The sequence below is a fragment of the Parasteatoda tepidariorum genome, chromosome 6, assembly GCF_982258835.1.
Source record: "Parasteatoda tepidariorum strain Cologne lab strain chromosome 6, Ptep-v5.0, whole genome shotgun sequence".
NCBI classification, from domain to species: Eukaryota; Metazoa; Arthropoda; class Arachnida; order Araneae; family Theridiidae; genus Parasteatoda; species Parasteatoda tepidariorum.
In genome coordinates, this window is record NC_141760.1 from 23288115 (window position 1) to 23360203 (window position 72089).

Consider the following 72089-nt stretch of genomic DNA (forward strand, 5'->3'; position numbering starts at 1 on the left):
TTATTTCCTTTTTCTTTATTGTATAAAATGCTGATTTCTTCATTTTTTTGAGAATTAAATTTGAGATTACCCCCACTTTTTTGATAAAAAAATATATTGACTAGTTCGTGATTTATATGGTTTAAAATGAGGAAATTCAACTCTATTTACACCAGAACTGCTTTTCAATAATTTTCGTTCATTTGATTATTGCATATGAATTATTATTATTATTTTTTCTTGTTCGAAACTACGATGAAATAGTTCAAAGTAAAAAACGCATCACCTAATTTTCATTTTGTAATAAAATTTTAAAGGCTTGTAGACATTAAGCTATGTTTTAAGGGATTAAAAACGTGTTTGAACGATAAATATGTCATTTTTATGATTTATGAGAGTGTATATGAATTTTTTACGATATTGAACTTCATACAATGGTTTTATAAAACTCTAAACGAACAATGTAATAATAAATCTTGCAGCATCACCCTTGACACAATTGGAATTATTTATAATGATGACAATGAACATTTATTAAATTAATAATTACAACAGCTAAGGAAATGCTATGAAGGTGAAATACTGGCTATGACATGGAGAACTCCATTCGTCGTACCAACATCTCCATACAACATTTTATTTCCAGATATGAGGATGCAATCTAAACAACAACAGAAAAAGAAGACATATGTATTACGTCATTTTTTTCATAAAAAAATTTGACACGTAATTATATTATGTAACATACCAGGTGTGATTTGTACTATGAGGTAAGTACCAGCTTCAGTTAATAGTTGTTGTTGGTCATATAATCCGGTACTGTATAAGCAACTCTTGACTAGGTATTGTCTTACGAATTCTAATAAATAAAAAATATTCATAAGTAACTCAGTAGATTTAAAAATAAATTAACCTCAAGCTGTGAAAATACTTGAATAAAATATATAAAACTAATATTTATCCTTCGTGGGAGTTAATTCACGTCTAGTTAATTTAATCCAGTAATCGATTTTTTAAGACCCCTAACTAAAAGGCAAAACACACTGATTTGATAGTTCTTATTTTATAGTGCTTAAAAATTTTAAAAATATTTTTCTGTAAGCTTTTCATTTTTTTGCTTATAAATACTTGTTTTATTGTTTGACTAATAGTTTTTATTGATTCTAAAATAATTTTATTGGTTTACGGAGAAGAAAATATTATCAAAACTATCAGAATATGGTAAAACTTACCGAATTTCTGGAAAGCTTTACATTTTTAATATTATGGAAAACATTTTGACCTATTGAGAAAAAATGAGGTCAAAAACCAGATAAGGAAACGTTAAGCAAGTTTCCAGATCTGTGGGAACACCAAAAAACTGGGTACTTTTTACCGAAGACCTTTGATTGGGATTTTGGTTAACTTAACAATGAAATATTGTTTTACAATATTTGATGAAATTGGGGGTAAATGTTGTAAAACTTGGTGAATTTATCATGAAACCATATAGAGTGGCATAAAATCATTTATTCGTTTAAATTTAATCTTCAGTTTTGTGTTTTTCAATAAATGCGCAGTAATAACAATTGTTATTCTAACTGTGATTTCATGGAAAACCATTACCATATAAATTGATAATTTACAAAATTAGATTTTTAATTGTTATATAATTTGATTTTTAAAACCAGAATTAAGTTGTTGTTTTTTACCAGAAATTAAAAGTTTTTTTTACCAGATTTTTTTTTACCTTACAGTAATTTTAACAGAATTGTTGTACGCCATGTGTATATAGTGCAGGAAAGGTAAAAATTTAAAGGCACATATTTTCTAAACGAGCACAATTGGAAAGTCTTACTGTAATTAAATGAATAGCTGTTGAGAAAAAACTTAATAATTAGATTTCTATTACTCTATTTTATATCAAATTTTAGATTTTATGATTAAAATAATGTAATTTCAAAGAATTTAAGAGCTTACTATAAAAAAAAAAAGATTAATGTTTGCAAAGATTTATTTTTTCGGCAGATGCTCACTAACCAAATTATATATCACTTATTCCAGACAGTGTTTCGTGTACTCCGCGATAGGGGGTAGCATTTGTAGAGCTTCTTTCAACTTCCGGTGGAAGATTTAGGTCGAAGAATTTCTGCTGGTATAAACTAAATTGCGTAAATCTACATCTGAACGGTCAAGGTAATTGCATATCAATATAGCATAATTTCCCAAATTACTTTTTTCATATCTTCATTTGACGTTTTAAAATATGAAGAACATGTTTTTTCGAAGAAACACGACACAAAAATTAAGTTTAGAACAACTGAGTATTCCGAGTACATACAAACAAATCCGGAAAATCAAGAAAAGAAATTGTCAAGTCAATGCTATGATGACAGAAGAGAACCTCGGATTTTTTTTTTTTTATTTTTTTACGATAGATGGTGAATACATTTCAATTTAATTGAGTAAGTGTGACACAATTTTGATACGATTTTAGTCAGAGAGAAAAATATGCTATTTTAGAAGCCCACGCTGCACGTTCCTTTTAAATCTTACACCTTCAATTAAATACCAGAAAATGTATAAAGACGTTTTTTTTCTCAGATACTCACCTATTGCTTTTTTCCTGTTAGCAATTAACTGTTGATATATTTCTGTTTCCATATTTGAGAAAGCACAGTTGTTCGGTGCAAACAAAGTAAAAGGTTCTTCGCCTGCAAATTAATATTTTAAAGAATTAAAAATCAACTGAAGCACAAGCAATAAGAATCAAATTCAGGAAATGTTACCATAGGTGCTTAATCTTATCAATTGTAGCATATTTGAACATTTGTTGTACATCATTCAATTACTTGATGTAACATTCATAATTATTAATTCTAAAACTGTCTCTAGAAAAAATTTAAAAAACATCGTTTGCCTTTTTTTTCGTAACGATACTCAATAAGAAATCAAATAATGCATGCATGCATATTCCTCGTCACTCCGAGTTGGAGCATAGGGCTTCTATCATAACTTTCCAACTCACTCTATTTGTTGCCAGATATTTTGCATCTCTCCATGTCGTTCTTATTGTTTGCAATTCGCTTACAATCGTCCGGCATCAAGTATTTTTAGATCTTCCTCTTTTTTCTATTGCCCTGAAGTTTCCTAACAAAAACTTTTTTTTTACTTCAAATTTTTCAGGTTTAAGTAGAACATGACCAATCCATTTCTTGTAGTATAATCAAATCAAATAATAATGTAAAATAATTAAAATGAAGAAAAAAGGTAATTAGAGAAAAATAAATAAGCAAACATCGTGTTATAGCTTGCAATGTTGTTATTTCTCAGCAACATATTAAGATATTTTGATTTCAACATGCACCCTTGTGTAGTTTTTACATGCTTCATAAACGATCTCGAAAGAAATTGATAAGAAGTAATCTTTGTTTGAAATGATACAAAAAATATAAGCGTTTTACTAGTGATTTGACCACCACTTAATTAAATGTTATTCTATGTATGTTTATATAGTTTCCACTTTAAAGAATATGAAGGCCAGTTGTTCGTTAAAGTTACCTTTAAATACGTCTTTTCCTCCAGCCAGTGTCAGCACCTTCGAAAAATTACTAAGCATGGGTGTTTTAGCGACTGTGAGAGCCAGATCTCCTGGTGGTGGTGTCATTGCCTCGTCTATAACCGCAACTGATACGTTACTGTCTGGAGTGATAGGACGAATAGCTCTGACTATGCATCCAGATACAGTTAGGTAATTACCTGGCTGGAATAATGAAGAAAAAATATCAAACATACACTGTATTTTTTTTATTTAATAAACAACCAATTACTTTATTTTCGAGATGCATGCTGTGAGTGCTCTATGGTTACAGGCATTGAGCAGTTATTGTGAAGAACCGAGGTTTGAGTCTCAGTGGCGACGTGAATTTACACATCAATCAGACTGACCTTTTTTGAAAAGTAAAAGCGCTTATTCGCAGCATTTCTACAGACAAACTAGACAGAATTGTTAAGCTTTAAACTCCGCGACTCTCCACCCAGCCCTCACAACGCTCTTACATGAATGCTTTACTTTGCATTATTTTATTACACTTTTATAAAGATTGATATCTGTACAATTTTTTTAACAAAACAATTAAAGTTCGCCGGAAAAAAAAACAGACCACCCTGAAATAATGAGTGCAAACCATATTTTAAGTTACAAAATCAGTCGAAAAAACGCACTTTCTCTAAATAAACATACTTTTTTTTCAATGAATTCCCAAAAATATAAGGGGTAGCTTCAATCTGTTGCTTGTTTCACCATATCTAATTAATTAACATATTGGCGGTCACCCCCTTAAACCATTAAAATTGAGACCTAGAACTTTTATATCTGAAAATTAAATCAAAAGTTATTCAGGGTGGTCAAAAAAGTCCTCTTCTTTGAAATCTAGAAAATGCTTAAACCAATCTAATGCAGTATAAAACAGTCTACGTGAATAAAGCATAAATAAATGTACTGAAAGTTGATCTTTATTCAAATTTTGCGTTATTTAAGTTGTTTTTTCTTTTCTGTCGTTGTTTTGGTTTATTCACTTCGTTTTACTTTACGTAACTTAAAGTATACCATTTCTAGTTTTAGGATTCAATTGTTATAAATGCAGAATTTTTGAGAAAACACCTTTAAAGGACATCCTAAAAATATTTTCAGGATAGTATCAAGAAAGAGGTTTAATATTTGCGAGTCGTAAACAGTATTTATAATATTTAATAGTTACATTAAACTGTCCTGAACTAGTGCTAACTTCAGATAAATAACAAATAATAAAGGAAAAGTCAAATGCGGTAATCGAATGTTCATTAAAAATGAACTGAGGTTGGGATACCAAACAAATCGTTCATAAACTATTTAGTTTATTCAAGATGTAAGGAAATAACCTGGCCAAAGAATACTAATTTTATAACAGGTAACTATTTTTTACAACAAGGCCAAAGCAACTATTTTTATAACAACATATCGGAAAATAATTTTGGAATGCGTTCTACAGTAAATTGTTGAGATCATGCTTTTTTCGTCAAAACATTTCATCGCAAACCAAGAATAATTTTTCAGCAGGATTCTACTATATGTCAACAAAGTTAGAAGAGTTTAAAAATTGGTCAAAAAATTTATGCTTTAATTCTACCAAAGTTAGAGGCGTTTAAAAATTTTTCAAAAATTTTACTGTCAGAATTTTCTGCTTGGTCTATTCTACCATGCTTTCTTGGTCGCTACATTACATTGTAAACCAAGAATGGATCTTTCAGCAGGATTCTGCTATATGTCACCAAAGTTAGAGGCGTTTAATTCTCCAAAACATTCACTGTCATTCTTACCGAAAAAAAAACTGGTTACCTTATCTACCAGATTTTAATCCGATTTCTGATTTTTCTGATTAGTTCACTTTTGAGACAATGGTTAGGATTTAAACTTGACTTTTAACTCTCGAGAAAGTGCGCGAAGTATTTCATACCCCTACCTATGCAAAAAAATGGAATATTTCTAATTTGTGTAACCTAAATTCTCTGTTGTATTTAGTATCCGATTTTCTTCATGATCTTGACAATGACTTTTAAATTTATCTTCCCCTTGAGTGGAATTTTTAAAAAGCAACCCGTTCCACGCACCTGTCAATGTAAGTCGATTTTTCGTTGGAACAGGTAAATCAGAAATTCACTTTTAGGGAGAATGTAAATATTCCATCTCATAAGCTTTATTAAGTTAAAAGCATTTTAATTTGCATTTTCAGCAAATTATTAATCTGCCAGATGGTCAGTGTTATTTCTTTTCGCCTTGGATGAAATACAGAATCGGGGAATAAGACTTTTCCACGAAATCCATGCACTTCATACAAAAATAGAAATGTTCCAAACAAATAGCCTTTGAAAAGACTGAGTACAAAAATATGGTCAAAAATTTTAAATTATTCATTACAATAATTATACAAATTATTTTATTCAAAAAGCACACAAATAATATAATTATTAAGTAATAGAGATGAAATTAGACTTAGCTTCAAGATTATTTTATTAGTTTTTTCATTTTTACTGACATCAATTCGTACTTTTTATTAAAATTAATTTTAATTAAGTTTCATTCAATAAGTGTTATTACAAATGATAAACAGTTTCTGTACTAAATAACATTATTTGTATTGCAGTTAGGAGCATGAGACAATCCACACTCCCACTCTCCTAACTCTTTAGGATGCATCTTCCTTCAGGACATCCGTAAAACCCTTAAGGTAAGGAATGGAGCAGAATATCAGTCATCGAGTTGCGACCTACAGAGAAACTTTCGTAAAGCTTTTAAATCTCACTTTGAACGTAACCTGTTACAGTTATTCATCGTATAATACTATGTTACTGTTATTCTTTGTATAATACTATGTTACTGTTATTCTTTTCATATTTACTTGAGTGATATTAGGATAAGCATAAGTTTTGTGTTATAAATTTCCTAGTCATTTCTTTTCAACCTGTAAAAAAAATTCAGTACCCAAAAAAAGATACAAAAAATTTTTACCATTCGGTCCTTTGCATAAATGTTGCAGCGTATTCGTTTGCCGGGTAATAATGAAGGCATAAATCCATTATTTTGTACAGAATCCCACGAAAGTATCTGTGGACTGATGTGAAATCGAATAAACTTGTTTAAACGTTCTGGATCACCAATGGTAACGGCTCGTAGAGTAGGAGACATTCTGCTCAGAGCAGAGTTTGTTGGTAAAAACAGGGTGCAGCCGTTTGCTCGAAGACCTAACAAAAAATTGTACAATCAATATATAAAATAATTTTTTTTTTTGAATTAGAGAATCAAATTACTGAAAAGAACAATCTAATTTTGATTAAAAAAATATACAAAAATCATAGAAAATGCATATGAAAAGCATTAATATGTTGTTAAGTATATTACAATATATAACAAGTGTTGAGTTGTTAAACTTTTATTCTTTCTTTGTTCTATTTTCTGCGCCCTTGTGATGCAGTGAACTGTCAAATGTCTATTGATTGATTTCTTAATAGAGTCATATGAAACACACGTTAATATGTAACAAATAATTTAGTAATCCAAAATTAAGCTGAGATTAAGAAATGAAACATGCGGAAAGAAAATGATGATTTGACGAAGAATATGAAGAAAAACTAAGTAAAATAAAAATAAGCGTTTGGTTGCTGTCTGCTTTGAAAATCAGGTTAGATATTCTTTAAAAAAAAGTTCAAAATTAGTTAATATGCTTGTCAACAAACAGCACTGATGACTAGAAAAGAGCTCACTACGCAGTTGTGGCGAATATTGAATATTTTTAAAAACTTTTCTTTCTCAGTAGACAGCAGCATTTGTAGAAGATATCCGGAGATAAATTTGAAACTTAGTGGTGTCTTACTAAGTAGGACGCATCAAACAATGAATTTCCATCTCTTTCCACTTTTTTGTAAACGATATTTCCTATCTTCAGCCAATTTTGATTCACCCAATTACTCTAATCTAATACCTCTTCAAGATCATAGAACATCGGGGAATGCCCGAATAATATTTCCCTTCCCTAATTAGTGAAATTCAGTGTATTTTCTTTGGTTTCCTCGACACAATTTGCTTAATAACGCTGATGGTCATATTCAGTTAGAAATTTTCGAAGGAGTTTTCAAAACTTCTACATAAAGAGCCCACCCGGAGGTATGCGATGAGTGTCATCGTGATACAATCGGATCTGAACAAGAAAACAAAAGGTCCACACAAGTTAAGCATAGTAGAATGTCTAGTGAAATCGTCTGATGGACACCACAAGTGTAGGCAAAAAAGGTAGATAGTAGGCGAAAAAGGTAGATAAAAAGGTAGACCTCGATGAGCAAAACGCTCAGTACTGGCCCCAAGACGCAATGGTAGCAAATTTAGAAGACAGTTAAAAAATTGCATGACCGTATATAGAGTGCATTCGACAATACGTCTACTCACAAGCGCACCCCCTAAAGAGAAGATCAAACTGCACATCTGTAACCTACAACTGTAGTAAGAATTTAGAATATTACACTGTTATATAGTACATCTTTAAAAGTTTAAAGACTTTAAACAAAGTACATTACAAAAGTAAAAGCAAAAAGATGCTCAACATGCATTGAGTTTGTTAAAAGACAATTAAATCTCAGAGCGAAAGTTCAGACGTAGTTAGTATTTTTGAGATCGTTCGTCTTTTTATAACTATTACAGCAAATTTCTTCCTTTTTGCATCCATATATATGGCTGTTTAAACACTTTTCGCCTTGAAGATCTCTAATCAAGTTTGTTCAAATTATCAAACTCTTTTGTCAAGAATATTAATAGTGTAATAAGCATGATGCCTTTGTGTTTTAAAATTTTTTAGATTATTTGTTTGATAATGTGAGTAATATCTATTAATCTAAATAAAATCGAAAGGAATGCATTATGTATTGCATCTGAGTTGTCGACAGTATTGTGTGCGATAACGTTAACGTGACATTAGGTGCGATAACGCACGAATAAAAGTTGAGTGTACAGAAAAAAGGATATATTGTACTGCAAAGAATGACTTACTTGGAGATCGTAATTGATTTCGTAAATGTGCTTTCTTCATCCAGTCTAGAAAAGTAGTTGCGTTAAATTCATTCCCAATTTGATTCAGTTTATCATCAAAATCTTGATCTGGCGAAGTTTGCTGAGCTAAATGTATTATTTTTTGTTATTAAATTTATTTGATCGAAAATATTAATAAAAGAACTAAGGATTCAACAACCTTTATGCAAAGTTTGAAGACAATTACTTAAATCAAAATAACTTACGTGTAGCCGGAATAAAGAGCAAGCTATCAATTGGATGAACGACTCCGTTTCCTGTGATTATTTCTTCTCCAGTTACAGGTTTTTCATTTACAAATACTCCACCTAAAGTACAAAAATAAGACAATTCAAGACTAAGACAAACTCTTGTTTTTATCATTTAAATAATGTATAACATGTAGAACAAAAGCTTCTGAGATTAAATTTAATATGCACATCCTTTTTTTAAAAAAAATTATGAATTGAGGAGCATTCTTAGAGAAACGATTAGCGATTTTTCGGAAGCATCATTGTTAAATTACATAAAGTTATTTTTAACAATTAAAATAATAATACCTGATGGAGTTCGATGGATAATTATAACATTTCCTCTTACAGTAGTTAATCTGAGACCAGGAGACAACCGACTCCTGTAGTAGGCACCAGGGACAACGTGTGACCAGAAAAGTTCTAAAAATAATTAAAGTGCAATTAAGAGGAGCAAAGGAAATACATACATATCTAGACATTCTTAAATTTCGAAATATTTTTATATCTTGAATTACATGTTTACAGATAAGAAGTATGTTGATGCCTTATTCTATTCTAACAAAGTATCTACACTGTAAATACTTGACATCAAATTAAGGTAAAAAATATCGACACTTAGAGTACCAGTACTTTTTACCATAAAATCCATTTTTACCAGAACATGTTGTGTAACAAACAAATCCATATACTGTAAATTTTGCATTGATAATTGCCATAAAAATCACCGAATCACTCGAATTAAATAAATATTACTGTAAAAATTATGGTATAATATTTTACGATAAAACTGGGTTTTACGATAAAATGGATCTTAAGGATGATGTACCTTAAATACTTTATACCGTAATTTGATCAGAAATGTTTTGCAGTGTTGACAGTGAGAAGTAAAAGAGAAACTAAAGATAGACAATAATGTGGTTAGAGAACGTTGTTTTCTATTAAATGAACTAAAAGCACCCGAGTAAAATATTATGAATAAGTATCTCCAATTTACGTTGCTTTGTTGCTTCAGGTAAAAGCAGAATATGATAACTATTTATTAAGATTAAATATTTTAAGTCAAAAATCTAAATAAGGAGTTTATTTGTAAAGAATGTCGTATGCAAAATTGAATCATGATAATAAATTTATAAATACGTTATAGATATCGTGATAGGCAGGTAGGGTAGATGTATAAGTAGTTAATTTGTATTGTATATTAATTTGTATTATATATTGTACGTGACACATGAAGAATTCATGCATTAACCAGATAAAAAAATGTAAATCTTAAAAAGTATAGTAGCCGTTTGAAGTTGAAACCGTAGATAGTATTGCAGCTTTTAATTAGCATATAAGAATTTAAATATGACCTACTAAGAAATTAAACACTTTAAGCTAATAAGGATATAGAATAGAAGTAGACAGCAGAAAACATTTCTAAGAAATTTATTAACACTTTATAATGTGTATGATGCATGATGAGGTGATATATTAACCTGATAAGAAATTTGTGTCTTGCAATTGATACGGTGGTAGAGTAGACAGTGCAGCATCAGTCGGTGCAAAAATAGTGTAGACTGAGCCATCTGAAATCAAAATAAGCATTTTTATGATTCATCGTAAGAAATTAAATTTCCCAAAATAATAATGAATATACAAGTACCATTGTTGATGAGGTTTTGTATATTCGGCCGTGATTTTATAATTTGCTTAAACTGTGGGAAAGGCTGTAAAGCATCAGCAACATTCCGCGATGTAGACGGGAGGATTACTTTGTCTGTGACTAATATCATTCCATCTGCAGCTTGACGAACTGAAAGAACTCTAGCGCCCCCTACCATCAATGACTGAAAATTTTAAAAAAAAATTATATTAGTTACTATTCTTAAAAGATATATACCTATCACTAGTCAGAATAATAAAAAATATAAGATGCAAGTAAAAGATGCGCGAGTCAAAATAATCATAAGAAAAGTCTAGTTGAAAGATTCAAAAATACAAAAAGCACTAATTAAAATATTTCAAAAAATAAAATTATAATAGTTAAAAGATTCAAAAATACACAAATAATGTCAAGCAAAACATTCAAATAAGGAAAACTAACAGTTATCAACATTTTAAAATATTGCGAACAACAGTTACCTAAATATTAAAGTATTAAAATAACACTAAATAAATATTTAAAAAAATATGAAAGTAACAGTAATCAAAATATTAATAAAAAAAACTTTTTCTTAACTTTAAGAGACCCTTTTTAAACAGAAAATAGGATTAAGTTTTAAGCTCTTTTATTCTTTAAAATATATTTTATTTGATTGTTTAATTTATATTATATTAAAATATATTTATATTTATTGAAATACGTAATGTAATAAATTAACAACGAAGTAACTTAAATAGATGTGTCAGTGAGTGCATTACAAATAATAAATGACACCTTACTAGAATTAACTATTTTATATGTTAAAGCATATTTCATGTTTTCTGTGCGTAAAGTTATGAGTCTAGAGGCAGTTGTAAACTACACTCATTCTACTACCTAAATAAAGCTTTGTATTTTAGACTGATAAATTCCGTATTCATACCCGCTAAATAAGGGTGATTATAAATAACAGTGTTATATTGAAGCTAGAATAGCTTAGTTACTCGAATTTTTACCACCGTAGGAGTAATAGTAAAAATCAATATTCATAAAAAATAACAGTAAGTGCACTACACTGTTAGAATTTTCATTTTAAAATTATGGTAAAATAACCGTCAGCAGTCTGTCCTTCCAATTAACAGTAAAGTTTACGATAGAGAACATCTTTTACCTTTACTGTTTAGAAACGGTTTACCACTAGTATGGTTAAAAAACCATAAACACAAAAATTATACCCTTTTTTTACCATTTACTAGACACATGGTTTCAAAATTGTAAAAAAAAAATTTGCTGGATATTGCAGATGGTTTAGTAGCTTTATGGCACTGTCATCAATGCGTGATTGAGAGTATCATATTCTTACTGTACAGAATCACAAATTAAAGGGTGCAGAACACCGGAAACATTTCATGTGTTGAAGGGAATGCAGGAAATGATACAACGTCAACGGGGAAACTCGAACCCCCATTCTGTATGTCATAAAATTGACAGATTTGACCTCTCGGCTATAATGTGTACACAGCTGCAGGGCACTAAGTGTCTTCATTATGTGGGCCTCGTTGGTGAAGTAAAATCCTGGTTGTTTAACCATATTAGGGGATAACAGTTAATAAATGGTTTTTCTCACAGTTAACAATTTCAATACCATTTTATTTAGGGTTATTTTACTATTTTTATGGAATATGGTAAAATAACAATTATATAAATTGTTATTTAACAGTTTTTCCGAGAAATTTCTAATTTGACTCACACTTCCTCCGTTGAGAGAGCTGATAATGACTGTTCCTCCCAAAGACTTCACAGGTTGATCTTTATCTTCTCCCGTCGTCAGATTTAATTGACCCTCCATCATTTGTGAGAGTAGCATACGTCGTAACAAGCGAGAATTACGACGCAGACGATCCAGCACATTCTGTCCAAGTGCTTTGTAAGCGTTGTCCGTTGGAACCAGTATAGTATATCCTATATCTGATCCTAACAACAAAGAATAAACAAAGACGGTATCAAAACAAAGCTTATTTTTTATAAACTTTAAATGAATAAGTGATAGAAACATAATGCTCACCATTAATCCTTAAGGATACTAAACAATAAAGATTTTAAGGAAATAATAAAAAACCATTGACTTTGGCAGTATGATTTTCAATAAAATTTGAGTGGAGAAATATAAAAACATTATGATCACCATTAATCCTTAAGGATACTAAGCAATAAAGATTTTAAAGGAATAATAAAAACCATTGACTTTGGCAGTATGATTTTCAACAGAATTTGAGTGGAAAAATGTAAAAACATGATGCTCACCATTAATCCTTAAGGATACTAGGCAACAAAGATTTTAAAGGAATATTAAAAGCCTGATGAATTTGGCAGTATGATTTTCAATAAAATTTGAGTGGAAAAATATAAAAACATAATGCTCTCCATTATTTTTATGCGTACTAAGAAATAAATAATTTTAAGAATTATGAAGAAACATTTAAGTTTGACAGTAGATTTTTTTCAATAAATCTTGAATGAATAAATGATAGAAACATATTAAACACCATTATACCCAAGTGTACTAAGCAATGAAGATTTTAAAGGAATATTAAGAAACAGTTAACTGTGAGACTATTTTTTTCAATAAATCTTGAATGAATAAATGATGGGTACATAATGCTCACCATTATTCCCAAGTGTACTGAACAATAAAGATTTTAAAGTAATTAATTTAAACACTATTATTTTCAATAAATTTTGAATAATTAAATAATAATATCATAAAATTCAAAATTTGTCAAAAGTGTGCTTAGCAATAAAGATTTTAAAGGAATATTTAAAAGAATTAACTTTAGCATTTTATTTTTTCTTAAAATTTAAATGAATAAATGATACAAACATATTACTCACCATTACTCCTATGAATACTAATCAATAAAATTTTTAAAGGAATACAAAAAGCAATTAACTTTGACACTATGTTTTTCAATAACATTTGAATAAATTAAGAATAGAAACATAATGCTCACCATTATTCCTAAGTGTACTAAGTAATAAAGATCTTCTAAGCAAGGAATTAGCCGTGGTAAATGTCATTCTTTTGCCATCGGGTAGCTGAAGAGGTGTTGAGATAGTTTTAGTTATAGAACGTGGAATAGATGGAGGCGGTTCCCTGTAAACTGGTACTGGCAAAAATTCATCTGCCATCGAAGGAGGATCTGGAAGAAAAAACTTTTTATAGATTTTTGAAGTCAAACTAATTTAAAACTTTTCATAAAAAATTATGAAAAAAATATTTTTATTATAAATAATAAATTCGAATAATAAATTGGAAAAAAAAAAGTTTTTGTTGTTTCTAATGCCACTTGCCACACGGGTAAGCCTGCTTGACTTGACTTGATATAAGTTGGAACGAAGTACCTGCCCGCGAAGCGCGCATCTCACTTCTTCTGCTTCATTTGCCCTAAGACAACGGTGAATTTTGGCTTTAAAAAGTTTGTAGAAAATTTCCACAGGAAGGCTGTGGACGTCTTGGGTGGGTGGTGGCTTCGTGGGAGATGACTGTGTCTATGGCTTTTCTGCTATCAGTGATCTGAGTAGACTGACGAGTTCCTGATCTTTCAGGAGTTGCTGCAATTCTTTAACGATATGCAGGAATCTGGTTGCTGAGTCTGAAGTTCTCTTTGGCTTGGCGGGTCCTCTTTTCAGCTTTCTAACGGGTCTTGAAAACAGGCCTGAAAAACAGGCTGGGTGCTCACCAGAATAGTTGATACATTTAGCCGGCTCGCATTTAGGTTTTGTACATTGGTACGTGAGATGCGCGTCGGCGCATTTCATGCAAGCTGGCTCGGCATTACAGGATCTTTGCGTGTGTCCAAATTTTTGGCATCTGTAACACTGCATCTCGTGGCGGCCGCCACGAAATCTTTCCACTCGGACTGGTTTGGCCAGGAGTTCTTTGACGTTGTAGATCTCTCTGTGTTCTATGGAGTCGCTGAGGATAACTATGAAGAAGGAGAGGAGCTTATGGTCTTGGCCCCGCCTCTTTCCCATCTGCTCGATTTTCATTGGATGAAGTCCAATATCTAGTAGGCTCTTTTCAATTTCTGTGATCTCATCGTCTATGTTAAGTCCTCTGATGAGAATTTTCAATTTTCTACAATGCTGTAGACTTTCTGACTGATCATCTAATGCAGGGGAAGTCTCCTCTGAAGCCTGGGCTGTAGTTAAGGCTTCTCGCTGGCTGTAGTTGTAGTAGAGTCTATGTCGATCTTTTCTGGTTCAGCGGTGCGAATCTTTTTCTTCTTCTTTTTGCATCTCTTGGTTGGGTGTTCCTTTAGATCTGATTCAGGCTCTATCTGTTTTTGGAGTTCAGATACTGGTTCGTGATCCGTCTCCATGTTAACCGGATCAATCACTGTTTCAGGAGTTATCTCTTTAATCTCTGGCCAGGGTATGAGCTCAATCACTGAGGACTCCGCTGGCGTTTTTGTGTTCTCTAGCATTTCTGTCTCAGGCGGCGTCGTAGGTTCTATGGCAGTTTCCTTAGGGAAGAGCTAATTTTTCTATCCAGGAAGGCTTGAAGATAAATCCTGCTATCTCTGACTGTATTAGGCCTGTCTTGAATTTCTTTTTTCCAGAAGTCTATCCTTCCATCAATTTGTTCTTTAATGTGGTAATAGCTGGTTATATTCCGTGCGAACTCTAAACGCTCTTCATCGGTAGTCAGTTTTTCGTATGGGATTCGTCGCTCCGCGGGCCCATTGGTCCGCCGCTTTCCTTCCCGACCGTATCGTTGATAAGTTGCCATGGTAGCTCCGAGCTCAGTCACAACACAACTTCACTCGGTGAAATCCAATGCTCGAATGGGTAAGCCTGCTTGGTGAAACCGAGCAAATTTAAGGCAGAGTGTGCATTTCTTGTTTTTCAGTGGCGCCATCTATGGTCAAGAATTCGACTTCTGCCACATCATACGTAGCTCCCGCTTATAGGGCGGACCCATTCATACATCCATTTATTCATCCATAGATCGTAATTGTGACCTGAATCAGAAAACGATCGATCTCCAATCCAGTACTCCCAGAGGTATTGATTTTTTATGGGAACATGGAGGACTTTTGCGACTCGACAGATTTAACGTGCATCAGTCATTTTACTATACGGGGAGTCTTCTTATGGCGGGGTTCGAACCCATGAACTCTCGGACATGGGCCCAGCGCTCTACCGATCAGGCTATCCCGGCCCAAAAAAAAAAGTTTATATTATGTTTGTTTTCAATTTAAAATGATGACAAATCGCATATAGTTAGAATACAGGAAAAAGAAGCTTGACTCCTAAAATGCCCTGAAATATCTTATCTCACATCATGTGCGTAATTTTTGAAATTATTTTTCAAGAAATATAATTTAGGTGTCTTACAGATTAATTTTTAACGAAGACGTTTGTTGTTATAGTTACAACTACAGTTCGAAACATTTTCATAACAAGTAATCGGAGTGCTGGATAACTATTTTTGAATGAGTAATATTTGTGTTATAAACAGATAGTAAGGTTTAGGTGCTTAAGAAGTTCATTAATGATCAGAAGATATCTTACAAAAAGTAGAACGATTTAAATGTTAAAATTGAGTCGTAAATAACTTGCTTATTCATTTAAAAAATAAGAGAAAGTTCATCCGGTGATAAGCGAATTTTTCATCCATAAACATGTTTGATTTGACTATTTTGTGTATTTTAAATGATTATTCCTTTGCAAGTAGGTGGTATATGAGAGATTACTTTGGTTTGGTAATTGTTTCAGGGCTTATGACTCAAAATTGGGAAGTGTTATGATCTGAATATAAAAGCATAACCATCTTATGTACGTGAGGAAAAAAAATTATATAAAATAAGCATGGGATCTAGAAAAAATGAAGATCGAAAAATAAAATGGGAAAAAAAGAAAAAGATAGCTAGGAAAAGGAAATACTGTATTCAACTGAATAAGTTACTCACACAGTGGAGTACTTTTACTTTTTCCAACGTGCTATTGGAAGCATGGACATTGATTGTTTGCTAACAAATATTTAAAACTGTTCACATAAATTTATATTTACCTGGTAACGTATTCATTGTAAATGGTGGAGGTCCAATTGTTGCGGGGCGTCTTCTAGAATGCAGTTCAGGGGGCAAAAGCAATCTATTAATTGCGTGTATAACACCATTATTGCAAGATACATCAGATTTAACCAAAGGAACTCCATTGGCAAGAATGAGACCTGTGTCAAATATAGAAAGATTTTTCATTAAACTGAACTAAGTTAAGCTTATTAAAACAATTAAGGACAGGGTTTTTTCTGAGTACTAAAATTATACATATGGTATTTAAAAGGAAATATTTGAGTTGATAGTGGTTTAACTCACCTCTTCTGTTAGTAAAATGAACTGGTTCCCCTCCTAACGTTCTCAAAGAATATCCATGGGCCAATACAGCACTATAGTGAGTTCCTGGTACCACGTGGTTTAAAAGTACCTCTAGATTTAAAACAAGGCTCTAATTAGCAAATATATTTTCCATTAAAAGTTCTAGCTTTTATAAAATATCTCGTTATCCTTAAGGTTTTTTTTCCAAATTATAAAAAGAATAACCTAGACTGAAGCGAACTTTTTGAAAAGTTAATCCCTTATTATATCAATAATATAGTGCAATAGAATAATACGTCATTACTGGAAATATTTTTCTTCTGTCAAACTCGTTCTATTTTTAATTTTGAAAACATTTTAGAAATTTAAATAGAAAAAAGATACTTTTAAATTTTTATATATGAATTATATATATTTTTTCTGCATGAAGAAGTATTAAATTTATCATGGTATCATTTTTTAACAGGGCTCAAATAAAGTTAAACTGTGTAAATGACAATACTAAAACTTATATTTTTATTTCATTTATTTAGATGAAAATGAAGGAAAACTAAATTAACACAAAAAAAGCTCCTAAGCCTTACTATAAAATTCTTTTTAAAGTGATCAATTTTTTTTTTAAATTCTGGGAGTTTTTTCTCTGCACATAATATTAATAATTTTACTTATAAACCTTCCAAGCAGTTATTTTCTGCTTGGAAATAAAATAAGTGTTCAAGAATTTAATTCATTTCTTATAAGATATTTAGAAATTATTTTTCAATTATACTTATGATGCGTTTAGCTATATAGAAGAGGATCTTTATGAACTTACTAGTTAATAATGTTATATTATTGCTTAGTTTTTCTTCAACTTCTGGCGTCAAGGCTTCGAAAGCTTCATCAGTGGGCGCAAAAAAGGTAAATGTTCCACCTAGATAAGAAAGAAAAACAGAATAAATATTTTAATCTGTTAATATTTATTCTGATTTGGATATACGAAAGTAACTATAATTAATTATAATGGATTCCTTTGGATTGCAAATAAATTTCTTGGAGGTAGCAACAAAGAATTTCATTATCATTTGATCATAATGATTTTCCGAATCCTTTTGTGTAAAAAGAAGCTCGTTTTAGGCAAATGTTAATAGGATAAAAAAAGGTCAAAAGTTAAAAAGGAAAACATAAAGGAATTACTCGTGCCATGCTCGACTGTGAATAATATTAATAGCAAATTACTATCTTTTACACTGCTTGCTGATAATTTGTTGGAGCCAGAGATACCACCCATGTAGCATGATACGTAAATTAAACATAAATTTTTGGGAAGTAGGAAAAATCAATACACTAGATACGTAAATTTTACGTAATATTGACGGAATGATATTACCATTGAGATATTTGATAAAAGAACTTTAGTATATTTTACGTAATATTAAAAGAATGGATTTTACCAACTACTTTTTGTTAAGATTGCTTTTGCATATTTTACGAAAGATAGACGAAAAAATATTTACTAATTAGATTTAGCAAAAGTGGTTCTGTGTATTATACGTATTATTGACAAAGCAAATTTACCATTTAAATTTCGGTAAATTCGGTTCGAAATTATTTACGCAAATTTTATGTTTTTGAATAACTACTTTTTTCTGTAATTTTACTGTAATTAATCAATTAATTAATTCTAATGTAATTAATCAATTTTACTATAATTAATTTTACTGTAATTAATCAATTAATTAATTAATTAATTCTAATTAATTAATTCAATCAATTAATGTAATTAATTCTGTAATTAGTCAAATTGTACGTTTCAACTTACGTACAATTTGACGTTCTAATGACGAAAGTAATATGTAAAAATAACGTACTGATTCTGACCTAACAAAAAGTGGTTGATGAAATATTCTTAACATAAACGAATTTGTTTATGTAAAATTTAATTTTCTGTTTTTTGGATAATCATGTTTTGCTACAATTCGATGTTTCAACTTGCTGAGATTTTGAAGTATTGTTGACGTAAATATTACGTAAAAATAACGTATTCATTCTTACCTAGTAAAAAGTGGTTGGTAAAATATTCGTGAAAGAAACGAATTTGCTTAAGTAAAATCTTACGCAAATGTTACGTTTTTTCGATAACCATTTTTTGCTATAATTCGACGTTTCAATTTTACGTAAATATTGCAAATGCTTATTAAAATTTAAAGGTGAAATATACGTATTTTTGACGTAAAATTGATGGTTCTCTTTCTGCAATTTATTTTTGAAAACACTCAAATAATAAAAGCAAAAGTCTTCAGAATTTTATTCAACTTTGATAACTTGTATAGGTTTATAATTTGTCATTTGTCATTTCAAACCTAGTTTAACCTATACAAATTATATAATTATTTATTATATAATTTGTATAGGCTAAACTAGGTTTGAAATGATTAGATAGTTATATTTTCTGGGCTTATTTGTAGGCGGTGAGGGAAATAAACACTTCAGCTCAAATTTTCTAAACCAAGAATCAAATAATAAATATTTCTCAGATAAATTGGTATCTTTGATCAGAGCTGATGAATTGATAAAATGCATTATAAAACTAATACTATGCCTTAGAAACCTTTGATAACTTGAAAAAAAATTGCTTTAAACTGGCGTAAGACAGAAACACAAATTAATAATTTTAAAGTTTTTTAAACGCAACTTACTGGAAAGCTTCGGTCCTAGCGCTGTTTTCATCAGGAAATCATTTAGTCTTGGAAAAGTCAGCTTTATCTCGGTCGACAAATCTTCATTGGAGATTGGATACAGCACTCGGTCGATGGGCTGTATTCTCACATAGCCCGAATCTCTTGCGTCATCCAGAAATTGAGATCCTGACACACTCAGCATCTACTTCAAAGTAGAAAGAAATATTTAGCAAAAAAACCAGCATGCACGTAAAAATAATTGTTCAATTCATAACTATTGATCTAATGACTGTATTTCTACCCACCATGAATATGAATCATGTTTGAAAGGGCCAACCTCATGCTTCTTCTAGTTAAGCATACTGTTTTTTATGAATTAGTATTTATGATAAATAAAAAATATTTGGTATTTGAAAAGTTTAAAAAAAATGCAGTTAAAATAGCTCAAATTTGAGTACCATCTGCAGATTTTTAATCCTTAAAATTTGGGAGATAGCTGAAACGTTTGCAAATTGCCCAGCTTGGAAAACCGTAGACAGATTTTTTGTCTTTGAAATATGAGAAATAGCTGGAATGTTAAAAGTATGGTTCCAATAGTATGCACTTTTTTCCTTTCAGAGAAATCAAATTCAGTTAAATTACTCCGTGAAGGTTGTTTTTTCATTAAAAATTTTTTTAAAAATGGAGCACTGCTAATATATATAACAAAAACCATTGATTCTAACTTTAGAATATTATAAATGCTCTTCAGCTAGTAAAACTTTAATAAAAATAAAAATAATAAAGGATTATATTCCTCAGTATAAGAACTATTAAAAAAACAGGGAGAGATATATATCAAAATGAGATCCAAATTAATATATTTGTTAAAGATAAAGTAAGCACTGAAAATTGTGAAATTGTACCATTAAAAGAAAAATAACATTTGAAATTTTGAAATTTTAAAATTTTTTGTACACTCACCTGACCTTCATCGTAAACGTTTAATCTAAGAGGTGTCCCACTCGTTCTTAAGGATGGCAGAATGACATCATTTTTGACGTTTACGGGCAATATCCGACCACTAACAATGTGTTGCAATACAAATTCTCTTAGACGATCTGGGTTACTTGGGACAGATATCAGAGAAAATGCTTCATCGGTTGGTGCAAAAAGCGTCACTGGCCCTGAAAACATCAATTATAATTTAGATATGTTTTAATAATTGATGGGCTTGTGAAAATATAATATGACTAACTTTTATATCGTTTAGGATAGTGTTTTAGGTTTCGCTCAAAAACAATGTTAAGCTTGAGGGGTTTATGAAATTGTGACAGTTTAGGTTAAGGTGGATGAAAGAAGTAACAAGTGAAACAAATGCGATATTAACTGCATATTGGTTAAAATCAAAACATCTAATTATATTTTTATCCTACTTTTATTTTAAAATGTTAACAATGCAGCTTTCTAGAAATAATTTTTCGTATTCACTTTCACTTTTTTTTACATAAAAAATTCATACTGACTAAGTAAGTTCTTTAATTTCCAAACACTATTTTTTAAAGTTAAAATCATAAGGAAGTGTTTTGATTTATTAAAAGTACATAAAAAGTTTAAAAAAATCATAAATTTGGCGCAATTTATTGAAACCTTATTATTTTTTCATATAAAGCAAATCTACATCTACTTGAATTATTGTTAAGCTCACAAATGTCATTAAAACACATTGTTAAAGTTAATCTGAAGGATAACCTATATCGTATCGTTCTGTTTCTGAAAGTAATATTTGTTTATGTAACATAATGAGATACGTGACAAGAAAGAAGAGTTGGGAAGCACGGTGAAGTGTGACACTTGTGACAAAGAGGAGGACCGAGTCAAAAATAATGAAAAAAATATATGATATCATTTACAGCACCCTTTATAAAAGCGTTAAAAACAAAATTCACCAAGTTTTCTATAAAGACTATAAAGTGTTAGTGTGTATTGTGCTGTAATCTAATAGAGATTATGTAAATACGTAAAGTTTAGGCCTAGATACAATATTAGGGTCCTATTTAATGTAAAACAAATTTTGTTTTTTGTTAGTTCGTGCGAATCGCTTCAGTTATTATTAGAGTTTTATTTTTCAATCGTTCTGAAGGTTTTTAAAATCAACTTTATTCTTAATTTTAATTGAAAGGTATTCCACCTAATTAACTTCCTCGCTGTAAGATCAATACATGTCACATTTTTTTTCAAACCTTCAATGCAACTGTGTTTCCTAACCGTCATTCTTAGTACATAATGTTTGAATCCTATCCAAAATTGAAGCAAAAAATATATTTATAATTAAACGATGTAAATGAATTTGTGACGAATCATTTGGGGAATCAGATACTAAGAAGGCGAAATAAAAATCACAAAAATCGAACTATGAGAGGGGGATAAAAACTGTTATTAAAAATTCCGGCCAAAAAAATGGTCTTCGTGTTTTTAACTCTACTTTGTCCAAAAGTTGTTTGCAAATCTTTTAAAAAAAATTTTCTTATTATTTCCGTTTCTTATATATTAATTTTGCTTCATTTATAAATGAATAGTGGTGATTACAGAACACTTAAGATATATGATGGTAGAAAGTACTTGCTGAGCTTCACTTTAAGAATGATTTATTTTCAGTTCTTTTAATTAATTGTGTTAATTTTTTGTATGAAAATTTAAACTTATAAATTCTCATTTATACGTTCTTGGTCTCTATTTACCCATTTTCTTTCTGTGTCAATGGGGTACCTGCAGGTGACGTAGTGGGGATATCTCGATCCTGATTGGTTGTTGAAACGGGCATTTGTATACGTTAGCAACTGTTCTTTTCATTCTATTTTGGATAAGACATCTCAGTCAAGTATCAATTCTATCAAATGACACACTCTAAATTCTTACACAAACATTTTTTCTCAAATATTTCATTTCTTTCACTATATATTTACACAGAGACTTAACACAAAGACAGGCACAAAGGCATGTAATTTTGCATCGAAGTTGCCAGGTGCATAAAACAATAAAATACGTAAACAAATAATGAACCTAAGTTAAATAAAAGAAGTAGACTACAAAGAATTATATTTCAACTAATTCGATATGGGATACGGCTATGTATTTAATTGACGTATTTTTTGTTAACATTCTAACTTATGTTCGAAATTTCGCTCAGCCTTAATACGCCATTTTGCTGATAGGGATTAGCTGACGGTGACGTCATGGGTCAAATAAATGAGCATGAGTGGTCTTCTTCTTAAACAGCAAGTGTTCAATTATCAGAATTCCCATCTAAGTTATACATAAGATGCAAAAATTAATGGCATGAGCAAGCATTATAATTAACATTACCTCCTCCTTGCAGCTCCTTCTGCAACTGTGTAAAATCGATGATGGCAGCCATTCTTCTCAGTCCCATTTGTGTTAGTGTCCCTAATAGACTAACTCTAGGAGTTATTCCGGGTGAGATTAAGATAGGCTGAAAAAAATATAAATAATGACTTGTTATGTTAAGTTACAACTGATAATAAGCTACAACTGATTTTGGCTAATTTACATGCACTGGAAAACAAACAATTCATAGTTATTAAAAGGATATGTTTAATAAACAACTCTGATGTATCAGACCTATTGATGTATCTTTACCAGACGATAAAATAAAATTCCTGCATAGCATGATAGTCAGTCTAGATCAGGGGCTGCCAAACTTTTTTGATCTTCGACCCCTACATAATTTTTTGAAATCTCCATCGACCCCCATAAAAGTAATTTTCTGTTAATTAAAATAAAACTCTATTAGATACTGTGTTTGTACATTTATTTTATGATTTTGACCATTTATTAAAGTAATAGTACATAGTGTAACATTAGATTTATGAAAAATATATTAATGTTGAAATATAAATACCTTAATATTTATGAAATAATAAGTAAGCAGAAATAATACGTAAAGAAACTACGGAATTATTGCTTCTTAATCAATGACATGGGTGTGCCTGGTGTTTTTTTTTCTGCAAGGTTCGTTATATTGGGTTCAAATTTGGTCAATGTTAATCTTAAATTCCCTCGAAACTCCACATTTAATTTATTTCAGTTCTTAGTTAAGATTGGATTCACGTGACTGAAACCGGCTTCAACCATATAGGAACTTGGAAATGTTATCATAAATTGCTGAGCTATTTCGTAAAGTCTTACATATTTTTGCATTATATTTATATTTGTCCAAAATTTGCTTATTGTTAAATTTTTAAAAAGCGTCTTTGTTTCAAATCCCCATAATAATTTAGCAAGCTCGTCTTGCAGGTTGATGTCTACGTTTTCAATTTGAGCAGAAAATGGCATAATAATCCAGTCAGGGATGTCAATGTTTTCCAAATCAACAAAACGCAGTTTAAAATCGTCGCTCAATTTTTGAAGATTACCTGTATATATTTCCAAGTCTTCTTCTTTTATTTCTAATTGTCACATATCTGAAAAATACTGATAATCCTTCGACCAATCGAGCCTTCCTGTTCGGATCGAACCCCATTCGACCCCCTGGCTCAGATCGACCCCCATTCGACCCCCTGGCTCAGATCGACCCCCGCTTATGTTAAATAGACCCCTGGGGGTCTATATAGACCACTTTGGCGACCTCTGGTCTAGATGGTACCATCAAGAAAGAAATTAATTTTCGAAGGAAGCTTTTGATTTTGACCATCTCATTCAAAATAATCTATCAAATGGAAATCATCAAAAATTTTGCTTCGGGATTTAAACCAAAATTTAAAATATGCCACGAAACACTTTTGATATTTCTTGTGGTCATATTTTTCTTAATGCTGCTTTTCGTTGCTCTGTCACTCAGAATAGTTTAAGTGCCTTATACTCGAAGCAATGCAATGATTTTAAACTATATATGTAATCTTGTCGTTCAGAACTATCTGGGCTTTAGAACTGACAATTAACCTAAATATTTTAAAATAATATTTTATAAAAATTATTTTACCTAAATATTTCATAAAAATCACCAATTTGGCTTCATTTTTATACCGAGATGAAAATTATCAAAATCACTGCCTTATTCTCAGCTTTTGAAAATTTTTATGAGTCCAAGTAATGCAGCATTGGAGTAAGTTTTTAAATATTAAAAAATTAGACCACAAATGCTTTTCATTTTCACAAAACCGTGGTTTTTGTCCCTATTGGCGTCTTGTGTCAGTTTTAAAATAAGCGTGGACAGCACTAGCTTGACCTAGACTAAACTTGACCTAATAGTCATAAGTAACAGTTGGAAACTTACAGTAGTAATGAAAATAGCATATTATTCGCAAAAAGCATCATTTCATATTACGACGGAGCTTACGAAAAACAGCCTTGAACATGTAATTTGTGAAGAATAAAAAAATTCGTTTGACCTGTTGAAGACTATTTGCCTAGCAAATTTATAAAAAATTACACAACTGTATCTACTCCTTTATAGTAAATGCATAAACAATTTTCTATATATTCTTTTACATTACTATCTAGTTTTGAGAAAAATTTTGAAACTAAATAGATTTCAAAGCGAATTTTTTATTAAAAATATTCAAAAAAAATTAAAAAAAATTTAAATTGGATTAGAAAAAACAAAAATAAATCTCAAGTCGGATTAACAAAAACGAAAAATAGATCTTAAATTGGACTACCATTCGGTGGTTATAATGGAAAGGTCACAATAATGGAAGATCTTACTAAAGAGCGTGGACTGTATATTTATGAAGTTATGATTATCAAATAAACTGCGCATAGTTTGCAAGAAATTACCTGAATTCTCATAACCGAAGATTGTCTTGTTAAAGTTGGAGCTGCATTACTTTGGTCAGGATTTCTCACTCGTATCAAAATTCCATCAGAAGGCACAACACGAATGACTAAGGATAAAAGAAACACATTCAGAAATAATAAAACTTGTTTTTTTTTAATCTGATATTGAGTTATTTTATAAAAATATGTAAAAAGATAACGTAACCCTGAAAAGATATGAATTTGCTTCTTTCTAGTGACTATGGTTAGAACATAATTGCATTAAGGCGACAAGGGGCTTTCAAATTTTTTTTTTGTAATTATGAAGGGATTTGCTTGAAATTTTCAGAATACATTTATATTGTTAAAAACAACTTTTATACAAAATTTCAAAGAAATATTTCAAAATTTAAGAAATTAAAAAATTAAAATTTCTGAATTTTTTATGTTTTTTTATATTACTCCTCGCGTCTGAAATTTTGTCAAAATGACAAAATTCTTTTAAAATATTACATATTAGGTAATATTGAAAAAAATGTTGGGAGTGCTTTTTTTATTTTTTATTATAGAAACAAATAACATTAAAAAAACAGTAAAAAACCTACATTTTTAGGAAAAAATCATCATACCTTTATAAAATATCATGTATAAAAAAAATACTATTCACTTAATTCAAAAAATGTTTCCAACAAAATGTTAATAATATTCATAAATATATAGCATTAAATTCTCAGGTCAATAGAACGAAAATTCATTACGCTGGAACAGTTTGAAATTTGTAAATTCGTCAAAAAAGACATTTTGAGAAAAATGACATTTACTACTTTTTCATTGCAAATTTTACTTCTGAACAAATATTTCTTGTTTTTAATATAAATACCTATAAATATTGTCTAATGAAGTAGTTTAATAATTATAGACTTTAAATTTCTTTAAAAAAATTAACAGAATATTTAACTAATTTAAAATTAATTTTAAACTAAACTAATTTTAACAGTTACCTGCATTCAAAAAAAGGTAAACAAAGGGGTGTGGTCAAAACTGAAATGGTCATAACTTCACCAGTTTTGCTCTTATTCCAGAAATTTTTTTTTTAAAATGTTCAGTTAAATGCCAAGATTTCAGAAATATAAAATGTAAAATATCGATTTTTTGACAAATTTTTGCTTCTTTGAAAGTCCCTTGTCACCTTAAAAATGAGAATTTAAATAATTCTTAAACTGAATCACTCTGGTCAAATAAATGAATATACATTTACACACTGGTCCAACAACTGGTCCACTGAAGATCAGATCAAGGGGTGATTATATAAAATCCTGTTTTCATAGATTTTTCCTATTCTGTAGAAACAGATTTAGATAAATTTTTCAAATTTAAAAGTGAGTAGAATTATAATAATCTTCGTTCATTCAAACAACAACCAATCAAAATACTACATATATTTAAAACGTGCTCATATCTCTAGCAATACTCATTTAAAACTCCTATATTCGATATTTCAGGTTTTTTTTATAAAAAATTAAAGTTAAATTAAAAATTTCTATCCTGAAACAATTCAAAGTGTGAAAAATTTATGTGTAGCGTTTACTAAGAAAAAGAAGGTACATAGCACAACAGCTATGAAACCTTTTTAAATTTCTATTGGATATTTTAATTCCTTGATGTAACGTTAGTAAGTGACTTCGTTATTGGTTAGAACCTGATTGCATATGGAGTTTTACTCTGTTTATTGAAGCTCGGTCCCCAAGGAAAATAAAAAAATCCATAATTAAGGTGTATTACACTTGAATCAATGCGATGATTTTAAACTATATACATAATCTTGCCGTGAAGAATGATCAGAGCTTTATAACAAACAACTATTTTAAAAGTTATTAAACTTTTTAAAAATCGCCGATTTGGCGGCATATTTCCACCTAGATGAAAATCATCAAAATCACTGCCGTATTCTCAATTTTTGTAAATTTTCATGAGCCAGGTAATGCAGTAATGGAGTAAGTTTTCAAATATTGAAAAATTAGACAGCAAACTCAAAAAACTGTGACTTTTCTCCATATTGATGTTTTGAGCGATTTTCAAAATTAGCGTAGACAGCACTGGTTTTAGATTGGCTAACTGGAACTAACAGTCAAGAATAGTAGTTGCAAACTCACTGAAGTTAAAAAAAACCATATTTTTCACAAAAAAAGCATCATTTCATATGAATACTTCGAAAAACAGGCTTTAAAAGAGCTTTGTCCAAGAGATGATGACGCAGTGTATGTTACAGATTCACTATTTATTGTTTTGAAGCTATAAATTTACTTTGTAACATATTTAGTATTTATACGATTTTAAAATACACAATTCATACTGTTACTCACTTACATACTCTTTACGATATTCACAATATACAATTCGCTTTGTGCGTTACATATTCAGCCATAATACTATCAATTTTATACTTACAATTTTATCAATTTTATACTATTTTTTACTATCAATTTTATACTATCAATTTTATATTACAAAATTTATACTTTTCAAAATACATAATTCGCTTTGTGCATTGCATATTAACAATTTATGTGTTTCAAAATACAAAATTCACTCTGTTCGTTACATATTCACTATTTACACCTTTCAAAGTACAAAGTTCACAATTCATCCGTTCAAATATTTTTAAAGATAGTGAAAATAGCGTTCATAAATTGCAACATTAATACTTGTAGCGTATCTACCACTACAAAATTACTACTACAATTCATTAGTATATAAGACATGTTAACTCGACTCTATGTCGGGGTACCTTTTCATAGATTCATTGTCGATATCTACTCTCCCCACATTGGTGATCCGGACGTGATGTGAACACGCCTACTTTGGCAGTAACGTCCACTTCGTTCTGAACGCGCCTTCTTCGATGGATGGTCCACCGTTGACTTGCTACTTGTGACTGCGATATTATCCCCCTCCTGTTGCTACTCAGTCTCAATTAAACGCAACGTCGGCCTGCATACACTCGACTGCTAAAGGCAACACAGGAGCGACTGCGACCATGATCTTAATACAGCTCTCATGACTAATGTTCAAAGTCCGGTGACCTTAATCTAGCTCTCCCGGTCTGTCACAAATACAGCAACTAGTGGTATCCATGTATCGAATTGTATCACAGCTATAATTCTGGTGGGGGAGTACTGTAGCATATCTACCACTACAAAATTACAACTACAATTCACTAGTATATAAGACATGTTAACTCGACTCTATGTCGGGGTACCTTTTCATAGATGAAGGTTGACATTGTCGATATCTACTCTCTCAACAATACTCAATCATATTTGAAAACTATCGCACTGTGTGCAATGGGGGTAAAGTTAATTTTATTTTGTGTAATATCTATTTTATTTTAAATTTGTGAGTATACTTTCGTTTTATTTGAAATATTTTTTAAGAAGAAATGACGAAAAATAATGAAAAGGTTACGAGTAAGGGATTGTGTTATACTTTGGACCAATTTGTTTATGCTGATTGGAATGTTTGAAGTAACTTAGAACGACAATATACGTTTGCCAACTAATATAATTTTACTACGAAGTACAGAGGTAAAGCTATTTTCCCTACATTTAAATTAACAGACGGAATTATTACTTACGCTAAATTACATAGATTACATAGAATTACATAAATTACATAGTAATTACATAGACTGTAATAGAAAATTTCTCCTCTAGGTGACGCAAATATTTGCACTGGTTTGACATACTTCTGGTTCAAAGTATAGTACTTGCTTTTTATATAATTGAAAATAATTAACAGATATAAAAAGTACAAGTAAAACTTCAAGTACAAAGTGGAAATTGTATAATAATGTTACACCGAAAAATAGAGTCTATAACCCTTATTTGGAAGAATGATTTTTCTTTTGACTCGAGGGTACAAAGGTACCGAAGTACAGCAGTTTTTCCTTGCATTTTGAAGAAAGTAGCAGATGAAAAATAAAAATGAAAATTTAAGTACAGGCTGGAAGACGCATAATATAGTTTTACAATAGAATAACTATTGTCTATAACTCTCCTTAGGAAGAATTAACAATTTTTTTACTCAATGTATAAATTAGTGGTTAGGTTAATGGGTCCTGCTTGAGTTTAACTTAAAAGCAATATTGAGAACTGTACAGTTTAAAATAAAATTTTTCATTCAAAACAACAGTGATATAAATCTTTATTAGCCACCTTTAACGATTAGTAAGTCTACAATTCTAATAACTTAATTGGTTTTAAATAATATATTAACCAAATTTTTTATCACCTACCTGTTGCCAGCAGCTTTGCCGAACGTGGAAATATCTTGATTTTAATTTTAACTATTTTCATATGCGCTTTATTTTCAAAGTTCTTTTTGTATTGAATTTTAGTAGCAATTTAAGATCTCTCCGGCAGCCATTTAATTACACAAACCACCGCAAGTATGAGTTTGGAACATTTCATCATAGTAGGCAGTAGAAGTATTAAAATTATTTCTATTTCTCTTTTGCTATAATACAGAAAACTCATACTAATCCATTACCATTAAAAACTTCAAGGACATAGCCAATTTAATGTTCCTCCCTGGTTTTCAGTTGAAAGAGAAAAGTTTTATAACTTTCTAATAAATCAAAGGATCATTTTAAAAAAATGTAAAATGAAGTTACAGAATGATAGAAATGATCATTTAAAAAATGTGAAATGAAGTTACAGAATGATAGAAATTCAGGCGTGAGAGTTTAAATATAAACAATCCTGTTATCGCGAAGTGTTTTTCTCCTGTTTTCTCAAATTTATCATTGATTTTGTGATGCGTGACAACTTAAGGGAGAATAGAGAGAGAAATGTATTAAAGTATGGAGATTGTTAGATTTCACAGTGTCAATGCTTTGATTGGGTTTTAATCCAAACATTGATACAATAAACAAATGTGCCTAACCTTCAAAAATATAGCTAAATTTTCAGTGTTAAATCTGAGATTTATAATCAAATAAGGCTCCATCCCCTTTTAACTCTTCATATAAAGCTTAGAAATTTTAAACCATAAATAATCTGAACTTATAACCTTTCTGTGCGAAACATATTTACGCGTATGAGCAAAATTACACGCAAAATTAAGTTTGTTGAACTTTTACCTTCACAATGGAATTTGACTGAGAGTAGTTACTTTGCAGTTTTACTGCAGACCCTTGACCTACAGGTGGGTGCAACAAAAATCTGAATTTCGTCTTAAATGTTTATCAGTTCCTTTTAACATCCACAGAATATAAACAAGGTGCAATTATATATGATGTGTGATGAATCTCTTGATTTTTAGGTCAGTAATTTTATTCTTAAATTAATACAATGCTACCTTGACAGAACTACGCTCTTATTATTAAACCTTGAAATTGACACACTAATGAGTTTTTAAATTTTCAAGCTTATAATTTCAAGACAGCGAATAATACAATCGCCTCTCGAATACTACAAAATTAATACCTACCATAGTGACTCAAATGCTATAATATTAAAATAGTAACTCGAATATTAGAATAGTATTTCATGCATATTTTTTTCCGAAATTTCTGTATTAGTTTCTTGAATACCATAATATTTTAATAGTTTCTTGAATACCATAATATTTTAATAGTTTCTTGAATACTATATTATTATAACAGTTTCTTAAACACTATAATAGTTTCTTAAATACTATAATATTATAATAGTTTCCTTAATACTATAATATTATAATAGTTTCTTAAAAACTATAATATTATAATATTGAATATAATATTATAGTTATAATATATTATATTATATTGAATATATATATTATAATATCCTTGAGCACTATAATATTAAAATAGTATCTCAAATACTATGATATTGCAATGACATCCCAACTACCCTAATAATATGTCAGATACTATAATATTCTAATATTGCATTGATTATTGTTATACTATAATACTATCTAGAATAATATAATGGTTTCTTACTTATTATTTTAAATTTTTTCAATACTATAATAATAATTCGAATGCTATTATGGTATATCTATTATAATACTATCTTCAATAGATCGAAAATGCTGATATTGCTTTTAAATCTATCATATGTAACTTTATAAACACAAATCTTTAGTTATTGAAAAATCCTTTAAATTTATACTATTCAGCTTAAAAAATAGAAGTTATATTTTTAATAGTGTGAAAAAAATTATATTCAATGAATAATATTCAAAATTCGATAATAGTTCCGTTAAGTATGTTAAATTAGTAGAATATTTATTAGTGAAAATGAAATGCTCTAAGATTACGTAAAGGAATTTTGAAACAAAAACGCCCATTAGTGAATAGAAGTTATTTTCCGAATAATTTTACTTTTTTTGTAAAAGATTCCGTTAAGATTCTTTACACACATAATGTTTATCATTATATATCATACTAAAAACTGCGTATCATTAATTATTTTTTTATTTCTGAGTCAATATTCATTCCGTATATAACATAAATTATTTTCTTTCTTTTTTTTCCAGAGTACCATTTACAAGGAATACCAGTTCTTATATAGAACGATAAAATTCAAAATGATAGCACCAGTGAAAGCCAATATTTTATGACCTTATAATCATTAACGAGAAGAGCTTTTTTTTGAAATCCTTACGATGGCAAAAAAAATTATAGTAATGCAAGCCTACAACACCAGCAAAGCTGATAAGCAGTTCATGAAGTTTTACGTAGATTTTTTATACGTTGGGGTCATGTCAAACCAACATAATTAAGAATTGACGTTCCACCTGTATGTTTAAGCCATCATATTTTAAATGAAAATTGAGATGATAGAATGCTAAGTAGTGGCGGGAAGGTAAATTTTAGTTATTGTTGTACAGTGCGCCAAAAAAAAGGACCACACTGAATATATTTTTAATCTAATGATCGGATCGTTACGTCCTAGGAGTCTTATCTTAACGGTACGAAGGGGTAACCTCAAATATTATAATGAGGTTACGAAACCAGACACAAAAAAATACTTTCTGTGAATAAACATACCCTTTTTCCGACAGTTTCGGATTTCTGACTCCCAAACTAAGGGGGCGGGCTAGAATCTGGTAAATATGGTCCCCCAAGGTTATTCAGGAGAGCTGTCCAAAACCTGAACCCCTTAATGTGAATTTTACTTTTTAGGTACTTAGCCAGATCTCAAAAATTTTCAAGCGAATTACAAACCTCTTCCACCAAATTATAAAATTCTTTCATCCAAACAAATTTCCAAGTAAAATATAACTTTTAATATGTATTTATTATTTTTATTATTTTATTTTATAATAATAGAAAAAAATTGAGTTTTAAGGTATGCAATTTTTCGCATTATTTTAAAGAATGTCATTTTAAATGACACAATACAAAATATGAACGAAATCAGTCGAATAGTTCCCGAGAAATTGAATTTTAAGAAAGTCGTATCGTTAAAATTTGATTTCTCAGGAATTATTCGACTGATTTTGCTCAAATTTAGTATTTTTCCATTTAAAATTACATACTTTAGAATGATGTAAAAACTGTATACCTTTCAATATTTTTTCCACTATTATAAAATAAACTAATAAAAGATAGTAATTGTTTTTGCTAGGAATTTTCTTTGGCTACATGAGTTTTGTAATTGTCTGCAAATTTGTTTGAATCTGTTTAAATTTTTTCGAAATATTGTGAAATCGCAAAAAGTAAAATTAACATTAAGGGGTCCAAAATTTGGACCACTTTCCCAATCGAACTATTGGGACCATAATTCCCAAACTGCTTCTACTCCTTATATTTTGGGGGTTATAAATTTGGATCCAAGGAATATAAATTATGTTTATTCTGAGAAAGTAATTTTTATGTCTGACTTCGTAATTTAAATTATCATCTGCTCTAATTAATTTGTATATTCTAGGACAACCCCTCGAACCAGTAAGAGTGAATCCTAGAACGTGAAGATTCGGTGATTAGTTCAAAAGTTATTAAGAGTGGTCCATTTTTTATTTTGTGCTCTAAGCATATATATTACCATCCACTTAATTACAGGAGGAGTTTTGGCTCGTTATATTGTTCAGAATTTTAAAACAAAGTGAAGGAATTTTAATTTCGATATAGATATCAATTTCGATCCATTTTTTATTACCCATTATGAAGTAATACTACTTAATTGCTAAAGAAAAAGGAATGTAAATTTAATCGTAAGCGAGAACAATATTAAATTATCTCCGAAATAATTTTCTGTACAAACAACTTATTTAAATATAGGAAAATTTGATTGAAAAAAATGCTTTTATTCTTAGCAACATCATTGAAAGTGGGGATTCAAAACTATTGTATGATATCATTTGGTAAAATTATTGACAATAACATAAAATTATCTCTACTCTAATATAATTCAAGAAACAACTTAACTTAAAAAATAGGCTCTGTTTCATTGAAGAAAAATGAAGGATATTAATATTTAAATTGTCATAAATTTTTCTGAACTAATAAATAATATTGATGATTGTGCTCAGTACTGACTCTAAAATTAGAGATGCGTCCAAATCAGAATTATTATTGCACAAGTAATCGCAATCATTCACATTCTCAGTAATTTATTTTATGTTATGAAGGCATATTACTGCAGTAAATAAAAAAAGTGTCTTCTGGCATAAATAAAGGTGATGTGATTTCAGTGGTGATGCTAGTACATTATTAAATATGATGTCACCTTCAGTCATAAGACCGCACTGTGAAAAAAAAGTAAGCTTAATACTACCAGAATAGATTAAAATTTACCGTGTTTCTAGTTCTACGGTAACACTAAAGAGACCGGTAATTTTTACCGAAGCACTGTGATGATGATTTTGGCCAAACAAGCAATAAAAAATGTTTTAAAAGGAGCAATAAAATTTGGTAAATATGATAATTTTATCATGATTAGGGCAGGGCGACAAAAGAATTTATTCGCATAAATTCACTTTTCAGTAATGTATTTTACAATAGATATATGGTAATAAGAACTATAATTTTATACTAGAAGATCTGGTAAGCCGTTACCATATGATTGAAATTTTTTTCAAATGAATAGTTTAAATAGCGTATATTTTGGTTTGTATTACCAAAATTATGGTTTTTATTTTACAAAAAGTGTCATCACCATACAGGACGGTAATTTTACAATAATTTTTTTTTACCATATGCCTTCCATGACAAAATTGACATTTTATAGTTCAAAGTAATAATTCCTAAAAGGAATTTTATAAACTAAAAAAGAAACTGCATCTTACTTTATAGGGACTAAATTCAGATTTTTCCAATTTTCAATTAACTTCTGAAAGCAAGTATAATTTATATGCTTTTGCTCCAAATTTTGAAGGGTAAAGTGCGATAAATTTTTTAATTGTTTTAAAAAATTAGTGTTTGGGAATGACATTTATGGTAACTAAAATTTCATGTCAATTCTTAAATTCAAGAGAAAAACTATATTAATAATTCTTAGTATAATTTTTGTTAATTTCGTTCATTTTGATCGATAACAAAGTTAATCAGGCATAAATGATGATTGAGCTTATCAGAAATAACAATTGAGTTAATTTTATTTCTAAATTCTTGAAAAAAAATTTAGTGAGGAATTTATCATAACGAGATTTCAATACCAACTCTTAAAACAATGCTGCTAACTTTTAAGTCCAGGTTAAAACAATTTATTTTTCTATAATTTTTTTCCATCTGCTTATCGCATCCATTCAAGGAGTATATCAGATATTTTCATGTCATAATTTGACTCAAAAGGATCAAGACAATAGTTCTAAGCCTCGTGTGTGAATAAATCTGTCAATCCTTTCTTAGGAATCAGAATCGAAGAAGGTTGCGGTTGACCTTAACCCATGAACCTCAAACACAAGGAAAAACTTTTTTTTCTTCAAAAAATAAACTACCGTTACGTAATTTGTTAAAAATTTCCTTTTCGTTCAAAAGAAGTGGCATATAAATTTGCTTATTAGTTAAAGGATTTAAAAAAGTACTTGACATATGTCTGATGGCTAAGAGATAGAATAAAGCCTCATTAGAATTCAATAGATTCAGTGACGAACGCTGTTAAAATGTTGAATCAAATTATGATAAAAAAAAGTACCGTCTCCTTGGGTCATCATCTGTAAAATTAATTTTACCATAAAATTGTGTACCGTACAGTTTACAGTAATAATTATTTAATTACTGATTAATAATTACTTGCAGCGTAACTACCACTATAACTATTAAATTATAAAATTACTATTCACTAGTTTATAAGACAATGTTAACTTGATTCTATTTGTGTAGATGTAGGTTAACCCTGTCGGTAGCCTAAGTGATCTGAACACGCTTACTTCAACAGTAGCTCAATATGAACGTCATGGAATGTCCACGATGAATAATTGACTTGCTCTTTGTAACTGTGATATTGTTCACCTCATGCTGTTGCAACTCAGCCTCGATCATACAAAACGGAGGTCGTTGCACACTCGACTGCTAATTGCAGCACAGCAGCGACTAAACCCACAGTCGTGATCTTAACACAGCTTACGCAACCAGCACTCAAAGCCCAGTGATATTAATACAGCTCTTCCGGCCTCTTGCAAAACAGCAATGAATAAACTAGTAGTATTCGTTCACCGAACTTTATCACAGATAAAATACTGGTGGGCGTAACTACAACTATTAAATTTCCATTCACTAGTATATAAGACTTGTTAACTCTATTCTATCTTGTGGTACATTTAGACAGATAAAGGTTGACACTATCGGTAACCTACACCCTACTAACTGTTAAAATTACGATATATATATATATAGATAGATAGATTTTTAGTCCCGTAAAATTTTACGAAAGAAAGTAACTGTGCCGGTATATTTTAGGACTAGGGGGAGGAATTAATAATAGTACTAGATGCAGCTCAGCTTCATCAGACCACCTCTACAGGCCAGAGCCAGAAAATTTTTTCTTTAAAACTCTAAACTGAAAATTAATTGTTCCTTTACTTAAATTGAGCAATAAAAGACCAGCAACCATTATTTAAGTCCATTGGCATGAATTTATAGTTTGTAGGATATACAGGGTGATTCTAAAAAGATGGACAAAATTTTAGGAAGTGATAGTACACACCCAAGCAAACAATTTTTATCAAAGAATGCATGGTCAAAAACAAAACGCAAAACCGCTGGAGGGCATCAAAGTTTATGTTCTTATATGAGGCAAAAACACACAAAGAACGATGAAATTAAGTTATAAAAGCAAATTTAATTGCATGTGATTACAATAAGTGTTCAAAACAGTGGCCGGCAGTGGCTATGCACGCAGTACAACGGCGAAAAAAAGATAGGTGAACATTCTGAAACACGCTAGGCATATCACGAACTTTCCCTGCAGCGGCCGAAAGCTTGGCGACAAGTAACGCAGCGCAGTAACTCGCAACAGGAATGGAGCTATCACGTTTGCATCAAACAACTTTCCAAATGCGCCAGCACCTTTGCGTTTTGTTTTCGACCATGCATTCTTTGATAAAAATTGTTTGCTTGGGTGTGTACTATCACTTCCTAAATTTTGCCTATCTTTTTAGAATCACCCTGTATAAGAAGGAGAAAAAACATAGAATTTTAATGAATCTGTGTTTGTTCATTCTTTATATTTTGTATGAAATCTCAATAATCTATAGTATATCAAACACAGAATTTTACATAAAAAACACAGAAATTAATAGGATAATGAGATAATTTATATCAAAAACTAATTTCCTATTAAGCAGTTTAAAAGCGTCTATAAAAAAATACCACTCATTGGATAAGCACATATTTTTCTAGACACATAAATGTTTTTAATTAGTGATATCTAAATGACTTATGGTTCGGAACCAATTTCTTCTTATTTTATCCCAGTTTTGATATCCTTTTTTTAATTATTATATAAAAATGAAAATTAAAAAAAAGATATTTTTAACATAAAGTTGTTCTATGTTTTTTTCTAATTATTTAGGAGCATCTTAGTGAAGACGTGCAATTGATTGTATAATACCGTGATTCGGAAAAGATTTGGCAGTCTTTTGTTTTAAATATAATTTTTGAAATTCGATAGAAAGTTATCGCAAATTAATAATTTTTATCATTAAATTAAATGTTTTACTGAAACAAAGATAAATTCCCCTCGATAATTTAGTTTATTAATTTCTCGGGCTTCAGAAAACTCCCAAATGTATCTTTTAATAGTGAAAAAAAAGCCTCTTCAAGTAAGACACAAATTTTTGTTCTCAGCTTCAAAACCCAGCTTTTAAGAATCCTGTTTAAATTTTTCTAGGATAGTTCAGATTAAAGTTGAGTTTAGTTTTATACTTAGTTAGCTAAGTTTACACCATCGAGCAAATTATATCTAATAAGAACTTGTTGTAATGTTTAACTTTTTAATCTTACTAAAAATATGTTGACAATATTAAATTATTCCTAAATATTTTATCATACAATAATTAGCAAAAAACTCGCAACACGTATTTTTGAATTTCTTAAAACATCAATTTAGTAAAAAAAAAATATTTTTAATATCATTCCATAAAAATATTCTGCCAATTATATTATTTCTGATGCAACTACTTCTTTACTCATTTCAAATACTTAAATGTGTTTTATACATAATTTCGTCAGCATCCGAATGATAAAACACACATAAAATATTTTATAATAAATAGAAATAAAAAGGAAAATACCTGGTTTATTTTGTGTCCTTCCAGTATATGCCGGGATCCTTATTTCTTGAGCTTCAGCCGCGAACACCAGGAGCATGATCCACCACATCATCTTGCACCTCCGCACCATCTTTCTCTTTCGGACACTACTAGGGATCATCTCGCGATTCTCTGGCGGAAGTGACGTCATCCTCCATTTGTTGTCCGGTGAGTTTCATCAAAATGATGATGCTCACCCTTCATTACTCACCTGGGATTAACATATGCAACACAAACCTCAAAAGTGAAAGTCTTTCTTTTTTTTCCTACTCAATCAATGTAACAATCCTTCATTTTTGGTAGTAGAATGTCAATGGATAGTGAGTAGAAAAAACATCAAAAGTGGTATATAGAAGGAAATGCATTTTTTGGATGTAAGAAAGTGTTTTATCTTTCAAGGATGCATGGAAGAAAAATGTTCGTAGAACAATGTGTTTGTTTTATTTTCATATTTCAGATACGACCTTAAAGAGAGCGTTTATATCAGATGCTGAGGATTAATGAAACATTTCTATGCAGCGTAATTTTTCAACGGAGTTCATAAGAGACATCTAGAACTATCAAAGGCGCTTAGGCAAAAAGGAATACGCAATGAAATTTAGCACATCTACGAAATATTAGGTGAATTGTTTAATACGTATCCACAGATTTTTCGTTAAGTCGTTTTCTATTTTCTTTTTCTTTTTTTTTTTTTTGTAAGTATAAGAAAAAGTTTTATAAGTCAAGTCATCTTTTCGTGAAATCAAATATTCTTTATGTTTTGCATGTAGAGTTCGGGTTTGTTCAAAGGTCTGCAAGATTTAAAATTACTAATCTAAAGCGAGAGCTTCTTTAAAATATACTCTTATATAACATTATATTAACGTGTTAAATTCCCCCATAAGTAGTAAATTCAATTAAAACATGAATGGCTTTAAGTACTACGTGGATTTTTATTAAAATAATGTATGAAATATATAAACACAAAACTTGTTTGATTACATCTAAACTTATTTTTTGCATAACTTTTATGATGTTTTATAAAAAAAAAATTATTAACAGTTTGATTCGTATTTTATTTTCTATTTCGTTATTTTATAAAGAACACGTAATACAAATTGGAGACTTTTATCTTAATAAAAGCGCGTTATTTAACACCACTGTCAACTAAGCTAATTTTCGTCTAATTACTCCAATAATTATAAAATATCGAAATGAAATTTTTTCAATACGTGGGTGAAGTTTAAGACTTCTTAGTGGAAAACTAAATAACATTGTTGTCAATTTTCGTCTAATTACTCAGACAATAACGAAATTTTGAAATGAAACTTTTTTAGTAATGCCCTTTATCTGATAAGAAAAGCGCATCAAGATTTCTATCTCTAACTTTTATTTAGCTTAATTTTTAGTCGGGATAACTCCCCCCTAATTACCCCGATAGCTACAAAATATCCAAATTTATTTTTTTAGTTCTTCTTGATATCTGATAAGAGACACATGAAAAAAATTTTAGATTTATCTTGGTGGTAAATTTTTATTTATATAATTTTGAATTGGGATAATCCATTAATTACAAAATATTGAAGAGGAACTATTTAGTTTGTCTATTTATCTTATGAGGAACACATGGTCAGAATTTGAGGTCCCATCCTGCTAAAAATGGGTTATTTAGCACTATTGTTAATTAGACTAATTACGTAAAGAATTACAAAATATCGAAATGAAATTTATTTAGTTTTTTTTTAATTATTTTGAAACATGTTGTCGAAGTGTGAGACTTATATCTTTGTGGCAAAATTTTATTTATTTAACTAATTGGAATAATTTAATTAATTGGAATAATTACTCCTTATTACCCTATCAATTACAAAATATTGAAATAAATATATTTAGTCTTCTATTTATCTTATAAGAAACATATGATCCCAATTCGAGATTTAAATCTTATTAAAAAAAATTTATTTAGCATTATTGTCAATTAGGCTACTTTCTAATTACCCCAATAATTAAAAATTATCGTAATGGAATATTTTTAGAGTTTCCCGTTATTTGATTAGAAAAACGCGTGGCTGTAATTTGAGACTTCTATTTTTGTAACAAATTGAAACATGTTATTTAGCATTACTGTTAATCTGGCTAATTACCCCGATAAGAAAAAAATATGGAAATTACACTTTCTTAATTTTTCTCTTTATCTACTCGTGATCGAAATGAGGGATTTCTTTCTTTGTGGCTAACTTTTACTTAGCGTAAGGATAATTATCTTGACAACAATAAAGTATCGAATTGAAACCTTTTAAGTTTCTTTTTCCTCCAAATTTGGGACATCGATCTTCGAAAAACATGTTATTTATCATTTTTGACAATTAGGCTAATCTCCCCAATAATTAAAAAATATCGAAATAAACTTTTCCAGTTATTCTATTTATTGCATAAAAAACACATGTTGTAAATTTTAGCTTTCGAACTTCATGAGAAGTGGGTGAAATCGTGACAAGTGAGTCTAGGCTTTGCGTATTATGAATACAAATTTTTGAGTGTTTTAAGCAATATTTAAACATACTTTCAAAATTCATTTAAAAATCATCCAAGTTACAAAAAAGGTTAAATAAAAAAGTTAAAACTTTTTTTTTTTAGAAACGCACATTTAGTAGATAATTATTTTAAAAAAACATTCTTAATTTACTCATCAAAATTTTTATTAAAATATTTTTTATACAATTTAAATTTTTAAAGATTTTTCTTTCAGGCATAATTGATGAAAGTAGTATTGCTTTATTTCTTTTGCAAATAATCCTGAAATTATACGAATTTCTTTTATATCAACCTTTTTCATTAAAATTAAATACTGAATTCATTGTTTTCTTCTAAAATTTAATCTAGAAATTATACGGACTTTCTTTAATAAACATTTTTTATTAAAATTAAATAACGAACTCAATATTTTTTTCAAAAAAAACATAGTACGCTTAACAAAATAAGCATGAGGAGTCGTCCACTTTCAGAACATTAAGCATAAATACTTTGAAGTTGATATTAATTAATGTATTCTTTCTTAAATAATTGCAATTATTTTTTTTTGATCCATGAGTATGCACATTTACGCGCTACGATTCAAAGAAAATGAAAGGTTAACATTTGGCTGCTTTAATGCACAAATAATTTCCTTCTTTTTTATTTCGTTTACTAAAGCATTTATTTATTTACGATTGTAAACTGATTTTACAACAAAGGGAGTGGAAGCATCGATCCACAACGTCATCATTATAGTTTGGATAAAGGAATAAAAAGTGAATAGTTCACCTACTAATGCATTATTTAGTTAAGCGAGAAACTGTATAATAGCAATAAAATCAATTCAGCTTCATTCCTTTTAAAATGTATAATAAAGTAAGGCAAACTGCGGCTTTTTTATAATATTTAATTAAATCAATTGAAGAAATTCATTAATAGCAAAAGGTAATGATTTTGCAAAACATGCAAGAGAAATATAAATGAAAATATTTTTAATTTAATAATGAAAATATATTTATTTCTCTCTCTCTCTCTCTCTCTTATAAAAGCATAAAACAAGAATTTTTTCAGGAGAGTAGTCAGTTTTCAGAAGAAATTTACAAATTTCTTGAAAAAGCTTGAAGGAATAAAATGTTTCAGCTAATTACTATGAACCAAAACTACTTATACATCAAATATCTGAAACTCGCCAACATTTTAATTTTTCTAAACTAACTAGAAATAGCAATAAAATCAATTCAGCTTCATTCCTTTTAAAATGTATAATAAAGTAAGGCAAACTGCGGCTTTTTTATAATATTTAATTAAATCAATTGAAGAAATTCATTAATAGCAAAAGGTAATGATTTTGCAAAACATGCAAGAGAAATATAAATGAAAATATTTTTAATTTAATAATGAAAATATATTTATTTCTCTCTCTCTCTCTCTTATAAAAGCATAAAACAAGAATTTTTTCAGGAGAGTAGTCAGTTTTCAGAAGAAATTTACAAATTTCTTGAAAAAGCTTGAAGGAATAAAATGTTTCAGCTAATTACTATGAACCAAAACTACTTATACATCAAATATCTGAAACTCGCCAACATTTTAATTTTTCTAAACTAACTAGAAATAGCAATAAAATCAATTCAGCTTCATTCCTTTTAAAATGTATAATAAAGTAAGGCAAACTGCGGCTTTTTTATAATATTTAATTAAATCAATTGAAGAAATTCATTAATAGCAAAAGGTAATGATTTTGCAAAACATGCAAGAGAAATATAAATGAAAATATTTTTAATTTAATAAGGAAAATATATTTATTTCTCTCTCTCTCTGTCTCTCTCTTATAAAAGCATAAAACAAGAATTTTTTCAGGAGAGTAGTCAGTTTTCAGAAGAAATTTATAAATTTCTTGAAAAAGCTTGAAGGAATAAAATGTTTCAGCTAATTACTATGAACCAAAACTACTTATACATCAAATATCTGAAACTCGCCAACATTTTAATTTTTCTAGACTAACTAGAAAAAGCTGCCCCCTTTTTTACTTTTTGTTTTATAAGTTTATAATTTCTCATTAATCAATATTTCCTTATCCCATAATTAATTTTTCCTTCCACAATTTACAATTAAAAAGGAAATTACAAGAAAAAGAACTTAGTAGCTTCTGTATAAATCGTCAATCATATTCTCCATTAATAATTCAGTGAACTCATATATTTCTTCTGCATGAGTAAAACTTTCTAACAGTAATCATTGTAGGCGTTTTAAAAGAATGAATCGCTCACCTTTCTTCGAATACTGCATTCAAACTATTTTTTTTTCTCCATGGACACCATCTTCAGTTGTTTATTCAGTCAACCTTTAACCCAATAAACCTTGAAAATCGTCCAAAGTTGATGTCAGCTTTTAACTTAGGAGGGGAAAATATTCAGTGGAGGTCTTTTGATTGAGGTCATCAAAGAGTTTATTACATTTTTATTCCTTTTCGCGGGTAATTTTGTGGTCCTTTTCGTCGAACGTAATATCCCTGTTAAAACATTACACAACCAGAGAAGTTAAAAGTCAATTTAAAAAAATGCAAGTTTTTTTTTAGAATGTTTGCACGTAACAGTGGGTGGTATGCAAATAATGTCAAGTCGCTATTTTAAAATAATTATAAAATGAATTTGTTACTTTATAAAAAGTATGTAGAAATAAAAAAGACAAAAAATTTACATAAAATGAGAATATAAAAATAAAGACAGTTACAAAATATTATTACGTGTCGATTAAATTTAGATATATGTGCAAGTAACTAAAATGGGTTTTAATTCAACTATCAAGAGTAGTAAAAATTTTATTGTACAGTTATTTTGATACTGTTCACAAGCATCGTCAATACCATATATTGCTGAATAATTCAAATACTATTATTCGTTTACATACTGTTGCGTCTTGAATTACAGTGTTGTATTTAATGCATTATAGCATATGCAAGTTAAGAAAAGACCATTGCGGTATAGGATTTAAATAATTATCCACGATTGCGTATAGTTAGTTCTATTTTATTTCGTGATCAAATTATTATACAATTAACATGCTTTCGAAACATTATAAAAACTTTTAGAAATCAAACATGTGAGGCAGAAATTTAATTCATGTAATCTTTTACTTTACATATCATGGAATTATTTTTTTTAGAAAAGAAAAAAAAGGTTATAGTACGAGTATTGCAGCCTTACGTGGTGGAATCCTAGACTTGGCGACACATTTTCATAAATAAAAGGAACATTCGTTCTTGAAAAAAATAACTTTATGACGTTGCATTGTATTTGATTGGACCACTAAAAATGACGCTTCTTAAAAAATTAACATGCTCCTAATAAATTAAATGCGAGATAAAGAGTTTTTGCCTTTGTTTTCTTGTAAAAGAAAGTCATCTGCAAGAAACAATATTTATTATTCTTTCATCAGTTTCTTTAAATGTGAACAGAAAGACGTATATACGTTATATCGATATCATTTTTCATAATTCTTATTACATGTCAATTGATTATTTTTGTTAAAAACTGCTATTGAAGTTATACTTCTTATGTGACTTCCAACAAGGTTGCGTTAAACGTTTAACGCTACATTTTTATTGGCCGGGAAATCACGTGGTAGGATCCAGTTTTCCCTCATTCATTTCCATATTGTTTGGGTTCTCACTAGCATAAAAATAATAAAAGTCATAAAATTATTGTTTTTCTATAAATATTTTTTTAGTTTGATTTGATACACACATTAAGATGATAGTATTTTTTATTTTCAAATTTAGTGGATAACAATTGTAAAAAATGAGTGAAAACAATCCCACGGACAATGCGACGGATTTAAGGTTATGTCAAGGTACGTCTCTTGTGAATATCAATTGATTGTTAGGTTTTCTCTTTTGAAATTGCATTATGACGCATTCAGATACATTATTAATACGAATACATTTTCCATGGCGAGACGATGAGGCAACCACAAGCACTTAGACTGGTTCAAGAGGTCCACGAGGGAAAAATGCACAATATTACCGTTATTACAGAGCACGGAAGCGAGCGGAGCAGGAAAAAGAGTCGTTGAATAGAACTAGTGATCCTTCTACGACTGCTGATTCTTCTTCAATTAACGTCGCAGGTTACGAAGTTTAACTTCTTACGCGCGGAGGGACTCCACGCACAATTTTTTTTTCTGTGAGAACTGTGATTTTTTTATTAATAAGAAAGCAAGAAAAAAAGGAGGCTATGCAACGTAGTTTCAAGAGTTGGCGATATTGATACACGATGATTGTTGTTAATAACTGTTATAATTATTAATAAGAAAGCTAGAAAAAAAGGAGGCTATGCAACGTCGTTTCAAGAGTTGGCGATGTTGATACACGATGATTGTTGTTAATAACTGTTATAATTATTAATAAGGAAGCTAGAAAAAAAGGAGGCTATGCAACGTCGTTTCAAGAGTTGGCGATGTTGATACACGATGATTGTTGTTAATAACTGTTATAATTATTAATAAGAAAGCTAGAAAAAAAGGAGGCTATGCAACGTCGTTTCAAGAGTTGGTGATGTTGATACACGATGATTGTTGTTAATAACTGTTATAATTATTAATAAGAAAGCTAGAAAAAAAGGAGGCTATGCAACGTCGTTTCAAGAGTTGGCGATATTGATACACGATGATTGTTGTTAATAACTGTTATAATTATTAATAAGAAAGCTAGAAAAAAAAGGAGGCTATGCAACGTAGTTTCAAGAGTTGGCGATATTGATACACGATGATTGTTGTTAATAACTGTTATAATTATTAATAAGAAAGCTAGAAAAAAAGGAGGCTATGCAACGTCGTTTCAAGAGTTGGCGATGTTGATACACGTTCACGCTTGGAGCTTGGCATCCATTTGGCGTGAATTTCAATGCAAACATGCTCTCGCCATATTGATAATGGCTTTCTCTTAACTTGGAAACCAATTATAATTGAACGCCAAAACAATTTTACGTCCTTAGTGAAACGCACTAATACACTTAATTCGTGTGAAAAATTCACTGTTGACTGTTTGTGTACAAACAAAATGTTAAACTCTGCTATTAAAAAAGATATTACAAAATATATACTAAAAAATTCAATTAAGGACGTCAATGTTATCGTTTTTGGTATTACTATTAATATAATAACATTTATCCTATGCTGGTTACTAAACACATAAAAATCATCTCGAATTATACATTAAATTGAGAAAATAACCAACACCTTTAAGCATTAACAAAAATTTAGAATATTAGATCAAAAAGCTAAAATTCAGAACAAATAAGGACAAAATATTCTTCATTAGAAAAAATTAAAAATATAAGGACAGCTACTATCCTGTAAAGTGTTTTCTGAAAAATGAGATAAGAATGCTTTTTTTCTTAGTTTTTAGTCTGTTATTCTTTTATTCTGTTACTCTTATTTTTCTATAAAAAACTCTTTTATTTTATTTTATTAGTAACAATAGTTAAATTTTATAATAGTAACTGATCGAAATTTTCATGACGAATAAAAATTCTCATTTTTACAAAAAGTTTTGCCAGTTTTTATAGGTCATGTATCTGAAAACAAGATAACTTCTGTTTGTTACAACAGAATATTTTCCATTATAATTATTTAAAGAATATTTTATTAGTAATAAATATATTTGTATAGTTTTTAAGGCCTCATACTAAATACAACCATACTCGAATAGTTTTTTTAAGTATTTTGATCGAAGTCTTGACTTTTCTTAAGCTATTATTACTATTATGTTATTATTGTCCAACTCGATTCAATTATCCAATTGATTAAAATTATTAATTGAGTGTTAGACATTTTTAGATATTCTTTTTGTACTGACTATTTGGTTTATATTGATCGAGGTTTATACTTGGTCATCACGAAATGAAAATCCCGACACAAAAAGTTTCTAAGTCGAGACTTAAATGTTTCATTTTATGGTATTTTAAATATGATACTTGCATTTGAAAAAAATAGTGCGTGGAGTCCCTCCGCGCGGAAGAAGTTAAACTTTGCACTTTGCGACGTTAATTGTAGAAGAATCAGCAGTCGTAGAAGGATTGCTAGTTCTATTCAACGACTATTTTTCCTTTCCGCTCGATTCCGTGCTCTGTAATCACGGTAATATTGTGCATTTTTCCCTCGTGGACCTACCTCTTGAACCAGTGGAAGTGCTTGTGGTTGCCTTATCGTCTCGCCCTGGAAAATGTATTTGTATTAATAATGTATGTGAATGCGTCATAATGCAATTTTAGAAGAGAAAACCTAACAATCTAATGATATTCACAAGAGACGTACATAATACATAAACACATAATGTTATACCATTTAATTTTTCAAAAAAAGTATTTTGAGAACAATTTTTATCAAAAAATTATAAACTAAAAAACGGAAAATAAAGAATTCTTAGGATAAAAAAACGATTTTAAGAATTCTTTACATTGAAATAAAAACTTTCATATTGTTTCTTTTTTTATTATTTCTACGTTCTTAATCAGACGTAAAAATCCATTCTGTAGAGAACCATCACCAAATGAAAAAAAAATATTTAAAAGCAAATTTTTTATTGTAAAAATCATTGCACTTACCTGATTTATAATTCCCTGAGAATTCCAAAATGATAAGTTCCTTGCTTGAAAACTTTATTCTCAAATAATAGATACATAGTTTATCCCTTCATTACTTTTAGATAACATACTACACAGCAAAATTTTATAATATATATGAATTTGAATATGTAGCTAAAAACAGAATAGCTGAATTCTAGTTGAACTTATTCTTTCAAAACTAAAAAATACTTACGAAGAAAACGATTAAAATTAATTAAGAATCAGCACAAATGGCACTATTTCAAGTAACTTGGATATTTTTTTATTGTTGTTTTCCGAATTATATGGATACAGAAATATATACTATTCTATAACGAAGAAGAATATGCTATAACTATTACAATTCTGTATGTTCTGAATTCATATTTATTCATTGGAATGACGAAAGCAATGTTGACTTCACTTTAATTCGTAATGAATTGAAGACAGAAGAAATGCATTTTATCTTTATACACACATCTGTAACAGTATCCGAAATCGGAAGTCATCAGTTGCAAGTTTGTTGATAATAGAAATTAAAAATTATTGAGGAATTTTTCTTCAAATGTTTGGCGTGTTCTGTTCCTGAATGAATTACTAATATTCTGGAGATTTTTTTCAAGTTCTTCGGCCTTTTCCTTAGGGAAATTTTGTTTCTTATTTGCTGCTAAAAAATGACGTCTTATTCAGTCAATGATTTTGATGGAACTAAATGAAAACGTGATAAATTAATGTCTGATATTTACAGGCTCCCGCTAGACGGCGTTGCGATCGCGAATCTAAAAAAATTTTTATAGAAAAACAATACTTTTATTATTTTTATGCTAGTGAGAACCAAAACAATATGGAAATGAATGAGGGAAAACTGGATCCTCCCACGTGATTTCCCGGCCAATAAAAATGTAGCGTTAAACGTTAACGCAGCCTTGTTGGAAGTCACATAAGAAGTATAACTTCAATAAATTTTCATTTGGGCATTAAATACAATATGAATCAAATAGGCATTTTAAAATTTTTTTTTATTTGCTTTGTAAATAATTTCTACTTGTTTTAACAAGCAACCAAAACTCAGTTATTACTTTTATGCCTTAGGAAAACAAGAATCAATCAATGATTAGTCTAAATTCATAACCTGATAACTGATTTCTTGTAATAACTGTTTAAATTACTCGGATGATCTACCCCCTTCTCCTTCCATAATACTTTTTCATCTTAAATGTCAATAATTTCATTAAAGCAAAGAAAATTTTTCTGATAAAATATATAATTATTATAATTTTTTAAAAGAATATTTTGTCAATATGCTCATAATGAAATGAATACTTGATTGGATTTGAAAAAATAATCGAAAATAATCAACAGTACTTGAAAATAAAACTAAACTAAGCAATACAGATTGCATAACTCAATAAGGAGAAAAAAATAAATAGTACTTTTATTAACTAACATGAATTTTATCATTCTAATTGTTTAAACTAGAAACGTTTTTTTTTTTCAATTGAGTTGGTTCTACCTCAGATTTTTTAAAATGTCAATAAAATTTATCTCTAGCAATATAAAATCATTTTATTTTTTAATTTATTTTACTTTTCTTGCTACCTTCGACATCAACAAAAACTCATAACATTAAGATCTCGAAAGATATAAGTTAAGTTCCTTACACCAATGAATAGTCATTTTTTAGATGAAAAAAAGGGAGAAAATGCACTGAAAAACTTAAAATTGTAGTAACTTTCGAATAATTTAGAACAGGGGTCGGCAACCTGTTTGTCCTTAAGGGCGCAATACTAAATTTGAAAATCACCGAGGGAGCATACTTTACAGATAATCAACAGGTATAAATAGGCATTAAGAAAAACAGATTTTTTATAACTTTATTTTTTTGGTGTCATACATAATGATACATATAATTCAGTGTGAAACTTGGGTGTCCATATTTTCAGCTAATTTCTTATAATTGGGGATATATTTAGAGTTCCCGGTCCTTAAACAATTATCTAAATGTGAGTCATTAAGCTTTGTTCGGTATTTTGGTTTCACATATTTCATATTTGAGAACAAAGACTCGCAATTGTATGTTGTTGCACAATATGAATAAATTTTTAGCGCACATTTCCTTAAAATTGGATACTTATTTTCATCGACTAAGTTCCAAAACATTTTATCATTACTATGCGCTTTTAAAATAATATCACTTTGCAAGTTTATTATTTCTAATTCTAGGTCTTCGATATTATGAAGCTCGAAATACACTGAAACTATTTCAAGGACATCATCTTCAGTAACATTGAATGGATTTATGAAAAATCTTAGAACGGGTTCTGATGCTGCAAAATCTTCAAATCTAGAAGAAAACTCTTCTATTAGCTTATCTATAATTTCTAAATATGATGTAGCAGTAAAATTTTCATTATTCAAATTTAAACTCTCAACAGTATATTTTATATTTGGGAAATGTGATAATGATTGTTTCAATAGATGGGATTTCAACAACACTAACTTGCATTTGAATGCATTTACTGCACTAATCATGTCAGCGATATGCTGATTTTCCCCTTGTATTTTTAAATTTAATTCATTGAACTTTGCCGTTATATCTGTCAGAAATCCAAGGTCGATTAGCCAATCCTTATTTTCTAATTGCTCGTAAAATTCGCCTCTTGATGCAATAAATTCCTTTATTTGTGGCAAACGCATGATAAACCGCTCAAGTATTTTACCTCTGCTCAGCCACCTCACTTCAGTATGTAAAAGAAGATCTGTGAACTGAACGTCCTCATCTTCTAAAAGTAATTTAAACAATCTTTGTTGCATAGCTCCCGATCTTATGGAATTAATAATTTTTGCTACTATCGTAAATACGTGTTGAAAACCGATTGTTTTTGCGCATAACATTTCCTGGTGTATGAGGCAATGATAAGAAATAAATTTCGGGAATAAGGAATCCTGTCTACATAAGGCAATAAATCCTTTTTTCTTACCAGTCATCGCTGGTGCCCCGTCTGTTGTAATTGACGATAACTTTTGTACAGGTAATTTTACATCTGTTATATACTTTTTAAAAGTAGAAAAGATATCTTCTCATCTGGTGCTTCCCTTTAATGGCAGAACTTTAAGGAATTCTTCTTTTGTAGTAAAATCAGAAAATACCATCTTCACGCAAATTGCTAATTGTGATATATTTGTCACGTCTGTCGATTCATCCATCTGTAGCGAAAAGAAAATACAATTTTCCATATCATTTGCTAATTCTGCCTCCAAATTCTCCGCAATTACTTCAATTCTTCTAGTAACAGTTCGTGCTGATAATTGCAACGTGTTTATAGCTGAAACTATTTCCTTTTTATTTTTGAATTCTTCAAAAAGTGAATCAGCAGCTTCTAACATGGCTTCTTTCACTAATTCTCCATCTGTAAATGGTTTTTTATTCTTAGCTAGCAAATGCGATATTTTATATGACGCGATCGTTGCTGCTTTATGTTGTTGCAGTGGTTTAGTAAAAAAACCTTGCTGGTTAGTTATTGAAGATTTTAAAGAAATATTTTTTTTTCTTCTAATTTCAGAGTTCATTGGATAGTCACTATCAAAATTGGTATGAACGGTCTTAAAATGTCGTTCAATATTACTTTTCTTGGGAATCGTAACACTATTATTACACAACAAACAAATACACTTCCCTTTGTAATCAACGAAACAATATAGATGTTCCCATTCATCATTAAAATAATATGTTCTTTTTCTTTTACATTTATCCATGAAGGGTGTTAAAACGCAAAAAACTAGAACTATAACAACTCTATTTTAAAAAGAAACACAACGTTATTAAACTTAACAACGTTTATTATTTAAAACATAACGAAAGAATAGCAAAGAAGCATTATACCAAAGATAAACAAACAAAAGCTCAAACATAAAAGCAAACTGAAACTAAAACGACAAGTTACAATACAGTCACAGTTAACCTAGCTGATGACGAAACTAGATCACCCATCCAAACTAGATCACTGCTTAATTTAGGATCCAGTTCATCTCTTTCAGCAAAGGGTTTTGAAAGAAAAGAATTATTTCGGATTACTTGGTAATTTTAAATGCACGGTCTACGCGTGGTCTATTCGAAATACGATCACACACTAACAAAAAATACGTGCGTGTTATTAGATACTCTCAAGGTTAGCAAACTGCTAATCTATGCACAATCCTAAACTCAACTGACTACTTGCTGTATATCGCCGTTTGACAAGAGTAAGAAAATCGTTCTGGCTATCATACATTTACATTAGTCCAGCGAGGGCGCATTAAAAATCGATCGGGGGCGCCGCGTTGCCTACCCCTGATTTAGAATATAGAGAAAACATTCAGTTAGGTCCCCGAGCAAAAATATTTTTTTTGTCACGTCAAATTCAAAGCTGTGATTGTTTTTCTGTGGGATATAGAGCAGTCCGCCTGATATTTTTTACTAAAATATTAACAGCTAATGATTTCCAAACTGGAAATCTTATACCTACTTTTTTATTCTATCATATTCGCGAAAAAATGTTTTTGCTATTCACCATTTTTCCAGGTTTCAAAATCTTATGATTTTGCTGGTGAACAAAACAAAATCCAATGCTAAGTTTAAAACTCTAAGCAGTGGCAGCGGGGTTTTTGATTTTTAACGTTCCAGAGATTTTTTCTGAGTTTCTCATTTTGATTGATTTAACAAAACGAAGACATAGATTTTTCTATCGATATATTTCTTTTAATGATCGATCTCAGTCTCTAAAGCACCGTTTATTATAGCATCTTAAGTGAAACTAAAGGTTATTTTAACGTAGTTTGAGTTTCTACACATGGACACCGTTGGTGCTGTTTACATCACCGAGGTATTGTTAGACTGTTACTTTTAAAAGAGACATTGAATAAAGATATGGATTTTTTGTCATTTAAAAAGGAAATTATTTACGCCTCTGGTGACATAAATAATTTCATTGATATAAAATCCACGAATTAGAAAATTGTAAAAGCAGTAACTATTAGCTACAATGTTTAATTCTTAATACTCAAAAGTGATATTTTGAAAATTATTTTATAAAATTCGCACTATTAAATCAATAATTTTTGGTCACAAAAAGTAGGACTCATTACAAAGAATATAGTAGGACTCATTACAAAGAATATTATACACTTTAGTAATAAGAGTTACACATTTCTGGAAAAAAATTTTAAAAAAAAACTGTGTATTGCAAATTACGTTATATGAAGGGCTAAAAATATTCTTATGCTTGCTATTTTGCAAAATGGTGTTATGCAATTTAGGTTAGATCAAATACTTTTGCTTAAAATTCCAATTGAATCTTGTAATTTTTCATTAAAATACGACTAAAATATGAACGTTTCAAGCGATATTTTAAAAAATTTAATTTTATAGATTCGCTTTATGAAATCAATAATGTTTGAACAAAAAAGTATATATACTAAAGAGAATAGCTTTATATATTTTAGATTTACATTTCTATCGAATGTGAACAGCATTTCTCAAAACTTAGAATAACCAATAATGATTATTTCCTACGAGATTCGAACAGGCAATTTTTCTTGAAAAGGCAATGGTATCTTGAGAATTTTCATTAAAATGTGATAAAAAAAAGGTAACAGTAGACATTAGAATATTCTACAACGAACCATTTAATCAGTGAAAAGCGAATTTTTTTATTGGCTAAGCGTTAGCCATTGTTTTGAAATAAACAATAGACTATTCCAGGGCTCAAATAACCGCCCGTCCTCGGCGGTCAAAAATTCCCTGCGGACAACGAATTTCTTGAATCCGACGTCCGCGCGGACGGCCATTTTCCCGTTAATGTTCGCGATACATTTTCAATTTTTGTTATCTTACAAGAGTCTAGCGCCTCCATTCTAAAATGACTCTCTAATCTAGAAATACAGCAACATACTGCGTATGGTGGAATTGATGTTTTCTCTGTCTGGGAGTACTGTAGCGGTTGAAAGGGGCTTTTCAGCAGTGAACTTACAAAAAAACACATAACGTAATGGTCTTAAATAAGAAGCGTTAAACGCAATTATGAACATCTACCTAAATGCAAATCCCCTTTCAGATTTTTGTGCAGAAACCTCTGTAAATCATTGGCTTGATTGTGGAACTGGCAAACGTCATATTTGATTCATTTAAAAAAAACGCATTACCCTCGGTTAAATTGACATTCCAGAAAACTTGACTTTTGTCATTTAAATTATTTCATGAAATAAATACTAGGTTACTATTAGTTACCTAGTATTTCTATTATTACTGTATAATGTAATCCTAGTATTTGTTATCCTAGTTACTACTAATTCATTGTGCAATTTATATAAATGTTTGTAATAAATAAGAGAAAATTATGTTTTTATTTATTTAGAGGTTAGTTTCAAATGAGGACGGGTGCATTGTTGGACATGCCGTCCTCGGGGACGGGTAAAATTTCTGAGTTTTTTCGAGCCCTGGACTATTCTATTTCACTAATTGATTTAAAGATAACATCAGTTATATTTGCAATCTTTAGCTCAATCTAATCAAAAATTCAGTTTATCTCACGTATTTTAACAACTAAACTAAACTCAGTGGCGCAACAGCTCATGGAGGGCCAAAGCCTACTGTGCCCATTTCAGTTTTCTTGACCTTGGGCTCTGGGGTGCAAGAGCATATGTTCCGGTCAGGTGGTCAGCCAAACGCGGAACCCCAAGGGTTTAGTTCCCAAGCATGCTTGGTATAAGTAGTGATGGAAAAAGTTCTTTTATTTTAATTCATTAAAATATTTTTACACTATCACAGCTACCACCGGAAATTTTTTTTTCTTCTTAAATTAAAAATCCGTTGAAATTCCTATTAAAACTGCAGCAATATACATAATAAAATAAATACATATTACCAAAATTAATTAAGCGTCATGAGCGCTAATTGATTTTCTACGGTTTTCCTCAACGAATAAATATCTTTTCTCCATTAACTGTGCTTTTTATTAAATAGCTTTCTTTTAATTAATACATAATTAATTAGACATTGGTGTCAAAGATAGTATGCTGATTTTTTAGGTTCTCTAAATTAAATAAGTATCTTTTCTTTATTAAGTTTACTTTTTAGTACGTAGTTTATTATTTTTTTCATTTCACTTAGTGCATATTGCTAACATTAATTAAGCATCATTAGAGTCAAGAATCGAATTTTTACGGTTCTTCCAAACGACTATTACCACTTTTTCATTTAATTTGCCTTTCAACGCTTCTTTTCTTTTCATTTCGATTACGGTTGACTATAATTCATTAATTTTATAAAAACACTTTTTAAAATAATTATTTCAAGCAAAATAAGCAAGTAGTTTCGGATAACTTTAGGAATACTAATTTCGTGACATAGTCCTTTCATTCTACCAGATTAGCGTTGATCCTTGAATTTATCTCATATATGGAATAAATTAACAATTGCGTATTTTAATACTTAATATTCGATATTCGATATTATACTGGATTCGAAATTATGCAATATTATACTGGATAATTCAAAGTCTATAATTAATAAAGTTGAATGTTAATTACAAAATATTAATATTGATAAGGTTGTATTTAGAGAAATTATTAACATTTAATGAGAAAAAGAAAATTATAATTTTTTTTTATTTTAAAAATTCTTTATTGCCCGAATTAGATTTTCCACATGGTAAAAATATAACTTTAGTTAACAAAGAATAGTTCAATTATAACATGCAATTAGCTTAACGTTTTAACATAGAATTTAATTACGTTAGTTGGAAATCCATTATTTTTAATTAAACTTTGGAAGTGTTTATCTATTTGTTTTCTCGATAAATAAACAATACTACAAATTATTTTGATTCTATTCATTTGTTTAAAAATGATATTTAAATAAATATTTTTAGAAGCATTAGAAGTTCATGTAATTAGTTTAATAATATTAAATTTAAAATCATTTCTTTTATCGTATAATTCAACAATGACATTTAACTAACTAAATTGCAACCAGCAACTGACGTTTTGACTAACTAAAGTCATAACTACCAAACTACCTGACGTTCTTACTACTGTTTAGTAGCACATTAAAAATCAAACGAAAGTAAGGACAAATCACGGGTATTTAATTTAGTCCTACTCTATAAACAATCTTTAAATAATTGACAAACATCTTATTGTTAGCCATATTCAGGTAACTATACATTTTTAGGTGATAAAAAAGAAATTCCTTGTTTGAAACGGTGCAGAACAGTTCAGTATCTTGTCTTAGCTCCTGAAATCAGTGAATACTTCCATATCTCGCAGACCTTTTCAGAAACTTCTTTTTCTCATTTAATGCTTTGATTGAATATTAAATGTAATAAAAAATCATTGCTAAACATTTTTTCAAAAATTTCAAAGAATAATAAATATCAAATTAATTCTAAATTTTATCAAAGTTATGATATTAAAATTTAACAGAGCACAGCAAAAAAGATTTTTAGAGTACAGTCAGAAAATAACAATAAATGTTTGTAGCATATAGATGTTTAAATGTTTGAAAATGATTTAGTGCTGCCATCTGATGCTATTTACTAAACTCAAAAAAAAAATTTTTTTCATTAAAACATTTTATATCTCAAGATCAAATAATTTTTGGTAAGCTATTAACAGAGATAGAAAAAAGTTAACTACAACTACTAACTTAAAAGTTACTACTAACTACTACTACTTATTTACTTAATTACAACTACATATATCTTATTGTAGTGACTACTTTTAGGAGACAAATTTTGCTGGAACATTTAATTCGCACCAATGTTCGAAGCGGTTCAGAATAGAAAATTTATTTATTTATTCATGCGGAATTATTAAGAACTATTTATGCATGCTTACACGAGCCAGTTTGTTATTCTAACCAATTTTTAAAAATTGTAATTGTTCTTTTAACCTTCAATTTTGAATTTCCTTTCTTGACATCGTTTTCTTGTTTAAGAATTGTTAGGAAATTATCAAATATTTGCAATTTTATTAAGCGTTAATGCTCCTTTATTTCACCTAAGAAAATTAAATTACAGAGACAGTATGCTCCTTTCTATTAAAATAATATCAATCCTTCATGAGTGTACATTTGTATTTGAAGGTGTATCCAAAATAATAAATTAGCTATTATCCAGTAATGGTTAATTTAAATATTAGTAATAAGTAATTCTAATACGGAATTTTCATTAATGCTCTGCCACATGGAACATTATCATTGCGTCTTTCGACAAACCCGCGAATTAAGGGGTTCAATCAAACTAATAGCCAGAAATCACAATAAACTACTTTTTTTTGTATCTCACTACTAATTGTAAATTTAAAAAAAAAAATAATAATGTATCACCCTACACTGCAAACTACGGGAAACAGTGGAAAGTACTACAGTATTTTCGCTATATGGTAGCGCTCTACTTCTAGCCACTGGCTATAAACAATCATATTAATAACATGAAGGAAAAAATTTTATTTGTCATATATTATGGTTTTAATTTAGAATTTCATTTTTATTTGATTTGCATATTTCTAAACTTTAATTGATGTGCTGAATATATATATATATATATATATATATATATATATATATATATATATATATATATATATATATATATATATATATATATATATATATATATATATATATATATATATATATATATATATATATATATATATATATATATATATATATATATATATATATATATATATATATATATATATATATATATATATATATATATATATATATATATATATATATATATATATATATATATATATATATATATATATATATATATATATATGTATGTATTTTTTTTTTAAATTTATGAATATGTTTAGTCGTTTCTTTACTGTAGTGTTGCCATCTATCGATGTGGTTCAAATAAAAAAATTCCTAATTGTAGATAAAACGTATTTTACGACAGAAAATAGATAATTTTCCTAAACTGACAAATTAATGGAAAAAAATTGTTTTTTAACCCATGAGACTAAAGGTTTTATTCTATGTTTTCTTCGCAGATATAATTTGATTGTAAAACAGAGTAAAACTACAGTAACACATTTCACTTAAGTTTCTTAATGCTGCCATCTGTTGTATTCAGAAGAAAAGACTTAAAAGTGTGAAATATTATTTCAAGGTGAATTTTAGTGACATTTTAAAGTTTTATCATAATTTGTATTGAATATTAATAAGTAAAAAATATCAAGAAGTATTCTGCCGATTTTAATGCATGTCATTATTAATTTTAGCAGAATATAGATTACATATTTAAAATAAACATTTTAACAGAGCGCTCTTATGTAGGTGACAACTTATAATATTTGAATCACAATATCAAAATCTTTTGACTATGCAATGTCATCTTTTGTACAAAAAAATCTTCGATTTATTGCAAATTCATTAATAAAAAAAGAATTAATAAAAAATTTATAAAAAAATTCATTAATAAATTAATGCATTTTTCAATAGTTAATGAATTCATAAATTAATGAATTTAAAATTCATTAATAAAAAAAAGAAATGTGAAAGTTTAAATATGCAATAAATCTTCCATTTATTTCACAATTTCTTTTTTTTTTTTTTTTTTTTTTTGTTGAAAGAACAGGGAAAATCAATTTGACTTAATTTTGTGAAAAGTCCAATCGCAGCCAGATATTTCTAAAATTGATAGTTTCTGAAACTGATTAAAATCATACAAGTGCTTTGCAAAATTAAAAATCTGTACTGTAGCGTTTATAGATATTAAATTCAAATTGTCTTTAATTTGTAACAAACGATAAAAAATAATTTTAGTTACTGTTTATGCTACTTTTTACTTTTAGGTTACTCTAATTTCTTAATACTGTACCCCTGCCAAAAATTAAAAATATGCGTATTATTTATAAAGCACTTAACTAGAGAAATTTTTTTTTGCTTTATGAACAAGGCTGAATTATAAACAAATTAAGTAGGTAAAATATTTTTTCAGTGCTCTTTAATAATAAAATGTTCCTTTTTTTTTCAATATAAAGCCATGTCCTAAAGCTTTGTTAGACTTATTTAAGAAGTGTATCAAAAAAGTTATTTTTGTGCTAATAATTTGAAGATTCATCTGATTAATAAATTAACTACTCCTGGTTTTATTTAAAAATATTCAACACATAATTTTTAAAAAAAATATTAGACATTATAGTAGAGACATTTTCATTTTCCTGAATTAACGTAAATATTAACTACTTCATCAAATATGGGCAGTAGTATAGAGGTGTGTGCCAGGATATGGTCAGTGGTAGCCAATATTGTGTAGATTAATTTGATTAATAATTGGTGTATAAAAAGAAATTTAAAGAATCATGTTTTACTTTTCTTGAATATCACACTTTCAGTAAAATATGATAATGAAATTTTTTATAACACTATTTGACCAAAAGTATGCGGATACACTCACCTTAAGAAGTGGATCTTATCGTAACAACGAATGTTGTGAACTGTTTTTCATAGTTTGACCTTGGTCCATGTAATTGGAAACACGAGTCTAAGATGTCAATCTGAACACATCGAAATTCTATGTCAATATCTCAGGAAAGATCCGTTTCTTTTTTAGCGGGATAACTATCAAGACTTGTGTTAGAAGAACAAAGCAAAAAAACAAAATAAATCCTGGCCCATATAGAATTCCAGAAACAATCGGGCCAAAGCGCACCTTTTTTTTTTCTTGTTATCTTCATTTAATTAGATTTGGTTTTCTAAGGTACCAGCAGCCTGGAAAGAGTATTTTTTTTACCATCTTAATATAATGAAAAATAAACTATTGTCGAAATTTCCAACAAGTCTATAGCATTAATGAGTATATTGTGCAACGGTATGGAACGAAGAGTTGATAAAGATAGATATTTTTTCAGAAGAGTGGATATCTTCTCTCACCTTTTCAAGCAGTGTTTAGAAAACCACATTATATCAGTAAACATATTGTACTGTTCCCTCAAGCAATAAAAGACACCCTGGATAAAGAAGAAACAATTATGGTGGTCTTCACTGGTTTTAAATCATATGGAGGACTATGTTATATATGTTAGTTACCGAAATCCATTGATAATGAGTGTGGTAAATTTAACAATTAAAATATAGTTTTATAATAAACAACAAAATTTAGAAAATGGGTAAAATATGGTAATTTTATCATGATACTTTAGAACATGGCATAAAAACCATTTATTCAGCGAAATTAACTTTTCAGTCTTGTATTTGTTTACCACGCGTGGGGTAATAAGAGACATAATTTTGATATCCAGAATTTTCGGTATACCGTTACCGTATGAACGGAAAAATCACCAAATGAATGGTTTAAGTACCGAACTACTATTATTAATTTTTAGTATTATTATTATAATTCTTATAATCAGAAATGTCATTATTAAACAGTATAGAAGTTATACCGGAATTTTTTTTCCGTGAACTGTTCCACCATCACATTGTTGAAATATTATACTTTCCCTTAAGAAAAATGATTAAAAAAAATATTCTTACAGTTCACGCATGCATGTTTTTAACATTTCTAAATACTTTACAGTACCGTTTTAGCATTAAAAATTTTATTTAATATTTAGAACTGTACAAATGGTAATAATTCTAAATTTTGTTGGCTTTTCAGGGCTGTTGAAATCATGTTGACAGGAGTGATACAGTAGTTTTTTTTTCTTTTAGTCATTTAGTTTTATTTTTATCAATATGAAACTAATCAATTTGTAAAGTTTGTGTGCAATTGGAATGAAATAATTTTGGCTGACTAGGGATAGCTAGTATGTTTTTTGCATCACTATTTATGTTTGGGATGCGTATAAAAATTATTGAAGAAATATGATTATGAGTATAAACACCTTAATTGTACTTGTTAATGTTTTGTGGGCAATGCTACCCAATAATCTATCAGAAAAATTGTGATATTTTGCCCATCTCAGGATTATTGGTTACTGAGTGCCAAATTAACCAGCTGGCTTCACACTCACCAGCATAGCATGCGATGTACTGCAATTCGGAGTATGCGGGTAATTCTACTCATAGCTCAACCAGTCGTGATGAACAAAAACCATTAAAAATGAATCTAAATATTCAAACTGATAAACTTGCAAGCGTGAGATTTTGAAGATGCGAAATATAAAAATAAAAGCTTTGAATCATTTACTGAGAAAATCTCAACATTTGTGCCAAGTTTCTTATCTATGAAGAAAAGACAAAGGGAAGTCGTTCACTTTTCCAGAAAAAAAAATCAATCCAGCATTTATCTGACCAATGTTGTTTACAAAACTCCATCTCCAAGGAAACGCGAGGAGTCTTATTCTTTTTTGGAGAAAATTTCGCAAGAATTTTTCTTACAAACATATTCTTATTATTAAAACCTTTTTGCTAATTATCATCTAATGACATCTAATCAGTGTCTAATAAAATATAATTTATACAAATAATAACTAACAATAAATACGTTTTTGAATTGTTTTCATGATTCGTTTTGCTTGTTATACTTCTGACAAAGCCGAATATAACGGCAGTTTTCAATATAAAATAAAAAAATTTTAAAATACCTCATTTGGTGAGAACGGTTACTCGGAAATTTGAATAACTAGTCACTAGTTTTTTTTCTCCATATTTACAAATAGTAATTAACTTTTATACGTAATTCCTTAATCCTAGATAATTATTTTCCTTTCTATAACTGATAGTGAAGGACAGTGAGCAAAAAAATAATAATAAATAAATAAAAAATAATTATCTTGATCAACTTTTTTTCTAATGCTCACCTTTTTATGAACTATGGTTTCAAAAGAGCGACTTCAAATGTGCTCACTCATAACTTCTAACTATTAATTAAGTTACGGAATCAGACACAAAAGTGTACTTTCTCAGAATTATAAAACATCTTTTTATTTTCAAATTTGGACTCTCAAAATACTTGTCTATATAATATATGCGTAATCTAGAAAACATTCTTCCTACCGTTTAGTCAAAAGAGCGATCGAATGCTTGGGTCCACTCACTAAATTTTATTGTTTAATCACTTTTAGAGTATTTGACCATACTCGGGAAGTTTTCAGGCGAATCGAAAACAATTTGTACACAATTATACAATTTGTTTGTCTCATGACAATTTCATGTAAAAATTTTAAAAAAATATTCATCATTTGTTATTATTTTATTCAAAAAGATCGAAAAATTTCAGAATTCAAATGTATTTTAGTTCAGTTTAAACCGCATAAGTTGAAATGACAGAATACAAAATTTTCATGTAATTGGTCGGAAAGTTCATGAAAAATCAAAGTTAAATGACATGACTTTTTTTTAAAATTTTGTAACTCAGATAATATTTAATAGACTGCATTTAAATTTTGAGTTTCGTCAGTTAAAATTACGCAGTTTATAATAGTATAGAAATTCATGATTTTCAGATTTTTTTTTAACATTTAAAATAAAACAATAAAAACATAATAATTGTTCGCTATAAATTATTTTTTACTTGTAATTATCCTTTAGTGAACAAATTTTTTAATGGTCAACAAAAATAACAATAATAAAATGATCACTTGAAACGTTCAATCAGCTTAAGAAAATTCAATCAGTTAGGATTGTGACACCGAAACATCGACTGTTGAAACGTTTGCTTCTAAAAGCAAATTAATTGCTTAAAAGAAACATTTAAGAAAAACTTAAATGAAACAGTTGAAGAGCATTAAAAAATAACACGTTTCCTCCCTACATTTCAAATACTAGTTGGGAATTAAAAATTAAAAATAGGCTGCTTGGTTGCTTTTGATTTTTTTTTTCCTCTTCAATTATTATGCTTTCTAAATGGAAATGAATTAATTAGTTACATAAATAAAAAGAAATTATAAGAGATTATTAAAGAAATTATAATAACAATTAAAGAAATTATAACTTTTCCAATTGACATTTTGAAGACTTCAGAGGCAATCTTGAAAAGAAATTTCCGTTACAAAACTATTACTTTATGTATGCTTTTACCACCACTGATAGAATTTAAAAGCAATGAATACTTAAATAATTTATGTAATTCAAAAACAATACATGTGAGCTTATGATAACAGTTTTTGAACAAGCCATTGATAGGTTAATCAAATCTTCTAGTGCATATTTAAAACCAATTTATCTGACAGATTTATGTCCAAGAAAATAAATTCAATTGAACTTATATTTATAATATGTAGTATAGATTAAGTAAGTATTCTTTTTAGACATTTGGTTGGTTAATTAAACTTTAACTCTTTCTGACTTAAATATTATTTTTAAGCCAAATTGAAAAAATATCATGTGAGTTACTGATATATTTGAAAACCTTTTTTATTGTCAGCATATGTATAGCTAATATAGTTTCCGTTACACGTAAGATTGTTTATTAAGATTGTTCATTCATGTTCTGGTAACTTATTATTAAATGAATGCTAATGATGAATGATGCTTAGAGCATATTTTGTACAAATTTTAAAAATTTCTCCAGGAAATCGAAACTTTAACTGTTAAATTTCATGAAAATCAGGAAAGAATGATAGTTTACATAGACTTTCGAAAGCTTCCAAGAAAAGTCTAACAATATCGACTGTACACAAGTTATGCTTGAAATTATTTATTTTACTGACTTTCTTTATTAAATTTATTTCAAATTCAATAACTTCCTCTATTAATTAATATAAATATGTATACATATAGAAATGTGTGTTTTTTTTAAACATTCTAATTTAATAACATTCTAATTTCATTGGTTCTATATAACTTTCAATTTATATACCTTTCGTGTAATTTATATAACTTCCAAAATCATTTCATATACGAAAATATCAATTACTTTCTTGATAAATTTCTTCATAAAGAACTTAAATTTAAAAAAAGACGGAATGTACAGTTTTGTAACAATATCTTTGTCTAAAGGATGAATTTATTTAAAAATAAATAAATAAACCCAATTATTAAATGTTCAATCCAAAAATTAACCCGGAAGAGAAATTGTAGTGCAAAACAAACTATTTACAAATCTGAGATAATGGTTCTGTGGTAGATTGGGTTTTTAAGTGGTTTAAGTCATGTTCTTTCAGCCAACTTCCACGGCGTTGTAATTCGTATATCTAAGACAAACTACAAAATGAAAGGAAACGAAAAACGAAAACAACATTAACGAAACATAACAGAAAAACTAACATCCTTTATCCTTTTTTAGGATACCGATTCCAGAATTCTTTACAAAAAAAAATCTAGGTCTCCTCTCCAATATATCGATTAAGGAACCTTGTTCTCTAAAAGTATCGAATTCGCGTTTAATGGCAACTTTTTTGTTCGGTTGCCATTCCAATGTGTTAGAGACAGATGGTATCTCGCGTGCGGCCTCTTTAATCGAGGGCATGTCCCGTTTTGTGGCAGATTCTGCCGGCACGCCAACAGTCTGCTCTTCATCACAAGTAATGGAAGTTGTTCGTTTGTTAAAGTGATATTTATTTACACTTCATTGAAGGATTTACTATTTAGTACATTGTCGGAAAACGGACATTTATGATGTCTGTTCGGAAATGCAGAAATAAATTAGAAATGGAAAAGTAAAAGAAAAATCAATCGATTTGGCTTCCTGTGAATGAAGTTGGCGTGAGAGAAAAAGATCCTCCATTCATTCTTACTACGTATAGAAATATTTCCGCAAAAGCATTGATTTTATTTAAAAAATTTCACATTAACTTTTATAGGTTAAATATCTACGAAACTTTTACAAAACAATTTTTGCAACCTCATTTCAATTTCTCATGTTTTAAGACTACTTACAAGCTACAAATAATTGAAAACCACATTTTTATAAGCCACAAAAATAAGAATGTATTCGAAATTAAGAATTAAGCAAGGCAAATAGTTTCTTGCTTTTGGTAGGATTTCAGCTTAAAAGGGAGAAATCACCCGTGACAAATTGATTAGACATTTTTCTCGCCATTTCTGATAAACACGATAAAAAATTGCTGAAAAAGAAATGGTTCAGCATGAACCATATTATCTATTCCTTGAATCATAACGAGGAAAGATTTGCTGCAACCTCAATGGTGTGGTGTCAAATAAAGCTATTTCCGTTCAAACTGGGAAACAGTATCATATCCCTATGATAAAAATTAATAATAAGATAATTCAACTTTGTATAATATCAAGGTTAAAGCAAATTTAGACAATTCTAAGGAGCAATAAGTTTCAAACTTCTATCAGTGTAGAGAAAAGCTGCTTAAATCATCCCTCTTTGAAAATCTTACCACTTTTGACTTCAAAAGAAGCATAGCATAGATAGAAAGTTGTAGCTGATAAATTAGAAAGCCTTTTCCACGTTGCTATCCATGCAGAAGAATAAAATCGCTGTGTATTTGCTTTACATTTTCATCTAAGATAATATATTTTACGAATTTTCAATGTAATGTCTTAACATCCTATGTGAGGGTATAGCTACTAGTTTCTTTGCTAGCTAGTGATTGTTTGAAGCTTACAATAACACTTCGTTTATAGTGATACGTAATTTTAAAAATTGTATCTCGCGCAGACTCCCAAATTGTACGCAGACTACTGAATTTCAACTGCTGAACAGACCAATTCATTTGAACTGTACTTCACCTAAACATTTGAAAAGTGACTCAGAATTACATCTGGGCAAACTTTTATCCAATACCAGTGGTAGAAGAGAGCATAGACGCGAAGTGACGCATATTCCCACTTTTCAAGAAAAAACCCATGCGCCTCCTTACTTCTATTTTCAGTAATGCTAATACTTTCCATTGGAAGAATATTAACCCTTTGCTTCCTGTGTATCATGTTGTAACATCACATATGGTCCACATGTTCTCCCAACCGTAAGTAAAAGGTTAAGTATTCGATGAGTAGCTTCAATTTATAGCTGATACAATCTGCAAACTGTGTCAGCTGTTTGGAAAAACAATGCTGCACTACGCAAACACTTTTCAAATGCTTAAAAAAACATGTTCCGAAATTCTACAGCAAAATTTTTGGGATTGAAATTAAAATTTAGAGGTTTGTATATAATTTGGGAGTTTTTCTTGATACCTTTATAGAACTAGCTTATTTATCTTTGATCTTCATAAACGTGACATTCTGATACATACCTGAAGTGCAGAAGTTAATAACTCGACAAATATATGGAGTCCATGGTGTAGGAAGGAAGGCATGGTGATTACACTTCAATGTAGTAGAAGATTCTATAAAAAAAACTTACTCAAAAAGACATCAAACTTTATGATAAATCTAATTTTTTTTAATAATATCAATTCTTATCAACTCTTTTAAGAATCTAGATGAATCTCAATGAAAAATAGTAAGGAAGCTTCAGATAACACTGAACTCGTCAAAACTCTGGAAATTTCGGATCCATTAAAATAGCCACAATATGAGGACGTTTCACTTATGAGAAAGTTATCAAGCAAATGCGAGGAAGAGTTAAAATAGAAAAATATTAAAATATAAAAGAGGTTTTCGAAAATATGCTGAAGATAATAGTACTATTCCAATTCAATTATAAACTTTGATTAAAGCTGTGAATACGCTTGTATCCACAACTCAGAAACTGCGAATACAAACGTGAGTTCAACTCTATGAAAGACATTTAGATGAAATCAAGAGTTTGAAAATCTGCTGAATATCAGGCAGTGTTTTCAGAAAATGTGTGTTGGTACATCACTTATTCAGTTTAATCCGTTACCATACGCGAATTCATAGCTGCTCGGGAGTGGGAGGAGTAGGGCCGAATATGTAAGGTGTATGAAACGAAGGGAAAGAAAGGAAAATAAAGAAAATAAATAAGAAAATTTCAATGGATTTCCTGGAGAAGAAAGGGGGAACTTCTTGTTATATATAAATGAAACTAAAACGAAAAGAAAACTGAAAATATTAAGCCATGCTAACAAGCATTCTAGAGTTTTGAATTTGTAATGAAGAACCAGCATCACAGTATCCAAACACAGAATCAAAGAATAAAACACAGAGGAGCAGAAGAAGGTCCCAAGAGCCAGTTACAAGCAGGAAAAAAACAATGTTGTTCAATAGGGAAGGAGTAGCAAGTTAGAACAAAATAATCATTCAAAAGAATGGAGATAACCTCAGGTTTTGTATGTATTAATTAAATATAAAGATATTTTGAAACATTTAGAAAGAATAGTATACTAAACTGGTCATAATTCAAATTGTTAGAATTTTTAAATACCTGAAAAGATTCCCCAAATCTTAGATCAGTGACTGAAAAGTATAAATAAATGGTTTTAATAGAAGAGATGAAAAAAATAATTCCTTTGAAGTCCAGCTATGTTCGGTGATGGAAGATAGCTTCATAACCTTGTAAACGATTCGAGGGTTAATAAGTTGAATGAAATTAAACATTACGTCAAACTTGCTGCTATCATGCCTAAGCGTTTGAAATATTCCCTCACATTCACTTATTTACACTTGTTAGGCTTTACGTTTTCCTTCCCAAGATTGATACTTCTTCTAAATCCATTTCTTTGAACATTTGCAAGCGCTTTTTTATAAAATACAAATCAAATTGTTAGATCATTTCTTCCCATTCAAATAATAATTCATTTACAGTTAAAAACTCGTATGATTTTGCAAATGAGATTCCAATGATTACTCCTTATAATAATAGAATGGCCTTTTTTGTTTTAAAATTTTTATTAACAATCGTTCCTGTTAATGGTGCTCTTAGATATTAAGATGAAGTTGATGAATTCGAACACCTTAACAGCAATTCTTTATACTGAAACTTATAAAGAAGATTATACTGAAACTTGTTACCGTAAATTTCATCAAGTAGTAACTGGCGTAGCTATGGGTGATCCCCTCCTCCCTCACATAAGTGACTTGCTGATTATTTCGCATTTAGGAACGACATTTTTCATGTTCTTAATATCATAAATTTTATTAATCATAATTAATTTAATCAATTCACGTTTGAACAAAACAATTAGTATGTGGGGATAGTAGCTTTCGACCATGTCAACCGTCATCTATGAAAAGGTACCCCACCGTAGAATCGAGTTAACATGTCTTATATAACTAGGGAATTGTAGTTGTAATTTTGTAGTGGTAGATACGCTACAAGTATTTCAATTTATTAGTAGATGTTCTTTTCATCTAATAAATCGTGAATGTTTCTCCCTTCCACTGTGTGTTTGCATATTGATGAAGGATCTCCCTGCAGAACCAAAAGTACATTAAAAAACACCGGATTAAATTACAGTATAAAGTACTGGCACTTCAGTGCACAAGTTGAGTGCATTATCCGTAAAATTCATTTTCTTTGTAAGATATTATACTGTAGTTTTTAAATTAATATTCGTTTATTTAGAACGATTTAATGATTTTACGGTAATTTCTACTGTAAAAATTACAGTATATCAGATTTTTTGTTTCTTGCCAGGTTCCGGTAACAATGGATTTTACGGTAATAAATACCGGCAAACTAAGTGGCAGTACTTTTTACTGGAATTTTATCCGGGATTTTATACAGTGTATAGCATGCTTGTTTATGTGGTATTTGCTTTTCTCATGTTGTTTAACATTTTTTGAGTAGAAGTATGAAGCTTAAAAGTAGAATTACAGGCAGAAGGTGATAATTATACAATTATTAATGCTGGAAGAAACAGTATTGCAGACCAGTGTTGCAGAACTGTATAATATCAGTGTTGCAGATTTGTGTGGGACCAGTATTGCAGAACTGTATAATATCAAATAATTATCAAATAAATGTTAGATACATACGGTATCGAATTAAAATCAGTTAAATTAAAGGAATTAAAACATTTAACTTGTTTTTTAAACATATTTCTCTATACCTCTATGAAGTGTTTTTCTTAAAATATTTTTAAATTAGTCCCCTACGCATGTTTTATACATAATATGTTTAAATAAATTCATTTAGATATCATTACAGATCCATTGCACATTTTTTATAGCGAACAAATGATGCACTCTACGCTTTTAATTTTAAGTCTGAAAAAATATAATTATTTTTCTTTTTTAGTTAACTTAAGAACATAGTCTTTAAATGTTTTATTTTATTATTTTTCTTCATTTTAGTTTGTCTTTTTATTGAAAAGTGATTGAAATTTCTTTTGAAATATTCCTCCCTCACAGAAAAGACAGCCAGTAACAAAAACATGGTAATAAATAATGATGACAGTGTTTTTCCAACGAAGTAAAATATTCAGTAATGATAAAAACATCAATTCTTAAAGCCAAAAAAAAATTTCACGTTTAGACAATTATTATTCATACTTTTATAACGATAACTATATTCGTCTATGGAGCGGTTCAAGGTTTATTGTATTTCACATAATTTACGATTACTTAAGTTTTTTTTATGTCAAAATCCTTGATCTTCAGGTCTTTTATTCTTCTAATGGAATTTGGTAATTTTCATGATACTCTAAGAAATGTATTAAAATGGTAATGATTTCCGGAGACAATAAATTAATTTAATTTTAGAGTTAACATGGAGTACCCAAGGCCCGTGTTAAGCATTCGCCATCTCGCCAAATGCGATAAAACCGCAAATTTTAGGAATAAAATTGTGTTTTGGCGAAAGTATTGGGGAATAATTTTTTCCACTGGAAGAAAAAAAAATAGTATATATTTAACTCGATAGTCAAAAATACGTCAAAATGAATTTTTCTAAAGAAATCAGTATTTTTTATTCGATTTCGGTAGATGCGCCGCATAACCAATTAAAATTGGAGATCCAAGTAATGTGAGCCTGAAACAAACTACCGTAAAATAGTTTTCACTGGGTAAAATTTTTTAAGATTAGTTCGCAAATTGCTGAATACTTTTTGTACTTGGCTAATAATTTGAAGTCCTTAGCGCGGGCTCTGAGTACCCAATAGATAATTATTAAATTGTTTGTGAAACTTTTTTCTTCTGGTGAAAGATTATTTGTATTTAAATGTTTGTCATAATTGTATGAGAAAAATAATAGTTAATTTTATTAAGTGAAAGACAAAGTAATACTAAAAATAATAGTAAGGAAACAGTAATGGGAAACATTAATATTAACCACATAAAAGGAACAGTAATAGTTTAGAAAAAAATCGTAAATTAAAACTACTTTAAGACTTGCTAAATCAAATGGAAACGATTTGGTTAAAAAAATAAAATATTATGTATCAAACCTCCAACTATTTTTGAAATCCAAACTTGAAGGGCATATACTTTGTGCTATCTATAATAAAAAAATCACCAAAAACCATGAATAAAACACAAATGAAAGAGTGCAGAAATGAACATATTACAGCCACGGTTCAATAGACAAAACCCTTGCATATGGAACCGAAACTATAGTATGTCCCTCTCTGTACTAAGAAAATAAAAGTATGGTCAAAAATACCAGAGTCTGGTAAATTTACCATTTTTCTAGTTCTATGAAAGCAATAAAAAGCTCAGTAATTTTTTCCAAAGCGCTTTGTTATTCATTTTGGTAAAATTAACTATGAATATGGTTTTTTAATATGTGATAAAATTTGGTAATTGTTTTAAAATTAGGTAATTTTATTATGATATCTTAGAACATGGCATAAAAAACGATTTATTTGGTTAAATTTACTTTTCAGTTTTGTATTTTTTATAATATCTGTTATAAGAACAACAATTTTTTGAAACTAGAATTACCGGTAAAGCGTTACCATATGAACAAAAAAATTACCAAATGAATGGTTTACATACTGCATATTTTGGTTTTATGAATCAGAATTATGCTTTTTTATATGAAAATGTCATTAGCATACAGTGCGGTTATTTTACTAGAGTTTTTTTTCTCCGTGTGTACTTTCATTTATTCTTTATTCACATATATTCTTAAATAAATCAATAACAGGAAAACTTAATAATCGTAATCAATTAAACCTGCACTTGATTTTCCTTTTTTAATTTCTTGTTGCTTTAATTATTTTTAATAGTTCTTAACTATTTTTAATTCATTGGTTAATTTATGAACCTTTAATTTGTGTTAATTTATCGGTATTGCATTTATTGGGGCTTTTTTGCACAAAATAAATTTGGAAAATTCCACGTGCCCCATTTCAGACAATACAAAATGAAGTCAAAGAAATTCAGTAGCATTGAGAAATATTAGTTATTTTTTGCGCTGCTTGCTAAGTTTTGTTATTTAAATCATAATGGTATTTTATCAGTTTAAATAAGATTAAACTGGAATCAATTTATTTATACATTTTTGTTACTGTCTGAAACTTAAACAAAATATAATAATACTGAGATACTAATCATATCTTCAATATCAAATTTTTAAAAAAAATTACTTGTGTATATTTTTTGACAATTTAAGTTTAACAAGTAACAATTTAAATTTAACAATTTAAACAAATTAGAGTTAATTTATTTATTTGTTTTTCGTTGGTGTTTGAAACAGAAACAATATGATTATACTAAAGTAAGAAATGTATCAAAAACATTGCAGTGTTTAAAAAAATTACTTACATTGCAAAAGGAATAAATACCATTTCAAATTTAAACAAGTCATTAGTTTTGATTAACTGAAGCATCAATATCATGTGAAATATTTGTAAGTTAGAATTCTCAAGGAACAGAAATTTTTTTCAATAAAGCTCTTTCTTATTTATAATTTTATGTTTTTTTGAGCGAATTAGCCTGTTTATTTTGTTTTATTATTACAGTTTTATTACTAGTATTTCATTATACACTTAAAAAAAAGCAATCGTCAATCTTTACATAAATTTTTCAATTTAAAATATGATTCTGAACTGAATGAAATAATTCAACTGGACATTAAAATATCTTGGGCAGGCCACACACTTACTTTAGAGAAAGAGAAAAACTACTGAAATATTAGGAGTTTAACCTGGAAGAAATATGATTTATACGTGATCCGTCTAGTATTCAGCTCATTTTAATCAACAGTGTGAACAGCAGAGATCATGATCAGTAATTAAGCTCTCCGACCACATCCAGGAGTTTATTCTTAATTATATGCGCCACAAATAATCCGAGTCGCTAATAATGTTTGAAATTTCGGTACTAGTAGAGCCCTATTATCGTTCAAATTTGGTGGGGCCTTAATATTGTGCAATGTTAAACCATATTATGTTAAACCACATCTTCTTTATCTTGATAACATGATACTATGGTCTACCTTAAACCAAAACACGATCCAAATTAACTCCTCATTGAGTTTGCTACAAATTAGTCAGAATTATGATTCAACATTTAAGCTATTGTTCTGAAAAAGCTTATGCTAATATTGAGTAAATGTTAAGAATGCAAGATTGTGTTTAATAATCCTGATTGCGTTTGTTCAAATTTGATGCAATACAAATTTCCATAAGAGAAACTATAATCGACGAGTATTTCATATATTTTTTAATCTTGAATTAGCACATATTATATTTTTAATTTCCTTTTCAGTGTAATTTTGACTTTTAATTTATCGATTGTAGTTTTTTATACTAAAATCCTTCTTTGCATCATTAAATAATTCTGAGATATTAGTTTTGGTATTTTTAAAATTCACTCATAAGTAAAGAGAAACACGTGTTATAAATGCCAAAATGCCAAAGAATAATATTTTAGACTACAGAAAAATACTTAGAGCTAGTTGTTTCACTTTGTAATTAAAGAGATAGAAAAAAATTTAATGCTGCTGGAAGAAAATTCTGGTAAATTTACCATACTGTATGGTAATGACATTTTAAAAACATAATTCTGTTACTAAAACCCAGAATATACGGTATTTAAGCAATACATGGTTTTAAGGAATTGTGTTCCTTCATGTGCATTAAATGAAATGCTTTTTCAACACAAATAAAAAAATTATTAAAAAATTTATCAAGTTAGCATTTTTTTATTCCTTCCCTCAAGTTGGAAAATACTCTTGACTCTTGGCAAGCCTTAAAAGAACTAAAAATTTAAATTTATTTATGTTCAAAATGTAATTCTCGTAAGTTTATTAGGAAC

The 72089-nt window shown here is 29.1% G+C and overlaps 1 protein-coding gene across 1 annotated transcript; it reads right to left on the minus strand.

Annotated features, from left to right (window-relative positions):
• Positions 1 to 487: 487 nt before the first annotated feature.
• LOC107443332 (transforming growth factor-beta-induced protein ig-h3) lies at positions 488 to 38347 on the minus strand. Its single transcript, XM_043044935.3, has 20 exons — positions 37956 to 38347; positions 25251 to 25357; positions 22818 to 22944; positions 20436 to 20638; positions 19491 to 19674; positions 17627 to 17725; positions 16813 to 16923; positions 16506 to 16667; positions 13441 to 13629; positions 12180 to 12403; positions 10451 to 10634; positions 10284 to 10373; positions 9112 to 9225; positions 8779 to 8880; positions 8534 to 8659; positions 6506 to 6738; positions 3520 to 3721; positions 2571 to 2672; positions 728 to 838; positions 488 to 640 (listed from the first exon to the last, which is right to left on the minus strand). Exons 1-20 carry the CDS (start codon positions 38122 to 38124, stop codon positions 546 to 548), a joined length of 2934 nt encoding a protein of 977 aa, XP_042900869.2. The 5' UTR covers positions 38125 to 38347; the 3' UTR covers positions 488 to 545.
• Positions 38348 to 72089: the final 33742 nt, after the last annotated feature.

What these genes read in the sequence shown, in the direction of transcription:
- LOC107443332 (XM_043044935.3), bottom strand. Translation starts at nt 38,124, where the DNA reads ATGACGTCACTTCCGCCAGAGAATCGCGAGATGATCCCTAGTAGTGTC. An exon ending in AAGGACACAAAATAAACCAG is followed by an intron (nt 25,358 to 37,955) that starts GTATTTTCCTTT and finishes TTTTATCCTTAG; the next exon opens with TCATTCGTGTTGTGCCTTCT. An exon ending in AGGAAAAGACGTATTTAAAG is followed by an intron (nt 2,673 to 3,519) that starts GTAACTTTAACG and finishes ATTAATTTGCAG; the next exon opens with GCGAAGAACCTTTTACTTTG.